The sequence below is a fragment of the Haliotis rubra genome, unplaced genomic scaffold (genome assembly GCF_003918875.1).
Source record: "Haliotis rubra isolate DU_JTF1 unplaced genomic scaffold, ASM391887v1 Scf469, whole genome shotgun sequence".
Classification (NCBI taxonomy): domain Eukaryota; kingdom Metazoa; phylum Mollusca; class Gastropoda; order Lepetellida; family Haliotidae; genus Haliotis; species Haliotis rubra.
Window position 1 is genome coordinate 224641 of NW_025767156.1, and position 51505 is coordinate 276145.

The 51505-nt window shown below is 38.6% G+C and overlaps 1 protein-coding gene across 1 annotated transcript; it reads right to left on the reverse strand.

The window, feature by feature from the left end:
- Window positions 1-6547: 6547 nt before the first annotated feature.
- LOC124290529 (lysosome membrane protein 2-like) lies at window positions 6548-40662 on the reverse strand. Its single transcript, XM_046727275.1, has 14 exons — window positions 40400-40662; window positions 34545-34724; window positions 33624-33781; window positions 30518-30659; window positions 27666-27866; window positions 25821-25912; window positions 24550-24599; window positions 18077-18146; window positions 16112-16293; window positions 14343-14473; window positions 12310-12383; window positions 10876-10927; window positions 10044-10193; window positions 6548-8811 (listed from the first exon to the last, which is right to left on the reverse strand). The coding sequence occupies exons 2-14, from the start codon at window positions 34668-34670 to the stop codon at window positions 7849-7851; spliced, it is 2391 nt and encodes a 796-aa protein (XP_046583231.1). The 5' UTR covers window positions 34671-34724; window positions 40400-40662; the 3' UTR covers window positions 6548-7848.
- Window positions 40663-51505: the final 10843 nt, after the last annotated feature.

Below are 51505 nucleotides of genomic sequence, written 5' to 3' on the forward strand. Positions count from 1 at the left end.
TTTAAGAATAGATGTCAGCGTGAAAACTGACACATTTATATACGGCGGTATTACATATGAATGTATACTGCAGTAGAAAACTTCATTATTCTGTTTCAGCGCTATTTAAGGCGATCGATCGTGTCCCACACAATTACGTAGACTTACGACAATCGTAGCGCCGATCGATCCTGGGCCTAGATTTTCAAAGCTCTCTTAGAGCTAAGATAGTCGTAAGTGCCATACATTAAAATTACCTTACGACTATCTTAGCGCTAAGAGAGCTTCGAAAATCTAGGCCCTGGGCCTCATTCCACAAAGCGATCATAACGCTGAGATGATCGTAACGCCCATACTTTAACATAGACTTACGACTGTCGTAGCGCTACGATCGCTTTGTGAAACGGGGCCCAGGACGTAACACAGGAATTTGATCTTGTAAAATGTCAAAACGGTTTATTTGATTCAGCATCAATCCTATCCTTTGTATCTCATGGACTGGCAGTTCGGCCAGTCTACACCAACAGGTGCGCAGGTTTACCGAAATACGAGCCGCGGGAATGAAGATGCGTCAACTCTCAGCTTGTGATGTTGCTAGTTGTGGATGCAGCCAGCGACGTGACTAATTTTACGAATGCTTCATCAGCATACTCATTATTCGAAAAGACATTGACGTTACGCCAACCGTAGTTATTGGCTTGGCTGGTCATTGACATATAACAAGCACTTTTTAACATATTAATGACATACTGAAAAATAATCCACTTCCATTATTCATTCTGACTTACTTGCTGAAGTGATTGAACAACTGACAGTGACATTTATATTTTGCATCGATCACTTATGTTGACTTCTTACCATTGTTCAATTACCTATTCACAACTTTTACTGGTTTGGTGACATTTTATACTGACTTGGTATTTCATTGTCTTTACAGCTTATTGCTATTCGTTGTTGCCATTCATTCTACGTCTCACAACGTTTACTGGTTTGGTGACATTATACTGACTTGGTATTTTATTGTTTTTACAGCTTATTGCTATTCATTGTACAATGACTTTGACATTATATATTTCAAAAATACATCCTAATGAGTGATAGACATGAAGACATTTCATGCTACCTGTAACACAAATGCCTGCTGTTTTTCATAAATATACCGTGGGAAACAAATAAGGGATCACATGAAAGGACAAGTGTTCCTTTATTTGTATCCAAGGTTTCTTCACAAGCCTTGTATCGCACAGCATGTGAAGAAACCTGAAAATAAAATAAAGAAACACTTGTGCTTTCATGTGATCCCTCATTTTTTTCCCCTCAGTATATTTTGAGGTCAGTCAAATTACCTAAGTATGGGTAAAGATAATGCTGTATGGATGATTCAATGTTCCACTGAAGATTGGATTCATCATCTTTTGAGTGATACGTATGCAGGACATAGATACTACATGCACTATTTCTTATTGTATGTGAATGTGCACCTGCTCCTGGACAGAGTTGTTGCTTGCCAAACAAGCTAGTGTCGTAATGGAGAAAGGAACATTTGTTGATTATACTTTGGGGATTAACAGATTTAAGTGATTTCTCAAAACATCTTATGGTTGATACAACATTTCTCTATGATTCTCATAATGACCTATAGTTGTATCAGTTTAACTGGTTTGTATACATCCAAAACATCAAGTAAATTCATCATCAGCAGGTGTAACAACCATGGTGTGTCATCTAGTGGTGTTCCGATTAATTGAAACAATCGAAGATCGGTCGGAGTGAACAAACTATCAAGCAATCGATCACATTTTCTCATAATCGAACACAAACGATTTTGGAACTACTGTTTTAGTGTTTGAAACACTTGACAATGGAACATATTGTTGAAGTTGTCAGGGCTGGAAAACGTGTTTAATTCTCAGAAAACTAACTTCACTTACAGAAAAGTCATGACTGAATATTTCTTGAAGACGCCAGGAAGTTTATGTACAGGAAATTTCGTCATCACTTTAATGTAGCAAGTTGCATCATGTTATACTTATCTGCAATAACAACCTGAACTGGAAAATCTCAAAAAATGTCGGCAACCAATTTTTTTTCGATGATTACTCGTTGGTAATAAACAAATCATCAATTGTGAGATTTCAACCAATTCCCAACACTAGTGTTATCATCTTTTTTTTCAAAGACATATCATGACATGGATCCTAAGATACATATAGTGTCAATGTACATAGTGACAATGGATATCAAGAGATACCTCTAATGCTAATGTATATTTTGGGATATATACCATGACACTGCATCTCTTGAGATAAGTAATATGACATAACTTGAGGTGCCATATAGATAGTGCCAATCCATATCTTGAAATATATGTCAATACAAAGCATGTAATTTCAGGTCTGATTATTTTGTTATACAAACATTACTGTTTTAATACACGCATACATCACAGGCATGTATATAATTCATATACAAATAAACAAAAAGTCAACATAACACATTCTACATACACAGCCAAACAAATATCACATTTATGAACCCAAACAACTCAGAGTGAGTGAGTGAGTGAGTCAGGTTTGGGGCTTCTATCAGCAATATTCCAGCCATATCAGAGAAGAAAACACCAAATCTTGGTTTCATAAATTGAAATCTTTTGGGGAATAAAACACGGGTCCTCATGTAGGCAAGCTAACACTTCAACCCCTTGACCACCCAACAATCTAAAAAAAACTCAATAAAACAATCACATTATACACTATCAGGACACAACCTACACTTAAATGGAGGTAAAACACTAAGAGCACGTTAAAATGCCTATCAGTCTTTAAAATTATGCAAATCTACACACAAACATTCATTTGAACATCAATTATCTGTTAAAATGTGGAAGCAACATCTAACAAGCACCAATAAAATATTGGCATATCAAACTGAACATAATTAATTGTACATACAGATATTTAATATTCACTCAAATTTGAACTTTTTGGTTGATATAGAAATATACATAAAATATAAAAAATCTTTGTTAAAACAATTATTTCTTTAAAGCACTGACTGGTGAGTCAAGAAAAGAGGAACTGGAATATCACTTGTTATTGTCATCCCTATACTGACTGGCACTGAATGCCACGTGTTACCTCACTGAAATGACTCTGGCTTTTTCACACTCAGAAATATTTCTTAAAAGGCCGGGTTCAAACCTATACACAGATGGGGTGTGGCCTCCTTGCCTTGTAAGAGCTGTCTTTCAATGCCAGGCAATTAGTGTTGGGAATTGGTTAAAATCTCATAATTGATGATTGGTTCATTACCACCGATCAATCATCGAAAATAATTGGTTAGCGTCATTTATGAAATTTGTTAATGCACACTAAAAATAAGGAAAGAAACATGTAGTTATTTTGGGGTGTTTTTGGCAAAATTTCACATCTTTAAAGGATGACTAGTATGTTAGGAACATAAATTTCTTGGTGTCTTTAAGATGAATTCAATCACGACTTGGAACAAGCTTGTAGTGCTTATGAAATGTAATAGATAAAACCAACCTTGTGAAAATATTGTTGATGAAAACAAATGTTCCAGAATTGTTTGTTTTCGATTATGAGAAAACATGATCGATTGCTTGGTCGTTTAGTCACTGTGACCAATCTTCGATTATTTCAATTAATCGGACCACCACTAAAAGCAATGCAGTATTCAAGTACATTCCATGAAACATCACAAATTGACACATGAAGAATATGTTATGAAGGTTCACAGTAAAATGTATGAATGCAGGCAGCCTACAAAACATACATTTTGAAAACATATTTCTCTTTTTTAAATCCAGATTAGTATTTCCCACTGTATTAGTCAGGTGGTCTGAGGAGGCACGTTTCCATAGAAACAAGCCTGTGAGTGGGTTAAAAGTTTCACTTGGGGGTTCATATTTCAGGCAGGCTGTGAAAATGAACCCCTCCCATTTCTCATACCCTATGTTGTGCAGGGCTGGGGCAGTACACTTATCTCACGCTGACATCACCATGATGAAGATTATTTTCAGAAAATAAGTAAAAATTGAAATTTCATATATGCTAATCAAATTAATCACTTTAGTCATCAAACTATGTTGTGAAAGTGTTGTCGGACATTTACAAGGCACATGTGTATTCTAATAAATTCCAAGGTTAACCTTTGGCATCGCCAGACTCTTGCCAGGCACCCATAGCCCTAGACTAACGTTTAGTCCCTGAATATATATAATTTTGATAATAGCAAATAAACCCATTTAAATTGAAAAGGAGCCCCTGTGAGACCAGAGATGAACCTGGGGAAATCTAGACTTGCTTCATTTAGGGCTTTAGCATTGCACGGAGGGCTAGGCATTAGGGGAAATAATGTGGTTCAGGGACTGTGAGACTGACTACCATAGCCCTTACAGTTCTGTCACTCATCGGCAGGTAACATCTACACTGCTGAAGGGTACCCAACGGGTAACTATGTGGAAACCCATGGGTTTTTGAGGTTTGCACCCCGGCCTTTAACTTTATGACAACATCCTGTACACAATCAAATTTTGTACATGCAAACCAGTGACTGATTTTATGAGCAGGAATTTGAGACAAACAATCATCAAAACTAGTGAGTGAGTGAGTGAGTGAGTATGGTTTTACATCGCTTTTAGCAATATTCCAGCAATATCACGGCAGGGGACACCAGAAATGGGCTTTACATATTGTTCCCATGTGGGGAATCGAACCCGGGTTTTCGGAGTGACGAGCGAACGCTTTAACCACAAGGCTATCCCACCACCTCCATCCAAAACTAACCATACAATCATTTAAATTGCCATGTTGAACATGCATCAGTTATTGGGGAACATGGGGAACATGCCTAGTTCTTCCCAAGTAAATCCCCCACCATTTCTCATTATTCAAGTTAAAAAGACTTAAAAAGAGGAAAACAGTTTCTTTCGCCTTTGTGAAATTTATGGTTGACATGGTTACCTTTCGTTGAAAACTAAAACATCAACACAAATATACACAAAAAATAAGGAATATGAACAATAGTTTTGGCACAAACGCAAGACATAGAATATGTGCTTCAATGCTCTTGAATACACAGCCATTTTGAGACACATCTACAATAAATAGAAGGCACTTCATTGTTTCAAGCATACTGCATAGACCCTACCCAAAACACATCTAAAAACATAACTTCCGAATATACCCATAATGGTGTTGGATAAAAAGTCATAACAAAATTTCTATATTTACATAAGTATAAAAATAAAAATAAATTTTGTAACAAAATGTTTTCATGACATTTCATAAAAATTATTAAATTTTTCACACACAATCCCTTCCTCACACATATAATAAAACTGCATAAAAGTGACCTGTAGATGGTCAATATCAAGTTCTATATCACTTGACCTGTATTAGCATTGTAAGGTGATCTGTGATCATCTAAAGTGTAAGGATTAAGAGGTTCTGGCACTGCTAAAAATGCAAACCAAACAAACAGTTCACTTTTCAACATACACATATTTTATAACCTGCTAGAACCGTATTTGGAAGCTTATCAATGTGCATTGAGTTACCTCACCAATCAGGATTCATGGTAACAAGCAGCCTCAAATTGGTACCTGACATCATAATACCTACCCTGAATGTTTCTTGATTTTAATAGATACTACAAAATGAGAAAAAGACATCTAGTGATTGGCTACATTGGCGTGTTTGTACCATTTATGCAATAAGGCTTTCATTTATGAATATTTATGAGTCGATATCAGTTGTAGTCAGAGAAACCTCATTTATATGATGTCTATCAGCATAGTCAGTGCTCACAGTGTCATTCTGTCAGTCTTGTAAGACTATTCATAAAGTGACACACTAAGAATCATTGACCAATTGTCAAAAATACAGCAATATAATCTGCCAGACTATGTTTGATGGTAACTAATAATGATCAAGTGAGTATGGTTTTATGCCACTTTTAGGAATATTCCAGCAATATCACAGCAGAAGATACCAGAAATTCCTAAAAATGAAACACCAAGAAATGGTTAATTGATTGCGAAATAACTGATATGAGTATCATTTTTGTATTTTGAAGTGTTTTGAACAAATGGCCCCTAGTTAAATCTCCTATTGCAATGCCCATAATTTCTTTTGCCAATCACTGTAGAGAAGATTTCAATCTGTCCAAAACCTAACATTTCCAGTATACTCACACTTATATTCCATGTGACCCTCTAATACAACAAAGTGTGTACATATACATCTGTTATAACTTTCATACATGCTTGAAGCATTGTACTGTCAGGGTTCGAAATATCCCATATATTACGGTGCCATGGCACAGTAAATATTGAAATGGCACGGCTAAAAAATGTTCTCGTGCCCTTTTGACACGCCTAATATTTTAGAGACTTTACTTACATTTAGTCATTTAATCCCCAATTATTTTTTTCCAAATTGAATAATACCATACATATTTGAATGCTCATAAACCCATTTCTTTATTTAACACTAAATTTCAAATGATCATGATCATTGTCATTTATTCTAAAAACATGTGGGCATACTCGATTTCTGAAAGGCACACCCAAAATATTTGTCTGGTGCCCTAAGGCACACTTAGAAAAAAAAGTATTTCTATCCCTGACTGTACAACCCTTATTGAGAGGTTATGTACAGTACAGAAGTCAGTGTTCAGTATGCTTATAGTTTGATATGGTCTCATTAATCCTCACTAATTAGGCTGTAAAATTCATCCTTGCACTACTTATTATTTCAAATGTACCTGATATATTCAATGGACACTAATGAATGAATAGGACGAGGTAGGATAAAGGTAAATGAAACCACTAACAACAGCATCTCGGTCAAAGGATCAGTGTGTACCGGATTATTATTCAATGTCTCCTTCAGATGTAAATATACAACCCATGCTGCCGCTGAGGATGGAAGATTAACAGCCACATCATCTCATCCTACCTGGTACCCATCCACTGATGAGTGAACAGAGACACATTAATACAGTCATTATCCTACAGAAAGGGCGGACCAAAATCCTAGAAACTCTCATCCAACTATTCTCTGCAACCGACAATGCCAGTCCTCGTCTTAATCTGTAACCTAAGCACTAGGCATAGCATGACCTGCCTATTCATTTTGTGTTAATATAAATCTCAAACATAAAATGGACTAAGTTTCATTTTTATTCATATGAGAACATTTGATGACTCTCGTGATTTGAAAATTATTCTTATACCTTATCCATTGATACCTTTCCACCCAGATAAACAGGTTTACATTATATAAACTCTTACAAAACTATTAAACTTTCTGAAGCACTGTTCTTCGGTCACCTGGTCGTCATCATCATAATAATATCACACAGAGACCAGGTATTTGTTGTAAATACAATAACATTCAAAACAGCAGCATCACAGACGTTTTGGACTTATTTACCTGAATTCAAACAATATCAATGAAGATTTTTCACGGTTGAAGGTAAACTTGATCCCAGCAGAGACCATCTATTATATGGTCTCTGGTCCCAGGAATTCCTGTACGTTCAAAGCTGGAACCTATGACTGTGTTTGGGAGGTTATAGCAAAGTCCCAGAGTTATCCCCCTTGGAGCAATTTAACTGTTGAGTGGTGTTCTGAATGAGCAGGTCCTCTTGCTCCATGATGAGCAGGCAAGTGATCATGAATAGTGATAGACATCCATGTAAGAGTTCCTGCTGTCCTACAAGACTGTCTTCAGACATTACCAGCTTCAACGTCGATTCCGTTGCGGAGAGCAGTTACTGTATAGATTAACACTGTGTTTGGCCCATCATTATCAGCCAGGGATATTGCTCACGGTGTAACAATCACGTGTCTGTCCCTGTAGTGTCACCAGTTTGTCTGTCAGTGTTCAGGGGTGGTTTGGTTCCAGCTGGGTGCTTTGGCATATTGTCGGTGTTAGAAGGAATGTTCGCCATTGCAGTGTCAATTTGCATATTATCATTGTTTGAGGTAGTGTTGATTTCTGCAGTGTCCTCTTGCATATTTTCACTGCTAGGAGGAATCTTGGGTCCAGCGGTGTAGTTTTGCATATCGTCAGTGTTAGACGGAATGTTAGCCATTGCAGAGTCAATTTGCATATTATCATTGTTAGAGGTAGTGTTGATTCCTGCAGTGTCCTCTTGCATATTATCACTGCTAGGAGGAATCTTGGGTCCAGCGGTGTGGTTTGGCATATCATCGGTATTAGACGGAATGTTAGACATTGCAGAGTCAATTTGCATATTATCATTGTTAGAGGTAGTGTTCATTCCTGCAGTGTCCTCTTGCATATTATCGCTGCTAGGTGGAGCCTTGGGTCCAGCAGTGTCATTTAGCATATTGTCAGTGTTAGACGGAATGTTAGACACTCCAGTGTCCTCTTGCATATTATCGCTGCTAGGTGGAGCCTTGGGTCCAGCAGTGTAATTTAGCATATTGTCAGTGTTAGACGGAATGTTAGACACTCGAGTGTCCTCTTGCATATTATCGCTGCTAGGTGGAGTCTTGGTCCCTGAAGTGTCCTCTTGTATATTATCAGTCTTAGGGGAAGCATTGCATCTTGCAGTGTCCCTTTGCATGTTATCAGTGTCAGTGGGAGTGTCAGCCCTTGCAGTGTCCCTCTCTGGCTGGTTGATGTTAGGGGAAGCGCTGCCCTCTTGTAACCTGTTTGTGTGGCCGTTGTAGCCAGTGTAAGCTTCATCGTACAATAGAGGCGTGGTCTCGTCTGGATTGTCAATGTCGAGGCCGGCTCCAGATCTTTCGTTGCTGTTTGTTGAACTCTTAGGGGACTGTAAGTAATGGACAAGTTCTGAATTGAGACATATATAACCTTAAGATGAAAAGGAATAAACCTACTCTCTAGAATTGTTCATTATCAATCTTAAGTAAACTCCATAATGGATATTTTTACTTGTTATCTATGTATTGGAGTGAGTGAGTGAGTTTAGTTTTACGCCACTTTTAGCAATATTCCAGCAATATCACAGCAGGGGACACCAGAAATGGGCTTCACACACTGTACCCATGTGGGGAATAGAACCAGGGTCTTCGGCGTGACAAGGCCACCCCACCTTCCCATCTATGCATTGGAAGAGATGATGATGATGATGATGATGATGATGATGATGATGATGATGATCAGACAAGCATAAATGCATCAAGAATCAATCAGCCAACACAACTTTAAGCAACATGGTGACGCCCTCCAACCACACCACAAATAACACAGGTACAAAACAAATATCATTGTACATTTTGAAAGCAGGGTTAAGACACAGAGTTTCATTAGATGCCACAATGCACCCTGGATATAAAACTGTGATAGCCAGGTCAGGAACAACCCCACCCTTCCACAGTGAAATCATCATGATCAACTGGATGGAGTGAAGGTTTTTTTTGTGAATGCAAAGGTAATTGATAAGTGTAGGATAAAGCATGACCCCGAGGTTATGGTTGGGAAAGTAAGACCCGAGACCGGAGGGTGGAGAGAAGTAAGACCTCGAGGAGGAATGCTTTATTATACATACAAACCGTCAATGAAGGATAATTAGATGATCATGTAATGAAGCTACATAACAGTAACTGAAGCGCTAGTAAAATCAATTGAATGACAGTAAGCCTAACTATAAATAAATAATTCAACCCTTGTTCTTTGTCGGCCAAGCGGCTGTGAGGTAGAGCGTTTGCTTATGAATCTGAAATATATGGTTCCAATCCTGCCAGGGAAAGCATTTGCACATTTAAGTTGATCTTTGATGATATTTTTCAATTGATTTCAAACACTAACATATTATCTGAATTCAGTTATAAAATGTAGACCTGCTATAGCCAGAATTAGTCTGTCTCACACTCCCATTTGTTTCTATCAAAATTATATGTATTCAACGAAGCCTTAGTTAATCCTGAGTAAGCACTGCTGCCTAAAACTTACGATCCGATGATACACTACTACCACCCACACACAAACATATCTTTGAACCAAGTCATTTGCATATATGTGTCAACTTTACATACATATTACCTTCAAGAAGCATATTGCGTAGATTGCAGAACAGAGAAACATGGCTGCCCCAATACCAATAAGACCATACTTGAGTACATCTGTGACCAGTAGCGGCGTGAACAGCAGATCCTGCAGCTGCTTAGCGTGGACATCATCAACAGCTGCACTCTGACAATAGAAGGAACATGTTAACCGTTCATCTCCACAGGGAGACATGCATGGGTACTGGGGTTGGTTATTGCCAAAATGTTCGTATTGCAATATGTTGTGATATGTGTTGACGTATTGCAATATGCATTGCAATATATTGTGAAAGTGTAACACATGGTTTAAGGTAATGAAATTACTGTTTCCTTTCTTTTAAGACAATGCCACTGGCCACTGGCAGGACTCAGATGTGATTGTTCAAGAGATCAACTGAAAATGTTTCCAAATTGAAGACTTCGCTCTATATTTTGGAAAAAGCGTCTGCAGCGGCATCCGCCATTTCGGCTTGTTTGTCCCTACGAGTGCCAGTAGTACCATACCAATCTATTTTTTTAATTTATATGGTTTAATGCAATTATATGACCAATAAACATTCTCAAAACTATTTATGTGTAATAATATAAAGGAAATACAAATATTGTTAGTATTTTTTACTACATCACGAAAATTACCGATCATGGTCACGGAAATTGGCGATCGTATCGGGCAAACCGGTTCGCGAAAAGCAATATATCATATTGTGAAGTTCGAATTGCAATGAACCGGTAAACCTGTATCATCGCCCACCCCCAATGGTTACTAGGGGTTTATTCTCCCTTGAATCCGCTTCAAAGCATAATATAATTTTTAGGGGTATATTTACCTCATTCACCCAAAATATTGGCATCACTACTGGCTTGATGTTTGCTGTCTGCCTGTGGAGCAAGTAAAAGATTTCATGACAATCATTGATGAAATCTACAGCATCTCAGACATGAAAAGTTTCCTCGACATGCAGAGGATTTTTGAAAATACAACTGATACAGAACTGTTGTGGTATGGCAATACAACTAATACAAGATTCCTGTGGTATGCCAATACAAGATTACTGTGGTATGCCAATATAACTAATACAAGATTCCTGTGGTATGTCAATACAAGATTACTGTGGTATGCCAATACAACTAATACAAGATTCCTGTGGTATGCCAATACAAGATTCCTGTGGTATGCCAATACAAGATTCCTGTGGTATGCAAATACAACTAATACAAGATTCCTGTAGTATGCCAATACAAGATTACTGTGGTATGTCAATACAACTAATACAAGATTCCTGTTGTATGCCAATACAAGATTACTGTGGTATGCCAATATAACTAATACAAGATTCCTGTGGTATGCCAATACAATACAAGATTACTGTGGTATGCCAATAGAATACAAGATTACTGTGGCATGCCAATACAATACAAGATTACTGTGGTATGCCAGTAGAATACAAGATTACTGTGGCATGCCAATCCAATACAGGATTACTGTGGTATGCCAATAGAATACAAGATCACTGTGGTATGTCAATACAATACAAGATTACTGTGGTATGTCAATACAATACAAGATTACTGTGGTATGCCAATACAACTAATACAAGATTACTGTGGTATGCCAATACAAGATTACTGTGGTATACCAATACAATACAAGATTACTGTGGCATGCCAATACAATACAAGATTACTGTGGTATGCCAATAGAATACAAGATTCCTGTGGTATGCCAATACAACTAATACAAGATTACTGTGGTATGCCCATACAAGATTACTGTGGTATGTAAATACAACTAATACAAGATTCCTGTGGTATGCCAATACAATACAAGATTCCTGTGGTATGCCAATACAATAGAAGTTTACTGTCGTATGCCAATACAATACAAGATTACTGTGGCATGCCAATACAATACAAGATTACTGTGGTATGCCAATACAATACAAGTTTACTGTGGTATGCCAATACAATACAAGATTACTGTGGCATGCCAATACAATACAAGATTACTGTGGTATGTCAATACAATACAAGATTACTGTGGTATTTTAATACAACTAATACAAGATTACTGTGGTATGCCAATACAACTAATACAAGATAACTGTGGTATGCCAATACAACTAATACAAGATTACTGTGGTATGCCAATACAACTAATATAAGATTACTGTGGTATGCCAATACAACTAATACAAGATTACTGTGGTATGCCAATACAACTAATACAAGATTACTATAGAGATTGCTGCATTCTAACTTACTGTACATCTGAGATGGGGACAACATGCATGTTGATCTGAAGTCTCTTTGCAGCTTGCAGCACCAGGCCAGTCAGCTGTCACAACAATGGAAACATGACAAGCCACTTATATTATGATTTGATACCTCTCTCTGTCGAGGTCTATCCAACCCGATACGTATAATCAGCCAATATACAGTGAGTGAAGGCTGCCAAATTCCTACTGTGAGTGAATAAAGCACAGGGACATCTCTGATTTCTGTATGTTTATTATGAATGTAATTGGCCAGTTCTGAATGATAATGATAAAGGATACAATTAGCACATATACTTATGGTTATGCTGAGGTAACCATAAACACCCTTTTCTTTCCAAACACCATGATATATACACCCAGAAACTGGCAGAAAGGTTTACTAGTCTTGAAACAAACAAGGTGGTACAGAAATGAAGCAAAACATTTCAGAATGCTTACATCTTATTGGCTAAAGAACCCATACATCTTTCATTTTGATTGGGTTCTCATATTTCTGACAGAGTTTGTCTGAAGTGAACTTATATTCGGTGTTTGTCAGAACTAGCCAAAGAATAGTTTTGAATTTCACTCAACAGCACCTCTGCATCAATCCTCAGATAGTTCTTCAATCCTTCACACACAATCCTATAACCTCTTCATTCTACCAGTTCTTCGATTCTTCTTCAAAACACAATCTCACAACGTCTTCTTCCCAGCTTTCTTCAGTTCTTTCTCAACACACAATCTCATAAACTGTTCCCACCAATCCTTCCTCAATTCTTCCTTCATCACCAATCTCACAACGTCTTCTTCCCAGCCTTGTTCAGTTCTTTCTCAACACACAATCTCATAAACTGTTCCCACCAGTCTTTCCTCAATTCTTCCTTCATCACCAATCTCACGACGTCTTCTTCCTTTCACCCTTCTTCAGTTCTTTCTCAACACACAATCTCATAAACTGTTCCCACCAGTCTTTCCTCAATTCTTCCTTCATCACCAATCTCACGACGTCTTCTTCCTTTCACCCTTCTTCAGTTCTTTCTCAACACACAATCTCATAAACTGTTCCCACCAGTCTTTCCTCAATTCTTCCTTCATCACCAATCTCACGTCTTCTTCCCAGCGTTCTTCAGTTCTTTCTCAACACACAATCTCATAAACTGTTCCCACCAGTCTTTCCTCAATTCTTCCTTCATCACCAATCTCACGTCCTTCCTCCTTTCAGCCTTTCACCAATTCAGTTCTTGTTCTCAACACACAATCTCATAAACTGTTCCCACCAGTCTTTCCTCAATTCTTCCTTCATCACCAATCTCACGTCTTCTTCCTTTCACCCTTCTTCAGTTCTTTCTCAACACACAATCTCATAAACTGTTCCCACCAGTCCTTCCTCAATTCTTCCTTCATCACCAATCTCACAACGTTGTCTTCCCAGCCTTGTTCAGTTCTTTCTCAACACACAATCTCATAAACTGTTCCCACCAGTCTTTCCTCAATTCTTCCTTCATCACCAATCTCACGTCTTCTTCCTTTCACCCTTCTTCAGTTCTTTCTCAACACACAATCTCATAAACTGTTCCCACCAGTCCTTCCTCAATTCTTCCTTCATCACCAATCTCACAACGTTGTCTTCCCAGCCTTGTTCAGTTCTTTCTCAACACACAATCTCATAAACTGTTCCCACCAGTCCTTCCTCAATTCTTCCTTCATCACCAATCTCACAACCTCTTCTTCCCAGCCTTCTTCAGTTCTTTCTCAACACACAATCTCATAAACTGTTCCCACCAGTCCTTCCTCAATTCTTCTTTCATCACCAATCTCACAACCTCTTCTTCTCACCCCTTCTTCAATTATGAAACATACAACTTTACGGATGACAACTTCCTATTTACTGCATGGAGCGGCGTGTCCATGTAGATTCTTACACCATCATCAAGCTAAAAGTGATTCTTCAATTGTTCCCCACACACAATATCACACACTCTTCCCCCTCCCCAGCCCTCCTTCAGTTCTTCCTCCACATGGTTCTCTATACTCACTGGTTCTATGTCAATGGCAGTCTCGTGTTCCTCCTTATTGGGTGACATGCCGTACACCCCGTGGACATACTTGTCCTCCGCCAGGTAGAAGTGTGGAAAGGAGACAACCGCCGGAATCTGGAAATAGTCCACTGAAACAAGGTAACCATGGAGACTGTCAGCACCGGCATTCATAAACATGTTTTGAATATCTATCAGGTACACGTTATTCATAGTCCATCATCAAAACATGACATCGTGCACATTTTCTGTGAGGACATATAGCTTGTTCAGTGTACTGTGGTACTTGTTTAAAGAAGTAGTGTTTTAGGAAACAAATATTTTCATAACTTGTAATCCAATTTATTCATCTATTCAGACAGACCATTTGAATGGCAACAGTTTAGTGATAAGGCTGACTTATTCTCCTTAGTTTTATTACCATGATGACTTGTTGTCTTTTGGTAGCTGCCACTTGCAGTGCATTTTAGAAAAATGTGTACATTAAACTATGGTAAGGCAAGGCCAATTTTATTTCTTGTTTTACGAATTTTTGTCCTCTGAAAACCTAAAAGCAGGAGGGAAAAAAATAAAGAACAGTCAAAGTAATATTCCTTCTAAATACTGAAAGTATTTTACTTTTGGCAATTCATGAAGCTTATATGGGTAAAAAAACATCTAAAAAAACATTTTTCTTGTAAGTTTACATTTTTGGCCAATGAAAACATCAGGATTTTACTTTTTGAGCCGGGAAAATTATTTTATATTTTTTTCCTATTCTTGAAAAAAATACGACAGGTAGATCCGTAAAACAAGAATTAAAATTGGTCTGGCCTAATTATGAACCAAAATAAGTTGCCCCTTTGTTCATTATAACTGTAGTTAACTGTATTAGAAAAGCACACTGAATTATGTCTATTTCTGTTCTGCCATGTGTAACAATCCTTGCAACCCTTGTGGGAATACATGTGAACACTGCTCATTACTCCATATAATGTCAACACTACACTTTATGAATGAGATAATGGGACCGACACAAAACAGGCCGTGATTTCTCGAAACACACTTAAGTTTTTACTCAAATCTTTTGACCATTTGAAACAGCTGAATTTTTAAACACTCAAATGCATTTTTAAAACCAAAAAGCCCAAACAACTTAAGTAATCCATCCACCAAACTCAAATGGTCTACTGTGTTTGAGTTTAATATTGATTTCAGTTCATTCTGGGAATTGCATTTTCCTGCATTTTCTCAAATTTGAGAAAATACTCTAACTTAAGTCAAAGTCAGACTAAATTTTGTTTTGAGAAATTGGGGCCACGTCTCAATCTATCTGATAGAACAATATGTCTTTGTTTGGGTTGTAGTTTTATCTACATTGTAATGGTTCATGTATCTACATTGTAATGGTTTTGTGACAAAAGGAGGGTAGCACACCTCTGCAACACCCCTCTGCCTATGACAAACTTCTGGTCCCATTCCACAAAGCGAACTCAGTGCAATGTTGGACGTAACTCCAATAGTCTCATGTACAGGTAAGTCAATCGTAGCACCATGGTCCCATTGTGCAATGAGTTCCTGGACTTTCCAACACTTTGGTTAACTTGAGTGCCCTCAGTGTGCAGCATCAAGCATTAAATGTACAAGAATTTGGTTGTTTTAGTTTTTGTGTAAGAGATACAATTTACCCATATACGTTACAAACAAATTTCATTGTAAAGATTTTCTAACAAAGCGTATTTTTGTAATGCATGCAAGTGGAAGAAGCATATCATTATTGGACAACTTACAACTTTGACAAGCGCTGACATTCAAGACCCCTGTCCCGAAGCAGTTGGTCTGTGGCGTACAGAAACCGATGTTGTCTGGGTTCAGGGTTATGTTGCCCAGTTCCGCCTGGTTCCCTGTGAAGCGATGGAGGGGGATTCCTTGGGAGGTCTTCACATCAGACGAGTGGAGACCATACACTGACCTGTAGCAAGAGTGAGTGAGTGAGTTAAGTTTTACGTCACACTCAGCAATATTCCAGCTATATGGCGGCGGTCTGTAAATAATCGAGTCTGGACCAGACAATCCAGTGATCAACAGCATGAGCATCGATCTGCACAATTAGGAACCGCTGACATGTGTGAACCAAGTCAGCGAGCCTGACCACCCGATCCCCGTTAGTCGCCTCTTACGACAAGCATAGTCGCCTTTTGTGACAAGCATGGGTTGCTGAAGACCTATTCTACCCCGGATCTTCACGGGTCCAATTATTTTAACCTTTCTCAACAATGATTTGATGTTGCAAGTGAGTGAGTGACTGAGAGACTGGACACCACGTTGAACAGTAGTACCGTAATATTACGGGTGTCAGATTGATGTTGGAGGAAAGCCCGAAGTATTGCTGACCATAATAACCCAGAGTGGATTCTAAACTTCTGTGAACAGTATACAAGCTGTAAGAAGAGAAATATATAACGATTCCTCGAGTTAGGGAGTGAATGTTGTTTTGAATTCAAGCAGCTTGGACCAAGCAAACCATAGGTTAAGTGCATGAGCTACCATGACAGTTGGGTTTTATCATAGACCATCAAATAACTCACCAAGTGAGTGAGTTAGTCAGTGTGAGAATGTGTGATGGGACATTCACTCCCTCCCCTAAAGTACTTCAGTCCATAATATACTGAGAGAGTGTAATCACACTTTGAGAGTTACCACTTCAGTAAATTGTGGCATCTTGAATGTCAAGGCCACCCCTGTCCACTTCAATGCTACGAAATGTTGCAGTGCTCTAAGATGAGGTGAAGTGAAATTGGATTTAACGTCGCGCTGGGGAATATTTCGCTCATATGACGACGTGCATGCGTGTGTATGTGTATGTGCTGCTGCTTGTACTAGCCCAGACTGAAGCTGGTTTTGTAGTGCTAGCCCACTGAGATACCATGCCGCAGTGAAGCATGAGTACCCCACTCAGACACATTATACTGACTCCGAGCCGACCAGTCCTTGTCGAACCCATTAATGCCGAGTGCCAGGCAGGGACCAACAAGTACCATATTTTAATGTCATTTGGTATGCCGCAGTCGGGAATCGAACCCGCGACCTTCCGCTCTCCGGGCGGACGCTCTAACCACTACACCACGGAGGCGGTCCACAGTGCTCCAAGAGCATGACCATAGTTTCACATGATTTTTTTCTAGCATCAGTCATCTCCAAACCTCAAAATGGGAATGTGTTTATGACATGGGAATGTGTTTATGACAGTAAATATTCTGTGTAACTATTGTGACCATTGTATTTGCAAGGGGATACAGTCATGCAGTGCTTGAAAGTGTGAAAGTGTTGAACCTACAAACAGTGCTGGTAACATTTCAAGATCAAGGCAGATATTCGTGGGTCATTGGGAAGGTAGTATTTGTTTGAGTCAGCAGGGAAAGAGTTTATGATTTGTTGTTTGTTTTTTCATTTGATATAGCATTCCAGGTTATTCATCCTAGCAATAAAATACACATCCATCAAGTTAGATACTGAAAGCATACGGGGCTGTAGGGTAGCCTGGTAGTTAAAGCATCCACTTGTCACGCTGAAGACCCGGGTTCGAATTCCCCACATGGGTACAATGTGTGAAGCCCATTTCTGGTGCATTAAAAATTACACAATCCAATGTTTTAAAGTTCATAACAGTGACATTGGATATCAAAATGCATACAGTGATTTGACTGAATACAGACATTTGCTATGACATTCAAAGACCTGTCTAGAAGTCTTACCTGCAAACATCAGAGGAGAATGTAGGCAGTCTCTTAACTTCCTGTATAAAAGGTGGAGCTATTGTCCCATCTAGAAAAACAAGTGGACATATATTACAGCAAATACTGAGTTTGTTTGTTTGTTTGTTCGTCCGTTCGTTCGTTCATACGTTTGTTTGTTTGTTTGTTCGTTCGTTCATTCGTGAGATGAGTTCAAATTTGCTTTCAAATGGTATTTTACTTAAAGCATGCTGTGACAATTTGATGTACAGTCCGTTTGAGTCAGAAACGGACTGATGAATTGCAAATTTTATCATTGTACAAAATTGCCACATAAATATAAATAGTACACATGTTTATCATTTACTAATACCCAACAGCTTTCTTATATTTGAAAATTTTCCGGACTCCACCAAAAAAGTTGTTTAAGAATCTATCATCATTGAAAACGCAAAAGTTGTTATCTGTCGCGGCGGGGTGAAACCACAGAAACGGAACAGCCACTATCTCGTCGTGCACGGGATACACATGCCTGATGAAAAATGAAGTTGAATGCTGACGTGAAATAGTTGATGATTAAAGTGTACGATTTTTTCCGTGCTGAAGCCGAAAGGGGCAAACCATTTTACGCCATGAATAAATTCCGTAAACGGGCAGCAAAAGCTTTAGGAGTATCAGCAAGGGTACTGACAAATGTTCTGGAACACAAACATTGTGAGGGTGATGCAAAGCAGGTAGGGGTCGTGTCAAATTCACACAAATTAAAACATTTGGACAACTTTCAAAAGAACAGTGTAAGGCAGTCTATCAACAAGCTCTAGTCTGAAAACAAATACATGTTGCTGAAAATTTTAAAAAAGCATTTGAAGCAAGAACACAACCTCAGAGTATCAAAGTACACACTCTGGCGACTCTTACACTCTTTCGGGTATCGTTATTTATCGAAAATTTTTGGGGAGAATAGGTCAGTACTCTGTGAACGCCCTGATATCGTTCGCTTGAGAAATAATTTTCTCAGGGTTATAAAGAAGAAGCTCGAGGAAGGGTTCGAGCCAGTGTACTTGGACGAGACCTGGGTCAATGCCTCACACACTGCCAGCAGTCAGTGGGTACCTGATGGGGGTGATAAGGGGTCACGTAGAAAGCTGCCTCTAGGGAAAGGAGAGAGACTAATCATTCTCCATGCTGGTTGCTCCAGCAAAGGCTTTCTCCCAGGCTGCGACTTGGTATTCAGGGCAAAGTCCACAGATAACAGAGACTACCATTCCGAGATGAATGGTGCGGTTTTCCTCGATTGGGTAAAAACAAGTTGGTACCAGCTCTACCAGAGAAGTCTTTTATCGTAATGGACAATGCCCCATACCACAGCGTGCAGGACCCCGACAGTAAAGCCCCGACATCGAACAGTCGAAAAGGTGATATGATATCATGGCTCAAAGGCAACGAAGCCTCAGCTATATGAGATCATAAAAACCCACATAGGTGAACCTTTCTACAAAGTTGGCAGTTACATAAAAAGTAAGGGTCACGATATTCTGCGACTTCCACCCTATCACTACGACCTTAACCCCATTGAAATGATATGGGGTATTGTCAAAGGAGATGTTGCCAGATCAAACACAACTTTTAGATTATGTGACGTAGAGGTTTTGGTTAAGGAATCCCTTAACAAAATCACGACTGAAACTTGGCAAAACTGTGTCAACAAGGTAGCTAACGTCATTTAACAAGGTTACTGGTCTCGGGATGGCTTACAACAGGCAACTGTGGCACCACTGGTCATCCCTTTAAGTTGTGACTATGACACTACGACGGACGAGGAACCGACAGGTCTCCCGGAATAGATTTTGAGATGTCCCCCGCCATGACTGGCTGTTCCGTTTCTGCGGTTTCACCCCGCCGTGACAGATAACAACTTTTGCGTTTTTTTGGTGGAGTCCAAAATATTTTCAAATATAAGAAAGCTGTTGGGTATTAGTAAATGATAAACATGTGTACTATTTATATATATTTATTTTTTTTTAAATATTTTTATTTCCCAAAGTACATTTGTTGTAGTTGTAGTACAAAAGCATCATACACAACACATCCTCGTCATCAAACATTGTGCAAACATCACCATCAATACAATCAATCAATACATCAATACAAAACAATCATTGTATGTTCAGGGTGGATTTACTATAATGTATCTGTTATCCTTACCCAAGGCTAATATGTATACCAGTACTTGTATTCAGATGCACTTGTCAAATTTTATTACCGGGGTATACTTATATAACATCTAGATTGGTATAATTAGCAAAAAGTGTATGGAAGGAAGACCAGAAGGCATAAAATTTTGCTGGATTTGCATTTGAAAAGGCTGTATATTTGGTAGCTTTATAGTAGTTGAGTATTTCCCTTTGAAGCACTCTAAAATCTGGCTCTATATTATTTCGGCTTGTTTTATATAGCATGTATTTCACTATTAGAAACACCAGATTAAGTGGGTTATTGTTTTTACCTTTGAAACCAAAGATAATATTTTCGTGCGACAAATGAATATTTCCTTCAGACAGTGTATCCAGCCAATCGGATACCTCCTTCCATACTTTCACGGTATATCGACATTCACACAATAAATGAATAATTGTTTCAGGAGCAGATTCACAGAATGTGCACATTGAAGAGTCTGTGTAATTCATCAAATGTAACTTATGTTTAGTCGTTAAAATATTGTGAGTAATCTTGAAATGAAACCATCTTAACTGTACACTTTCTGTACATCTATTTGCCATTAAATATATGTTAGACCAGTCTTCTTTGTTATATTGTTTGTTGAGGATGTGTTCCCACTTTTTTTGGCTTGTTTCCTCAGTTTCAACTTGAGGTAAAAGTACGTTATAAAAGGATTTACTCCTTTGGTTTTGTCCGAAGATGCAAGATATATTAAAGGGTAATGTTGGGTATTTAACCTGATAGGTCCAAGCTGTATCAGGTATTTTTCTGAGTCTGCAATATGCTAAGACAGTACACTTTATACCTTCTAGATGGAGGAAGTTTATGTTTGCAATTCCATATTTTTTTTCTATATCAACTTTATGTAAGAAGTTTCCATTCTGATCTAAGATATCACATACTAACATTATTCCGTTTTTTGCCATATTTTCATAGTAGATTGACTTTCCCTCTATTTTAATGTTATTATTAAACCATACAGACTCGTTGAAAATATCTGATATTTCTTGCACATTTGTGTAACGCCTTTTTAAGTAGTGGCACCATGCCATTAACACATCACTCCAGAATTGATTTGAGACACTGGGAATAATATTATTGCACACATATTGTGCATCAGCATACCATAATTTATTTGCATTGTCTAGGATTTCATTTGCAATAGATGTACATTTTGAACTGTTGAGCAGCAACCGTTTAATACACATTATTTTTTTAGCAATTATAGTAGTTCTTACAATGGGTACACTTATTCCTCCATCCTTTGGTTTAAGATACATAATTTCTCGCTTTACCTTATCTGTTTTCCCTTGCCAAACAAAATTAAAACACTTTTTTTTAAACTTTTGTAATGTGTCTTCAGATGGACTTGGGATGGATGAAAATAAGTGGTTTAACTTTGGTAAAAGCAAGGATTTTAGAATAACATTTTTGCCCATTGGTGTCAAATATCTCAGAGACCAAATATTCATTTCTTGGTAGATTTTTTCAAATTTATCATTATAATTTAGGTCTACAATGTTATTTAATTCAACATCAAAGACTATTCCTAAAAGTTTAAAATTTGATTGTGTCCAATCCAGATTCCATTCCTTGCACATCTTATACCTAGATTTTTTTTTTGACCCTATCCATATTAGCCTGGTTTTTCTCATGTTAACTTTTAACCCTGAAAATCTTGCAAAGAAGGCTAATGTGTTCAAGACTGCATACAAACTTGATTCAGATCCGCCTAAGGTCACTGTAGTGTCGCCTGCAAATTGGGCTAAAAGGCTTTGTATATTACCTATCTTTATGCCTTTAATTTTCTTATTTTTCTTATTAGAATAGCTAGTATTTCGCACATAGGATAAAATGTAAGGTGATATATCTCCCTGTCGGAATCCCTAGTTATCTTGAAAAACTCACTTCATAAAACCCATTTCACTGAATACACTTGATTCACTATCGTTTAGCAGTACTTGTATCCAATTTTGAATACATGGTCCAAAGTTGAAAAGTCCATTACATTTTGCATAAATTTTCTGTCAACCGAGTCAAAAGCTTTTTCAAAATCAATAAGCAGTAATAATCCTGAATTTGATATGATTCACTATAGTCCATTATGCCGTCAGATATCTGCCTTGTGACTTCTCCTATGTATCTTCCTTGAATAAAACCTTTTTGATCCTCACTGATAATAAGTGGTAATATTGTCTTTATTCTATTTGCTATAACTGCAGAAGCTAGTTTGTAGGAGGTATTTAGTAGTGATATTGGTCTCCAGTTTTTAGCATTTTTTACTTTTACCACTCTTAGGGATACAAGTAATAAGACCTTGTTTTTGTGATACTGGACATGGAACCATTTTCATATGCATATTTCAAGGAGTTAATTAGAAATTTATTTAAGTCATTCCAAAAAAACGTGAGGAATTCACTGGAGAAGCCATCGGGGCCCGGACTTTTATCATTTTTCATTTTCTTTAAAGCGACAAGCGTTTCTTTGTATGTTATTTCTCCCTCTAAAGATGAGGCAGCTTCTTCTGACAGTTTAGGTATTTCATCTTCTACGAGCAATTCTTCTAATTTAATTTGTGTGCAGTCTTCACTTAAGTAAAGTTTTTTGTAGAATGTTCTAGTCTCTTCTAGTATTTCCTTATAATCTTTTATCACTGTACCGTCCTTTTTTTCCAATTCCATTATTGATTTATTTTTAAAAATTCTGCTTTCTAATTGTAAAAAGTACTTTGATGGTTTTTCCCCTTGTTCGATCCACTTTGCCTTAGATCTTATGTATAAACCTTTTATCTTTTGTTTGCTAATTTCTTCTAAGTCTTGTTTAACTTCATTTACTTTTTTTAATATTTCTGTCTTTTTTCCGGCTGGTTCTGTATCCAGGTCGATTTCCAATTCTCTTAATTTATTTTCCAAAGCCTTTTCCCTGTTTAAAGTCATTTTCTTTTTTGTAGATGAATATGTACTATTTATATTTATGTGGCAATTTTGTACAATGATAAAATTGCAATTCATTGGTCCGTTTCTGACTCAAACGGACTGTAGCATGAGCGAATGTGTGATAGTGTTAGGAATTGGTTGAAATCTCACAATTGATGATTGCTTCATTACCAACAAACAAGCATCGAAAAAGATTGGTTAGCGTCATTTTTCAGATTTTCCTATCCAGGTTGTTATTGCAGATATTTATAACATGATGCAACTTGCTACTTTAAAGTGATGACTTATATATCATGAACATAAACTTCCTTGAGTCTTAGAGAAACATTCAGTTATGGCTTTTCAGTTAGTGAAGTGAGTTTTCTACGAATTAAACACGTTTTCAGGCCCTGACAACTTCTAAGATATGTTCCATTGTCAAGTATTTCAAAGACATAAACAGTAGTTCCAAAATCGTTTATGTTCGATTATGAGAAATTGTGATCGATTGCTTGGTAGTTTCGTCACTGCGACCAATCTTCGATTATTTCAATTAATCGGAACACCACTAATGGGTGAGCATTGTTTTTCGTTGCTTTTAGCAATATTCCAACAAAATCACTGTGGGAACACCACGAAGATTCTTCACACACTGTACCAGAATGGGGAATTGAACCCAGATCTTTGGCATGATAAGTGAACATTTTAACCACTGGACTCCCGACCACCCCTCAAGTCTTATAAGATAAACAGGTGTGTTGCTGATAAACACATAAACATAACTGGGCCAAACCAGTATTCAAACCCATGAACAAAGGTCTCTTTCAGGACTAAGGGACATAACTCTGTATTAAAATTCCAATACCTTAGACAACTGGGTCTCCCATGCCTGTCCTGAACGAAACACAGGGATAGATATGAACTACAAGTTGAATACTAAAAACATTTCTTTGTTTTAAACATTTGTTCATGTTAACTGTCAGTGTGACTGAACACAATATTTACATATTCACATTAATCAGTGCTAATCTCACATTTACTCTAAAAGCCACTCATATTTTCACAGACATGCTGTGAAGGCTACACATTCCTTATTAATGCTAATGTCACATTCAGAGTTGGGGTCATACACACATTCACTGTCAATTATAATGATACAGCGTGGTGGGGTAGTCAAGTGGTTGAAGCGTTTGTTGGTCACGCCAAAGACCCATGTTTGATTCCCCAAATGGGTACAATGTATGACGCCCATTTCTGGTGTCTCCCCATGATACTGCTTAAATGTTGCTAAAGCGGCTTTGAACCCAACTCTCACCCAACAACTCACACAATTGCTAAAAAGGTTAACCCAGTTCTTACCTGTTCCATTCACCATGTTGGCCCAAGTTGTTGACCAGAAATTCAGGTAACTACAAGAAAAAAATATGTTTTTAAAGGACAGTAATAACAAACAAGTAAAATGACTTATGTCTAAAAACTTAGTTCTGACACTGTCCTACTGAGGAAATCCAGCATGACTGCACAGTACTATATACTGAGATTATTGAAAGCCTTCGGTGCAACTAGTGCATACACCTTTTTTATTGTATGTTAATTGATGATGGGATCATTTGAAATTTCACCTCACAGGTTCATAAACTGTTATATGGTAAGCTTGATGTCCCAGAAACGGGACAGAATAGTGTGTCTTTTGCACGTTTCATTTTTTAAATTCATAGTTCTGATATGAGACTAGACTTTATGTAGTTCACTTCATAAAGAAGTAGTGCTGGTATTGGCATACAACCTGCGATACGAAACATCATTATACCATTTTAGTCACGACGATATATTGTGCACTGAAGCTACGATACGATATGAATAAAGTTAGCGGCAACTAAACTTAGCGATAATTTAAGTTCACGGCTTGCATTTGGGCGAGTCGATTGTCATACAGTAGGGGAGATCAATAATTCGCTTGAGAAAAAGCAAATAATTGTACTTGCTCAAAGTATAAACTGTATTTTTTATTATTTATGTATGCTACTTGTTACAAATACAAGCATACTGTTCCTGAAATATAGCGTTTATGTTGTTGGAAATGTCTTATTTCTTTCTTTCACAAAAAAGTTGTTCAGCTCAGTTGATTAAAAAATCAGAGCTGTCTATGATTTCAGTAAGAACAGAATGTTCATTATTTTCATAGTAACATGTTCACATGGTAACTTCAGTCGGAGATGGCATTGATCTAATTGCATTCTACACAACAAACAAGTGAGGTGAGGTGAAATTGGGTTTATCGTCGTGCTTGAGAATATTTCGCTCATATGACGACGTGCATGCGTGTGTATGTGTTGCTGCTTGTACTAGCCCAGACTGAAGCTGGTTTTATAGTGCTAGCCCACTGAGATACCATGCCGCAGTGAAGCATGAATACCCCACTCAGACACATTATACTGACTCTGAGCCGACCAGTCCTTGTTATACCCATTAATGCCGAGCGCCAGGCAGGGCCGAACAAGTATCATATTTTAACGTCTTTTGGTATGACGCGGTCGGGGATCGAACCCGCGACCTTACGCTCTCCGGGCGGACGCTCCACAACAAACAAGTACTCTTCAACTGTTAGTCACTGTGGCTGTTTCGCTTACCTGGACCCATTGTATTTATCGATGACCCCCAACAGGTTGATGTCCGTCTCCCCTGTGTGGACTGTATAGACACCATCATCTGTGTTGTTTTTCTGTAGGTGAAGGTCACACATGTTCTCACTACACAACATATAGACTATATATTCACGTAATTTAATTCAGATTACAGATTTGGTTCACAGCCACACTTAAAAACTGATAACCATGACTTAAGAAACATATTTTTAACTTTGGATATGAGTAGAATTAGAATGTTAGTGACCTTAGTTGCAATGTCTATGTATTGGCATCAAGTTAAGTGAATTATCTCCCTTTAATGCATGGGTTCATTTGCCTCGCATTAATCATATCTATAGGTGCTTCAGCTTTTACAGGTCAGTTTACAGACTTGTTTCACATAAGCCACTGTACAGAACAACAGTAGTACAAACATATTTTCTTTCAAGTGTGGCACAGGTCACTCAAACATATGCTTCTGGATTCTGGAGTGAATATGATGACTTGATACCGTGCTTGAGATAGAAGGACTAGATAGCATGACTAAATGTCAGGGCCAGGTGCATTCCACAAATGTTAATGATTTATGTTTCAAATCCTTTCGAAAACGATCCGTTGCCACAGCATTTCCTCTTTCCATTGCATCCCAAAGTGTTATAGTCTATGAGAATAGGTTGTTTACGTGAAAGAAAACTGAAGCACTTATGTTGTGCGCGTAATCAGGTCAGTGCTAACGTTATTTGTGTAATGCTAATTTCAGTGTACACTAATCCTATGTTCTAACAACTATTACGACGCCATTAATGCTCTGTGTAACGTGACATAATGGGGAGTAAATGGTTTGACGAATTTACAAAGCAACTACTCAATAAGAAATTCCCGAGAAACGGCAATATTACAATAACTGCAGCATCGTTCTATTAGCATTATTTTTCGTCCAGACACGCTAGTTCTTCGTGCTTTGACAACAATCGTCAGTCGGGACAACTTCCAGATTCCGTAATTCATAATATAAGAACCACAGAGTTAAAAGTAGGTTTAATGTCGATTGAAGTTTAGGCTTGGCCGATAGGCAGGCCAGTATCAGAGTGACAGCTGTTGTTGGACCGTAACTACCGCAGTGCTCCAAGCGGGCAAGGGGGCGCAACTCCAGGAATGTTCCCCAATGACAGAAGGCTATGTTAAGGAAGAGGTGTTATGAGTGTCCTTGCACTATGTTCACTTTGAGGAACAGGGTTGGATAGCATGACTAGATACCAGGGCTACCTATCAGGGCAAAATACCAAGATCAGATTCCAGGGCAGTGCAACAGGGCAAATTGTGAATGAGTATGGCTGTATGCGGCTGGATTTGGCAATATCCCTGGCCAATCATGACAGGGAACACCAGGAGTGGTGACCAACCTCCATACCCAGGGCTCGTTTTATGGACATTAACCTACTTGCACCAGGTGCAACCTAAGATAAAAACCTATTTGCACCAGCCAGATTTCAGTTGTACTGCTTTTATTGCAATATGTAATGAAAGAAATATGTTATTGAATTATTTAGATGTTTTATTTAAAGTTTATCCACTCAAAAATTGACTTGCACCTGGTGCAAGTTAGACTAATAGCTAGGTTGCACTATGTAAAATTGGGTTGCACCAGTGCAAGTAACAAAGCACTAAATCGAGCCCTGATACCTATATAGGTTTTTTAAACTAGGTCCCTCAAACAGTCCATAAATGTTTAGAATTTCCCGGTCAGGATTAAACCCATTTGAGAATCCGAAACACTTGAGTTTCACTGCATATGCATTTTTCGGAAGCAAAAGGCAGGAGAAAATATACCACTAGATGAGGTCTTACATTGATGAAATATCCAACAAAGTCTGTATAGAACCATTCAGGATCAATCCCCTTTGCGACCTTGAGCAGGGGGTCATGGTAGCCCCAAATAATCTCCTTCATTGGCCTCGTCATGAACACCTCCGATGGCGTCAGTCTCAGAATGCCGCTGATCAACTTCCTCAATGAATCAGACTGGAACCTCAGGGCAGTTAGAAGTGTCTGAATAAAAAACAGAAAACTTTTGTTAGTTTGTTGTTTAAAATCAGGCTGATCAATATTCCAGATATATGAATGTGGCCTGTTTAAGACCACTTCTAACTCAGATCTTCATGGGGTCAAATAACAGTAACACAAATCAATATTGCAGATATCTGCTGACATGAGTGTACAAGTTTTGTGTCTGGGAATTGAACTCTTGAATATCTAAAGTCTTTCAACTACATATTATAAGCCTATACTTCTACCACCAAAACAATGCCATGCAGCTCAAAAGAACCGTCAAATCAACAAGGATACTGTTCCAGACATCAAACAAGATGTGAACTAGTTTCCACTTTACACACATTGCTGTAAACTAGAGTGGTTTCTTATCCATGAGGGGCAGTGGGGTAGCCTAATGGTTCAAGCGTTGGCTCGTCACGCCGAAGACCTGGGTTCAAATCCCCACATGGGTACAATGTGTGAAGCCCATTTCTGGTGACCCCTGCCGTGATGTTGCTGGAATATTGCTAAAAGCGGCGTAAAACCAAACTCAGTCAGTCAGTCTTATCCATGACCTCCCTGTATTGTAACCTAATCTGGTAATTTCTCACAGCTGAATTATTTTATCCACACATGTTAAAATTAGTTCTAGATCTTAACTCAGTGGACCATATAAAGATTACTTACAGATTCATCTTGAATTTGTCAGGGTGCGCTTACTGCAGCAGGGTTTTTAACATGGCAAATATTGTAGTTATACCTTTTTGCAAAACAGCTAAAACAACAAGACATGTCCATAACACCTTACCTTGAACTTGAACAGCTACTCCACTGTTCATTAAATACTATGTACCAGAATTATTCTCTTGGATCAGTGTGCACTGAAATTGCATTCTGAGCCGGGGCGGTGGGGTAACCTAGTGGTTAAAGCGTTCGCTTGTCACGCTGAAGACCCGGGTTCGACTCCCCACATGGGCACAATGTGTGAAGCCCATTTCTGGTGTCCCCCGCCGTGATATTGCTGGAATATTGCTAAAAGCGGCGTAAAACCATACTCACTCACTCACTCATTCTGAGCCTTTTGGGAAGTAGAGAGACCAAGCTGCCTGTGAGGTGCTCAAAGCTTCATAATAACAGCAGTTGCTGCTGCATCAACATTTATAGCCATTCAGTCACAGTGACATATTATTCTCCATTCTTTGGAACAGCATGGCCTCAATTTTCATTTTCAGGTGTACAAACAAAGCTTTTGTAGTGGAACACTTTCTCATGCAAAACAATGAAAGGCCAGACATTTTCACACATTGGAAAAAGGGTATTTTCATGAATCATCCTTGTGAGGCGATGAAAAATGAATACTGTTCAGATTTGGTTTTCGACGAAGTTGTTTGAATACGATGCCATGAGCTAACAGTTTTTGAAACTAGTTTTGTCTAGGACTGCGTGGTGTTGATGATTATATTTCGTTTTTTAAGCCTTTATCTTTTTTGTATTATCCACTTCTTGGAATTACAGTAATGGCTGCTCACATGTGTGTCTGTCTTGTCTGATCTGAATTTGTCCAGGTTTGAGGCACAATAAACCACGCAATCAACACACGGCATTACCGGTATATCGCAATACGCTTTTCAAACGATATGTATTGCAATATTTTTTCTGAGAACCAGTATATTTCGTGAAGTACATATATGAAGTTTTTGTGATTATCTTTATGGTTTAAATCAAAATCTACACAGACTTTTCATTCACAACAAATATTTTCCTGCGTATTCAATGACAAAACGGCATCTTGTAATACTATAAATTGTATAAAAAAGAAAATAGAATCCCTCACTATTCAACCTACTTTTGAGATTGCTGTTATCAGAACCATAACATATATGTTTAGGGACTTTTAATGTACAAAATAGGATTGACATGCATAATTAGTGTCACTCACTGTCACACTGAAGTTCCCGATATATTGCGATATGTATCGCAATACGGGTACATGAATCGCAATATCTTGCAGTACAACTTATATGCCAATACACAGCCCTTGTTTTGACAGTCAGATATTTTCAGTTATTCTGGTATTATACACGTGTCTTTGTGAAGATTAAAGATTTTGACAAAAATTTATAAAAATTTATATGTCAAATATTCTTACATTAAGTAGTCGATGAAAGAAAAAATTCCAGCAAATTTACAAAGAATGTGCAGATTTGCAAGCATTGACCAATCAGAGGGCTTGCTTCGACCACACACCCGTTTTGTCCGGACATATCATCGTCCATTTGTGTCAAGATCGTTTAGTTGAGGGTCCAAATCAGGTTTCAATCGACTTGCAGAAATAACAATAAAGAATTGGTAGGTGTCATGAGTGTTGATCGATAGGCCAATCATCCATGATTATGTTTACATTAAGTTTTAATGGATTGCATGCGATGGTAGCGTAGCGATCGGCAAAGCAGTCGGGTTGGGTACACTGAAGTGTCCGGCCTTGTCATAATGTATTGTACTGTGAAGCGTTTCGAGTCAGGGGTCATCTCAAAAAAAATATTTTTTAAATCTTTAATCTTCACAAAGAAACGAGGGCCTGTGTTCTACAAGAGATAAATATTTCAACATTAGCGAACAGAATTAAAATTCAAGTTACATTTAACGGACAAAATACGGTAAGTACTTACCATGAGTGGTGGGTTGACTGTGGTGAACTGATCTGTTTCTTCCCCGACGGACATGCTGCGATCAAACTTGAACACCCGAATCTGCCGGTAGGAGACAGTGCCGTTGTCGTGGTGAGTGATGTTCTCCTTGTATCTTGTCTCCCTGTAAACACAAACATACATGGAGATCATAGTTAATGTACTGCAAGCATCTACTTTAACCATGACAGGGCTTGTATACATTTATCTTGACAAAGGCATGCACAATTTACCTGAACAAGGACTTGTGCAGTTACAATACATTTATCTATTGAAATGCATTTTACACATCCAACAAATGACATCCACACTATACCTTAATAATGCATTTTACACATCACTTTATCAATGACAGGTGTTGTATCACAGGAATAATGCATTTTACACTATCCACCTTTATGCATTTTACATCATCTATACCTTAACAATGACAGACCTTAACAATGACAGGTGTATCACTATACCTTAATAATGCATTTTACACATCCACCTTACAATGACAGGTGTTGCATCACTATACCTTAATAATGCATTTTACACATCTACCTTACAATGACAGGTGTCATATCACTATACCTTAATAATGCATTTTACACATCCACCTTACAATGACAGGTGTCGTATCACTATACCTTAATAATGCATTTTACACACCTACCTTACAATGACAGTCAGTATCACTATCAATAATGCATTTTACACATCCACCTTCAATAAGGTGCATTTTACATAATCCATTTTACACAATGACAGGTGTCGAATTACCTTAATGATGCATTTTACACATCTACCTTACAATGACAGGTGTCATATCACTATACCTTAATAATGCATTTTACACATCCACCTTACAATGACAGGTGTTGTATCACTATACCTTAATAATGCATTTTACACATCTACTTTACAATGACAGGTGTCATATCACTATACCTTAATAATGCATTTTACACATCCACCTTACAATGACAGGTGTCGTATCACTATACCTTAATATGCATTTTACTTAATAATACATTTTGTCACATCACTATACCTTAATAATGCATTTTACACATCTACCTTACAATGACAGGTGTCATATCACTATACCTTAATAATGCATTTTACAACATCCACCTTACAATGACAAGGTGTCATATCACTATACCCTTAATAATGCATTTTTACATACCTTACAATGACAGGTGTCATATCACTATACCTTAATAATGCATTTTACACATCCACCTTTACAATGACAGGTGTCATGGTATCACTATACCTTAATAATGCATTTTACACATCTACTTTACAATGACAGGTGTCGTATCACTATACCTTAATAATGCATTTTACACATCCACCTTACAATGACAGGTGTCGTATCACTATACCTTAATAATGCATTTTACAAATCCACCATACAATGACAGGTGTCGTATCACTATACCTTAATAATGCATTTTACACATCTACCTTAACAATGACAGGGCAGGGATATAAACAGTCATGCATGGGATCTTTGTCATCAGTTCTTATCTTTGTTATAATAGTTTTGTTAACATTTACATTTTATGATCCCCCACTATTGTAACAGGATATATGTCAACTTTGACAATGGAAGGAGTTGTACTACATCTACCTTAACTAAGGTGATGTATAGATACCTTAATATGACAGGAACTAAAATATATGCTAATAACTATACATTTAGGAAATGAATTTCCCTATTATTTATTATTTCCAATAAATGTGAACATAATGGTTTCATTAAAAAAACTTATTGACACCATCTATATATACAACAACTACAATAACACTGGTGTCACCAGGTGATGCAAGTGTACCAATGATGTGATATTAATTACATGCATGACCACAAAAATGAAATATATTTATGTCATCAATTTTGCGCATTAAAATATGCTTAAAATTATGCTTAGAAATTATGTGAACGGGAGGAGGGTCATTGACTTTGAACATTACATGCAGGGGGATCACTTATTTTGTACATAAAGTTTAGGGGGTGTCATTCACATTGGACATGCTTCTCCATAAAAATCATCATCACCCCCCTAGCCATAAATAATGAACGGTCCATAAGCCCATTTCTGGTGTCCCCCGCCATAATATTGCTACAAGTGGCGTAAAACCTAACTCACTCATTTATTTTTTTTTCTTGTCTAAATCCTAAAAGGATATCATGATTCTGGAGGAGAGCAGGTTCTCTGTAAACCAACCTATTCATTCATCAAACTGAGAAACGATCTGGCCTTTGGAGAAAACAATGTTTACTCCCGTTCCGTAGATTGCTTGTAGATCTATGTATAAAATATATAACTTCCCAGGGTTAGTTGTGGAAGTATCATTTAGGATTAGAAGCTTGTATTGACATAACCACATTCATATTGCTGCCATTCAGTGTTGATAAATGTGATTCAATCGATACATGCTTGTCGTTATACCCATGAAGATGCGGGTTAGAACTGGTTTTCAGCAACCCATGCTTGCTGTAAGAGGCGACTAACGGGATCAGGTGATCAGACTCGCTGACTTGGTTGACACATGTCATCATATCCCAACTGCATAGATTGATGCTCATGCTGTTGCTCACTGGATTGTCTGGTCCAGACTCAATTATGTACATGCTGCTTCAATAAAGCAGGAATATTGCGGAGTGTGGCATTATGCTAACAAAAATGTCATTAGATGGGACTAAACTCAGTGACTTCACTTTTATGTTGCTTTAACCAATATTCCAGCAATATCATAGCAGAGGACACAAGAAATGGGCTTCACACATTGTACCCATGTGACAGAAATTTGCTAGGCTACCAACCAACCCTAAAAAGAGGACTGACTGACTGACTGAGTTTGGTTTTGCGCTTTTAGCAATATTCCAGCAACATCCACGGCGAGGGGATACCAGAAATGCGCTTTAACCACTGGGGATTCGAACCAACCAACCCTTTAACCAAAGACCCACCGCCCCCCTAAAGAAGAGGACTGGGCGGTCACAATGTGTGACAGGACAATTTTAAATTAGTAAATTTTAATCAAATAAATCTGTGCACTTGTTTAATAATAAATACCAAACACTCTGTACCTGTATGTGTATGGGCCCTTCTGTTCCATGTCTGGAGTCTCGCCGTTGTGTACCTCGTCTGGGTTCTTCAGGTTAAACATGTAGAACTGCATGTACACTGGGATTGTCATGTTCTTCCAGATGTCATACTGGAGACCGCCTTCCTTTAGGATCACACTCTGGAACACAGATGTGAGTTAAACACATAGAACTGCATGTACACCGGGAGTGAGTTTTACGCTAGTTTTAGCAATATTTCAGCAATATCACGGCGGGGGACACCAGAAACGGACTTCACACATTGTACCCATGTGGGTAATCAAACCCTGGTCTTCGGCGTGACAAGCGAACGCTTTAACCACTAGACTACCCCACCTACCCATCACATTCTGGGACACATGTACATGACTGACTGACTTAGGTTTTATGCCGCTTTTAGCAATATCACGGCGGGGGCACCAGAAATGGACTTCACACATTGTACCCATGTGGGGATTCGAACCCGGGTCTTCGGCGTGACAAGCCAACGCTTTAACCACTAGGCTACCCCACCGCCCCGACACACGTACATGAGTTAAGCATGTAGAACTGCATGTAATTCGGGATCGTCATGTCCCTTCAACATCATACCCTGTAACCTGAAAAGAATGGTTAAACTTGAACAATATTTGATGGAACCTGGTTCTGTGCATTTTGTACCTGTCAAAAAACCAGGTGAAGTTATTGTTATAACCAGACAACAGTTGGACTATTAATGGACAGGACTCCATGGTACATATATTCATTATTTTATTGTTTCACACTAGGCAGTTAGTCCATCGCTTGCTCAGATAAGCTTATAACATCAATCACTGGATTGTCTGGTCCACACATCCCATTTACACAGATTGTCATAAAAGCTAGAATATTGCTATGTGCAAAACTACAGTTCAACCCACTCACCTGTCTGACCTTCTTGTCCACTACAACATTAATGATGGGTATCAGTCCAATTCCAACGACCATTATGCACAGTCCTGTACACCACACTGCCATCGTCCTTGACCTGGCTGTCCGGCAGAGCGCCATCTTGTCATCAGTCCTTCCCCTTCACCAGCAAAGAGCAGATAACTCATGCGGAACCTGTGAGAAATCACCCGTTTGTATAGTTAAATTCAATAAAGATGTTACCATGGTGGCGGTGACACGGGGTATAAAATTGCGAGCATGATAATTGCACTTGTTATAATGTGTGGCTGCTAGTGCATGTGCAGACTTATGCCATTTTTGTTATGCCAGCCCACTGAGATATCGCACCACAGTAACATGGATACCCCACTCAGACACAGTATATATATTCTCCAAGACAACCAGTCCATGTTATATCCCTATGTCACTTCACAGAACCGAGTCAGAATTGTTCTTCTGCAACCCACGCTTGTCATAAGAGGCCACTAACGGGATCGGGTGGTAAGACTCACAGACTTGGTTGACACATGTCATGCTCATGTTGTTGATCACTGGATTGTCTGGTCAAGAGTCGATTGTTTACAGATCACAGCCATATAGCTGGAATATTGCTGAGTGTGGCTTTAAACAACAAACAAACAAACCTATTTGTTCAAAACTTCTTTTCAGAAATTTAAAATGTGTTTAAATTTTACACAAAATTCTCTTGTCAGTGCTATTGTCATTGTACTCTTCTCATTATTTCTCTGTTTCTTTGTTAACACACAGGGCTCCAAAATACCAGCCAATGGTTCAAGTTAGCAAAGGAGTGTGAAGCACCCCTTGACTCCAAAACAAGGATACCAGTGAAGATCCGGGTTAGAATTGGTCTTCAGCAACCTATGTTTGTCGTAAGAGGCGACTAACGGGATCGGGTGGTGAGGCTCACTGACTTGGTTGACACATGTCTATTATCCCAGTTGTTAGATCAGCTCGTTCTGTTGATCATTGGATTGTCTAGTCCAGACTCAATTATTTACAGACCGCTGCCATATAGCTGGAATGCTGCTGAGTGCAGCGTTAAACAACAAACCGACCAACCCAATCAAGGCATCCTCTTGGACGTGATCAGAGTCTGCGACCATTGCACTATGGCTAATATTAGGGGTGGGTATTGTAGAGAATTTTCATATTGTGATATATTGCGATGCGAAAGCATATATTGCGATATGTATTGCAATATATTGCAAGATTTGATAAAAGCTTTGATAAAACTTTTAATTATGATAAAAAAAAAATGTAAATAATATTTGGCACAAATGAAACAAGGAAAAGAACAATTTAGCATCAACACAGTGTTTAAAGGTTACTAGTTTGAACTAGTTTCTCCACTCTCCACAAAAGCCCTTAGATTTGAGACAGCAACTTGAGCTGGTCAGGACATATCAGAGATCACTGGTCATTAATGAATAAATATTTAAAACATTCAGATCCAAAACATTGCCAAACAATTGAAATTCAAACCGTACGTAAAAATCCTGTTAAGTGTAATTTTCACCACGATCATTCCCACCACCATTACCACAAACGCCACAATCATAAACATCTTCATCACCATCATCACCACACCATAAAAAACGGAAATATCTGAAGATTTCCGAGTGTTAGGAAGTTTTCCGAATGCATGTCAAAATCAATCAGAGTATCGCAATACGTATCGTTTTCATGTCTGAACCGGTAAATACCGGTAAACCGGTTATATTGTGCAGCCCTAGCTAATATGCATCTAACTGAACATATTTGAGGTTGGCAGCTAGGTAGAACCCATCAGTTAAACTCACATGCCTACAGATCTCATCTCCATACACATCTTCCACCTGTCAATAATTATAAACAGGCTGTTATGAAATCAGAAAACACCACGTCATAAAACTAAGGATCAGCTGAACAGGGTTTTTTTGTGTTGTTTTAATGCTGCTCTCATCAATATCCCAGCTGCGATGGTAGTACATAATCGAGTCTGGACCAAACAATCCAGTGATCAACATCACAAGCATTGATCTATGCATTTGGGATACGATGACATGTGTAAACCAAGTCAACGAGCCTGACTAACAAATCCCCTAAGTCCAGGCGGACAGTGAGTGAGAGAAAGTTATTCAATGGAACAATAACACATATTTTCGCTACTTGTAAAACCTGTGGCTGAGTGCATGAACACCAATAAAGTCCCCAAGCCACACCACCATGTGACGACAATAAATATCAAACCCTTGCCTTTTCGCATCAATGTTCTTCAGTATTCACTCCAATCTGTTCAAACTGTAGCACACACACTGTAGACTTGATAACAGAAACTATGATATTATGTAGGTTATCTGACAAAGATGGCTGACAATCCTCCTCCACATGTACCAATTACTGATACTGATAAACATTCAGTGAAACTTTTTTCATAATTGTTGTCCGAACAACTTGTCCAACATCATCATAACTGTCACCACAAAACCAACAGCAATATCAGTCTGACTGGACTGGACTGTCCCAACCTACTAATACAGGCTGTTGTCATTCACCATGAACATTGCCCAGTGTGGCAATAAATAAACAAACAACACATCAGCATGCAACCTGTTTGAACTCAGAGCTGATCAGTTGGTATCAATATTGATTTTCAAATAAGATACCATATTTACTGTATTGAGTGCTCCTATAATACCCAACCCCAAACCACTTCTCGACCTGTCTGTCGGTGAGCATTATCAGCACACACAATTTTGACTGATTATGTATGTGAGGGTTACATAATTGCAACATAACAATTATCACAAAAGTTTAGCTTTTATGGTTGTTCTTTGACAATAAATTCAACATAGGTCCCTGTATGCCAATTTTCTAAGCCCAGGGCTATTATTACAGTCACTACGGTACGTGTAGAAGAACATAATGAGAGACACATGTGTCCATAAACAATTCAATTAGCTACAAACATGATCACAATTAAGTTGACAAGCAGTGGCCCTCATCTGTCACACAGAATCAATATCAATATTATCATGTGAAAATACAGTTATACACTTACTTTATAAATTTCTAAAAGACATTACAGGGTTAACATGTTCATGAAATAAACTGTGCATCTTGAATAACATTGATTAAAGATTTAGTATAACCAGTCATATGAATATCAAGTACTGGCTACCGAAAGTTATCGCCATATTTTAGCGGTACTTACAAAATTACTCCGCCGTTTGTTAAATTAATGAAACAAAATCATTCACGATACTTAATTAGCTATTCACCGATGTGTCCAGCCCATTCACTGCCGCCGATCGTGTTTTTATATAACGCGGCGGAAAGGAATCATGGCAGTACAAATAGGTGTTTTCTCACAACTAACTGTAACAGTTATCGCCATGTAGAATTTCTCATGCCATTCGTGAAATAATATATATTTATATCATACAGTAACCTTCAATAATTGATTGTGTGACTATTTGAGAGTTTCTTTTACAGTAGATTGATAGGGAATGAAACAGTTAATGACTTGTTAACTTGAACTTGCTATTATATAGGTTGTGGGACATACCCCTGACTAAGTTAAACATTTTTGTATAAGGTTCATCACTTCATCTTTAATTTTTCTCTTATGTTACTTACCGTGAAGAATTTCCTTTTGCTGTCCTTATATGTTGTCAAATACCGTTGGGAAAAAATACCAGAATTGTAATAGACCGGGACAGTGCACATGTGATACTGATGTGGCGATAACTGTTGATGATAACTTGGCTGGATAATCTCGCGATAACTGTACGCTGCAATAACTGTTCACTAGCCGGTACAACTCAGAAGGGCTGGAGGGTTCGATTCCCAATAATGGTACGATGTGTGAAGTCCATTGCTGCAATATTGCTAAAAGCAATGAAAAAACAATTTCACTCACTCTTCCCACAAACTTTACATCTTGAATATGAATGATAATGACAGGTATCTGAGGTATTGCATATCAAATGAATTACAAGGCATTATGTGAAGTGGTTGTGCATTGAAATACCCTGTACAGGAATATAAAGACTATTTATACTATTTATTTGCATCATTCTTTAAAGTTTTTTAAGCATATGATTATGTGACATTAATGATAAGAAGAAGAGTATGTGATATGTCTACAGGAAAAAAATTCAACCAAAAAAAAGGAATATAAAGACTAAAATTGATAGGCCACTTTTGGAAACTATGGGTAGGTAGTTCAATTAATAATGTATTTCATATTTCAACTTTCCATATACTCAAAACAACAGGGTTTCAGTGTGAATTGCCAGTTTCACATCAACCGTGGAACTGAGGATATGAAATTAGCTTGATATTAACAAGACGTCTTTAAAATAAACTTTAACAACAAGCCCTTGAAGTCAACTTAGATAACACAAAGTTTATTCTATTCACATACAATGACTACATAAAAAATAAGAAAAATTGGTAAATGTTCACAAATTCAAATTCATACTATCATAACTATAAATATCATGGTTTGTTATTGTTTTTAACAGCTTGTTTGGACTAAACCTTTAGATAAACTAGCACCCCAATCAAGGAAATTGCCTTTCCTGTTAACTGGGGTTCTGAATATTTTGAAAGTATTTATATCTGTTCCATTTTCTCCAGTTGAAAACAAATAAATTAAGTAACACAGACAAAAACTTGCTTTTTAAAAACATATCCATATATTCAAAAAGAAATCGATCCATGAAACTGCAAGAAAGTAAACATGTTACTGTAATCCTTATAAGTGTATCACTACACTTGGAATATGTCATCAAGATCTTGTAAAGAAACACTTGGACTATTGGGATGTCATGTACTTAGATCATTGTTCCCCAATATAGATTCAAGTCCATGGTCAGAATTCAGACTTCAAACAACAGCCATCATATAGCTGGAATATTGCGAATACAGGGTTAAAGAACAACCCAACTTTATTAGTATTTGCAAACATATTGGGATGAGGTGAGGTCAGGTTTTAACGTCAGTGCTTGAGACTTGGTTGATGCATGTCATTGTTAGCCCAGGCTGAACTGCATAGTGCTATTCACTGAGTCCATGATGACAATCACTCAGGATTGTCTGGTCCAGACTTGATAATTTACAGACCGCCATCATATAGCTGGAATATTGCTGAATACAGGGTTAAAGAACAACCCAACTGAAAGGTGTTGTGAAAAACATGTGTTTAAAACAGTAGCAGTGAACTTAAAGATACCTCTTCCCTATCAGATATTAAAGTCAAACAGTTTTTTTAATGTCGAAGCTAGAGACTTACATAAATGTTTCATCTGAGGTCCATCACACCACTAAAATGAATAAATAAGGAATATGTAGGTGCCAAGTTTTTACTTCAAGGCACATAAAAATGTAACATGTCTTAATTTAACTGTAAATAATGGTATAATCGTGCACTGGATATATGACATTGTCCTGCTTATAATCAGGTCAGGACTGACAAACATTATTCATGTTATCAGCTGATAATATGTGCAATGGTCGTGATGGTCAGGGTACAGTAACACGCGTACTCAGCTTCTTAATACAAGAATAGGTAGGTTTCTGGGTTTCCACAGGCTTCTATATAGTAATCATAATGATATATCCAGAGTCCAGTCTACAATCTGAGAGAGAGAGAGAGAGAGAGAGAGAGAGAGAGAGAGAGAGAGAGAGAGAGAGAGAGAGAGAGAGAGAGAGAGAGAGAGAGAGAGAGAGAGAGAGAGAGAGAGAGAGAGAGAGAGAGAGAGAGAGAGAGAGAGAGAGAGAGAGAGAGAGACTAATTAATACTCTAATGCTCAGAGAAGCAAGGCTACAAAAAGTATGTTTACCTGTCAATACTAGTGCTTTAACTGTAAGTCCACTTGACAAATATATGCCATTCACTTCGGCGCTGGTGACAAGTGGTGTCACTTTGTATAGCTGGTTATGGAACGTCAACGCAGAATGAACACGCTTTCCCAACACGGATGTGCATCAGAAGCCATTTGACCATCGTAGAGATCATATTTCACACATACAAACATAATCAGACTCCACCATATCGGGCTGTCACGTTACTTAACGACGCTGAATGTGGGGAGTGTCATCACAACTTCTCTCGACGCAAACTGACCTTCGTGTCAAGGTTCAAGGTAACTTAAGCAAGGTAAAGGTCACATGATTGCCTGAACGCACAGGCCCCAACTGCGGGTCAGAAAATCGATAAACTAAGCCCTGGTTTACTATCCAGCCCCCCTACTATATAACATAGGGCCGTAGTGGGGGCCTGTGCTAGCTAAGATACATAGCGTTCACTGACACGGACAGTGAACGCTATGTATCTTAGCTAGGCCTGTGCCTGAACGTGGTACATTCAAGTAAATTTTGTGATATTGTGTTTAACAACGCTGATGATTTCATAAAAATACGCCTCCTTCGGGTTTTTTTTCAATATTTAGTGATTATGGTACTGATAAATATTAACAGTTTTATTGCTAGGGCATATCAACACACATAAATTCATTTATTGATATAACTAATTTGATATTATCTAATACTCTATCAGTTTTACTGATACCAACAAACCGATTCCGTATGGCAAAAATGTATTTATTGATGCCTCTATATAGAATTTGTCTCCTAATATTACAATGAATAACGAATAAATTATATAAACAAACATGATATAGAGCAGGGAGAATACCTGCTGTAGATTATCCAGGTATAGAGGCAGCCTCAATAAGCACAGGGACCTGTAGATTAGCATTTAGGCCATGGAATAATTAAAGTTGTCTAATTTGAAAGTATATATCTACAAACTGAAAAAAACACCCAATTCAAATAGAGCCCAGAAGAACGGGAACATCTAGACTTGCCATCTCATTGCAGACTCGCGTTAGATATATTGAGTTTTTAATTTATTGTCTTGGGTTAGTCTGTCTCACAGTCCCTGAACCACATTATTTTCCCTACCGCCTAGCTCTCCTTGCAGTTCTAAAGCCCTAGATGAAGAAAGTCCAGATTCAGGATTTTGAAGAAGGAGGGGTGCATTCCAAAGGTTACAGGGAAATGCTCCTCAGGGAAATTTATTTTCGGGGGAGAGAGGACACCCTCACACCACCACCACTCTACTATATGAACCGGACCCTGGCATTAGCCAGGTCTAAAGGTGAACACAAATGCACAAAGAGGAACATGGGAAATAATTGCACCCACTGCATTGGAGATCCTCTCGATCCATCAAGTCATCTGGTACAAGCCTAACTGGGTTATGGAGGATTACAAGTTTCACGTGGCGCTGTATACAGGACTATTGCATGTTCGTAATCAGTGCATTTTCCAGAGTGAGCGACTGAGTTTAATTTTCCGCCGCTTTTAGCTATATTCCAGTAATATTACCACGGGGGACACCAGGAATGGGCTTCACATATTGTATCCATGTGGGAGTCGAAACAGCGTCTTCGAGGTGACGAGCGAACACTAGGCTTTCCCTATGCCCCTGCATTATGCCGGAAGCAGTTAGTAACTGGTAATAACGACAATATAACACTCGCATCTGTGTCAGGGCGGATAATATGTAGGCTGAATGAGTATCCATTATAATATATCATGTAAATAATATTTCAAATATTCTGAAATGAACAAGCAAAAACAAACAAGAAAGAAAATATTATATTATATTATATATATTATATTATATTATATTATATTTTATTTTATATTATATTATATTATATTATATTATATTATATTATATTAATATTATATTAATTATATTATATTATATTATATTATATTATAAATATTATATTATATTAATATTATATTATATTATATTATATTTCTCAAACAGACTGCATTCAATGTAAAACATCTAATGATTTAGGCATTCTTAAATTTAGTTGTTTTCCTGAAATGATTGTTGAAGAAGCCCATTGTTACACAACGCATACCCAGAACTGCTGTCCAAACAAACCCCTGCTAATTCACTACAATAATACATTGGGGCTTTGTGTTGAATCTAACGGGTTTCACATCACCCTCCATTGTTAGTTAACCTTCCCCCCACACAACTCTCAGTGTTAATATTTACCACTTGGATTACACTCAGCCTGCTGAATTACATAAACGTACCATTGTCCCCCGTTGTTTGCTTACATGACATGTGAATGGTCTAAGTTGTTATTTCCGAACTGCCTATAGCTGACCCAGTTGGACGTCCGACGTCCTTGGGAGAGCCATCATCTCTTTCGTCCAACTGCATGCAGTATTTGACAAGGTGTCTGAGCACAGTGGAGGTTGAACCTTAAAGATGCTGCTCTATGTCTTTATAGCAACCGCATCTGCAGCCGTGACAGTTATAACTGCAGGGAGCTCGCTAAGAACGAAAGTTAGCGATCTGGAACGAGGCATGGAGGCCATGGACGAAAAGGTGGCTTCATCATTGAAAAAGATGAGGAAACAGATGAAGAAAGAGATAAGGGTGAAGGTTATCCCGAAGATGTTGAAATCGATGGAACAACAGATCGAAAATGTGTCTGAAAACGCAGCAGCAAAGAACGCGAAATTTATGGGACAAGTTTTAGATGTAATGGAGAAGAAACTTAAGATGTTGGAGGAGAAAATCTTTCATGTCGAGAAAGAAAATATGGCACTGAAAGAATCGTTAAAGACAACGCAAGACGAACATTTGTCGTATTTGAAGACGATGACTGAAGCATTGGCGGGAAACTGCAGCTGCCACATTGAAGTGCCGCTAAGACGCCAGTCGGCTGCAAGTCCACCCGTGAAACGTACCCAATTTTCAACTTTCGGTGACGCAGACGACGACATAATAGTGCCATCTGCTCCTAAACGCTCCCGAAAGGTCAAAACAAAAGTAACCAAAAGGCGTAAAGCCGTTTTGCCTCTCTGGGTTACATTTAACGTCTCAACCGACATGCCGGCATTCAACAAGCAAGCCAGTTTGCTGATCACTGTGGCTGAGGGTGACATGGTGCGAGTCGGACTTGAGAAACCAGAAGTGAGAGGAACTATCAAGACAAACAATTTCGTAGAAAGTATTGCATATGATCCCGTTTCCAAGCTGCTGTTCTGGGCCTGTAACAAGAATCCAAATTCGAACTCGACAAGCAAGTATGTGTTTTCGGCCGGACTTGACGGGTCAAACTTGAGCCTGCTGGACGAAGGGAAGTGGATAATTCACCTCGTGGTCGACGGAGAACGACAACTGGTGTTTATGTCCGACTGGACGTCCCATCTGGTCAGTGTCATGGCAACCGACGGAAACAGCTACCGAGTGGTCAGGGATCGGATTTACGATACAAACAAACCGAAACTGATTGTTTTGGATTCGAGGAACGAAAGGCTGTATGTTTCCTTTGCATTTGCAATTTTCAGCATGAGGTATGACGGTAGTGACTTGCAAAAACTGACCGATGGTCAGTGGATGAAACCGATGGATATCAACCACGCCAATGGCCTCCTTTACTACACCGACGACCGGAATCTGTTTCGGGTGGATTTGTCCTCAATGGAGAAGGTCGTGGTGAACCAGCTGAAGCATGCTGCCAACGCACTTGTGTTCTACGATAAGAGGCTGTACATATCCTACCAGAAAGCCAATGCCAACATCGATGTTCTGACGTTAGAGGATCGCTCTGTGAGACAGTTCGTGTATTTTCCAGGCGAAGGTTTTCGTATGGGTTTGATCCCCGCTCCTTGAGAACATTCCAGAATGTTACTGTTCTGTTCCTGTGACGTGATGATGTATTTATAGTGATTACAACGTAAGTCAGTCACTTATTTCACCTTAAACAAAACAATTCTAGCATTAAATATTTCCATGAGGAGTCACAGGATGATTGCACGAGTTGCGCCCCTTACACCTCCAAGCATCAGCTGGTCGTGGTTTGAATTCTAGATCCATGGTGATTATAACGCTTGATCTGTTTGAGACTTTTTACAATAGGGTAGGGTTTAATAATTTGTATGCTATTCTCACTAATGTAATGAAAATAACGAACCATATATTTGGATGATCCTCCCTATATCCTTGTACTTTTTTTATGAACTTCGGTAAATATGTGTATTATGATCTTATTTTACCCCTAGACATCAGATGCGTAGTGATAACATATCTTCCGATATCCATATATTCTTCCGATACAGGGGCGGTGGGGTAGCCTAGTGGTAAAAGCGTTGGCTCGTCACGCCGAAGACCCGGGTTCGAATCCCCACAAGGGTACAATGTGTGAAGCCCATTTCAGGTGTCCCCCGCCGTGATGTTGCTGGAATATTGCTAAAAGCGGCGTAAAACCAAACTCAGTCAGTCAGTCTTCCGATACAATTCATCATCCAGCAGCATTCGATTCTCCTTATATGGCTAATAAGAGGAATTGAGCAAAAGAATCTATCACCATCCTAATTTGATAGAAAAATTGTATGTTTTTGATGCACAAAAAAATGGTATTTTATCTTAATATCTCAATTGTATATTTTTGACGAATCCGGGTATCCCTGTCAAAATTTGAGTTGTCTATTTACTAGTATTCGATTTACCATAGTCCGAGGATGGCGATTTCAAATTGTGAAAGTGTCCCTTTTTACACTAACATGTAATGATTGATAATATTGCTTTTGCAAACGAACAAAATGCAACAAATGCATCAGAGCTGAAACGACAGTGAGTGAGCTGGGTTTATCGCGCTCTGTCTGGTATTCCAGTTACAACAGATCCGTGAATTTCCGGGTTAGAATGAGCCTTCAGTACCCCATGCTTGTCGTAAGAGGCGACTAACGGGATCGGGTTGTCAGGCTAGCTGGCTTGGTTGACACATATCATCGGTTCCCAATTGATCACTGGATTGTCTGGTCCAGACTCGATTATTTACAGACTGCTGCCATAAAGCTGGAATATTGCTGAGTGCGGCGTAAAACTAAACTCACTCACTCCAGTTACAACAGTCAGTTGAATGTTGGAGAAAAGCCCGCAACGATGCTTGTCTTGGACGTTTACTTCTTTGGTGAAATCTTGGATCTGACAGCTTTTATTGTATTTGGGACACTTTAGTGACGAGAAAAATATTGTGCCTCGGATTATTTAAACCATTCTATAACTTTAATTTGAAATCAGGAACTACGTTCGGTATGAAGGAGAGATGTCATATGTATATATATATATATAAGGATATATGTCATGGTTAAGGCTTCTGACAATTGCAGAGCGCATTAGAATATAGAACGAAATATATAGACATGTTCATCAGTGTCTATTTCGCTCTATCGATATACATTAAGTGTGCAACGAATTCCTTGATTCCTCACCGTTCACGCCGTTGCAATAAGGGCGTTGAAGCTGTAAATATATTCTTGAGTTTGAGCTTCCAAATTTTGTTTGCAGAACGGTCATTTTGAAGAATAAAATATCGATATTTATAACTGACTTGAAATTCTTTACAACAGTTCCCTACTATGACTGGTGTCATGCATGTATGTTCCGGGGATTATTCAAGTGAAAAATAACTTGCCTTTGCATGTGTTTGTGATGGGTACCCGACAGGAAGGATAGACTCACCATTTTGCGAAAACTTATTATCATCACTATTAGATATTGATTTAGTCGAAATAGTACAGTCTACTATGCTTTACGTAGAGATTTCTTATGACTATGGAAAGAGGTTTGTCTCTTTTATTCCCGCCCGTCATGTCCCAATACACATGTAAATTTACCATAACCAGTAAATGTATGAAATGTGTACAAATGTCATTAGTTTTACGCCGCATACAACCATATTCCAGCTAGATGGCGGCGGTCTGTAAATAATCGAGTCTGGACCAGACAATCCAGTGATTAACAACAGGAGCATCGATCTACCATGTGTCAACCAAGTCAGTGAGCCTGACCACCCGATCCCATTAGTCGCCCCTCACGACAAGCATGGGTTACTGAAGATCAATTGTAACTCGGATCTTCACGGGATCATACCTTCAGGAACATATTGCAAGAGCAAATATACAGAGCAAATTAAGACAGATGAAAATAAATATTTGCGGATATGTTTTGTAATGAAGATTGAGGACATAATTTCATGTTTCACTATTTCCTGATAACCGACTTTGTCCAGTATTGTATAGGGGTTGTAACAATGGACCATGAATAGAGTGAGGTGTTTCAGAATAATACGATGAGATGATTTAAGAAGAATACATTGGAGTTCAAATACCTTGTCCAGACGTTTTTGTTCCATCCGCTCTCGAGGTCCAATACGTGACCCAGCCAACCTGTGTATATGATAACAGAGTAGTAATGTGAGCAGGGTGATGTCATCAGTTATCTCACCTTTGACACAAGTCGGTCGCACCAAATGTAGATACCGATAGATTATATAGTTTAATGTGTTATCTATATGCGTAGGTCTCGGCGTTATTGGCCTTTTTCAGACACTCACTCACTCGTTACCTCATTTGCCCTACGACCCAACAACATGGACAGATATTTTACCCTAATGCGTTAGAATCTTTCATCTGAATGGTGCGGAATCGGTACCGGTGTTTTATTATCATAAGATACCTGTAATTATTTCAAATTCGAAATCTCTGGCAGTCATGTTCTGATTTGAAAGAAAGGTACCCGCGTCACTGTCTGGATAGCGTCACTGTATGGATAATGCCACTGTTTGAATAGCGTTACTGTATGGATAGCTTCACTGTATGGATAGCGTTACTGTATGGATGTCGTCACTGTATGGATAGTGTCACTATATGGATGTCGTCACTGTATGGATAGCGTTACTGCATGGATAACGTCACTCTATGAATATCATTACTGTATGAATAACGTCACTGTATGAACAACGTTACTGTATGGATAATGTCACTGTATGGATAGCGTTACTGTATGTATGTCGCCACTGTATGGATAGCGTTACTATATGGATAATGTCACTGTATGGATAGTGTTACTATATGGATGTCACTGTATGGATAGCGTCACTGTATGGATGCCGTCACTGTATGGATAGCGTTACTGTATGGATGTAACTGTATGGATAGTGTTACTGTATGGATGTCACTGTATGGATAGCGTTACTGCATGGATGTCACTGTATGGATAGCGTCACTGTATGGATAGCTTCACTCTATGAATATCGTTACTGTATGGATAACGTCACTGTATGAACAACGTTACTGTATGGATAATGTCACTGTATGGATAGCGTTACTGTATGGATAGCGTTACTGTATGTATGTCGCCACTGTATGGATAGCGTTACTATATGGATAATGTCACTGTATGGATAGTGTTACTGTATGGATGTCGTCACTGTATGGATAGCGTTACTATATGGATGTCACTGTATGGATAGCGTCACTGTATGGATGTCGTCACTGTATGGATAGCGTTACTGTATGGATGTCACTGTATGGATAGCGTCACTGTATGGATAGCTTCACTCTATGAATATCGTTACTGTATGGATAACGTAACTGTATGAACAACGTTACTGTATGGATAATGTCACTGTATGGATAGCGTTACTATATGGCTGTCGTCACTGTATGGATATCGTTACTATATGGCTGTCGTCACTGTATGAACAGCGTTACTGTATGGATAGCGTACTGTATGGATATCGTTACTATATGGCTGTCGTCACTGTATGGGTAATGTTACTGTATGGATAGCTTCACTGTAATGATAACGTCACTGTATGAACAGCGTTACTGTATGGATGTCGTCACTGTACGAATAGCGTTACTGTATGGATAATGTCACTGTATGGATAGTGTTCCTGTAAGGATAACGTCACTGTTGAACAGCGTTACTGAATGGATAACGTCACTGTATGGATATCGTTACTATATGGCTGTCGTCAATGTATGGATAATGTTACTGTATGAATATCATTACTGTATGAATAACGTCACTGTATGAACAACGTTACTGTATGGATAATGTCACTGTATGGATAGCGTTACTGTATGTATGTCGCCACTGTATGGATAGCGTTACTATATGGATAATGTCACTGTATGGATAGCGTTACTGTATAGATTTCGTCACTGTATGGATAGCGTTACTATATGGCTGTCGTCACTGTATGGATAGTGTTCCTGTAAGGATAACGTCACTGTATGAACAGCGTTACTGTATGGATAGCGTACTGTATGGACATCGTTACTATATGGCTGTCGTCACTGTATGGATAATGTTACCGTATGGATAGCTTCACTGTATGGATAACGTCACTGTATGAACAGCGTTACTGTATGGATGTCGTCACTGTACGAATAGCGTTACTGTATGGATAATGTCACTGTATGGATAGTGTTCCTGTAAGGATAACGCCACTGTATGAACAGCGTTACTGTATGGATAACGTCACTGTATGGATATCGTTACTTATGGCTGTCGTCACTGTATGGATAATGTTACTGTATGGATAGCTTAACTGTGTGGATAACGTCACTGTATGGATAACGTCACAATATGGATAGCGTCGCTGACTAGGTGTCATAACTACATAGATGGCATCACTGTAGAGATATGGTCATTACATGAATAGCATGACTACACGGGGTGTGTCACAAGGGGGATATCCTTATGTCCACTGTATGGATAGCGTCACGACCTTAGTTTCGTCACTAAGTGGATAGAGTCATCACATGGATTGCGTCACTACATAGATGGTAGACAATTACATGGGTGGCGTCACATGAATGGTATCACAACACGGGCATCATCACTAAATGGATAGTGAAGCCGCATGAATTGCATCACCACATTGATAAAGCTACTGTATAGATGACGTCACGACATGGGTAGCGTGACTATACCTTGGTGTCGTCACTATATGGATAGTGCCACTACATGGAATGCCTCGCTTCATTGTTAACGTCACTACGTAGAGAGTCACTACATGGATACCTTCTATGACCACTATTAATAATACAAATGTGTTAAATGGCAATCACAACGAGCCCCACAAATCGTTGACATTGTTATGTTTGTTGTTAGGGGTTTGTTTGTTTTGTTTTGTTTTTTTTTGGTGGTGGGGGGGGGGGTTTTGTGGGTTTTTTATTGCATCTAGGTCCCAGGATATATACAGAAGTCAAGACCACACAGGCAGATCATAAATAAATATTAACACACTAGAAATAGAGTGAGTGAGTGAGTTTAGTTTTACGCCGCACTCAGCAATATTCCAGCTATATGGCGGCGGTCTGTACATAATCTAGTCTGGACCAGACAAGTGATCAAAAGCATGAGCATCAATCTGGCACATTTGGGAACCGATGACATGTGTCAACCAAGTCAGCGAGCATGACCACCCGATCCCGTTAGTCGCCTCTTACGACAAGCATGGGTTACTGAAGGCCAATATTCTAACCCGGACCTTCACGGGTCACTAGAAATAGAGAAAATATCAAACCAGGTAATAAAGGTCAACGTTTTTTTCATCATATTTCGTCATTTTGCGTTTCGTTTTTGTATCAAAATTCTAAACGTGGATTTTTAAACATACAACTTACATATAACTTATTACCAGAGTTCCGTCCGATTTAATGAGGACACTGTCACCATGGACAAATCTACGTGAAGGAAGTCAGGGGAGGCTTGCCAATGTGGGTGACTAAGTATATGGCCACTGCCACATCTGGTTGACCACAGAAAGAACTGACCAATCCCATGGCACACATCACCCTCCAACCTCAGTAGGGTCAGTGTGTATCACTGATTATACAACCTTGATATCCGGCTTACTGCGGGCTGAACTTGTGCTGGAAACCCGCGCACATCGTGACTCCTATAGGGATGAAGAGAGGGCACTGAGAGAGGAAATGGACGAAGCTGACTGGCGTCGGAGAAGAGCCACACACTCGACAGTTCATAGTCTCATACTTAGTGACTCAAGACATGCACCGTTAACCCTGGTGTTACTGTGTCAGTACTCAAGTGATGGGCAATTAATATTTCGCTACTCGCCAGATACCACAACACGTATCAGTCACTGATCTCTTTACCACTCAAACGTTGATTTTATCTCTGGCAATTTGAGTCCAACCAGGTGTTGGGATGTTCATGAATATGCACACTTAAGTTGTTTGATCACAAAAAAACACGCATTACTGACACCGCTTCGCCAACAAACCCCATCAAAAAGGTCACAGTTTCCAGTCTATAATATCCGGCTTCCTTTAGCTATGTAATAAGTGAGTAATTACTCGGAACCATTTTGTCAAAATGAGGTTAAGCATACTAAATATAACTACTGGATGGTTATAGCTGACACACTCATGAATATAATCAGTATTGCTAGATGAAGCGAGGCATTCCACTGACGGTAACAATGGAAGTGCTCCGGTTGTTCGGCCTTCTGATGTTGATGGCTGCGATCAAAGTTGAAGGGAGCGCTATTGAAAAGAGGATCGCCGCAATGGAGAAGGGTCTGTTGGCGTTAAAATCTACAGTCACACATCCTATGAAGAAACTAAGGAGACAGATGAAACGTGAAATGCGAAACAAACTTCTTCCTAAGATATTGAAAACTTTGAACGAGAATGTTAATCGATCTGTGGAGATCTTCGTTGATCAGGAAATGCGGAAAAGGGCGAAGAACAACGATAAGGCAGATCATGAGGAAGTGAATTCCGTTATTCGTCAGATTCAAACCCGACTCATTGTTTTAGAAGAGGAAAATAAAGTCCTGAAAAAGGAACTAAAAACATTTGATCAAACACTGCAATCTTTGGATGTGAAATGTAAGTGTGATGCTGTTCGGTCGGATGACCCAGTGTTGCCTTCTGCCAGACCAGTAATGTCGCCTGCTGATACTGTAGTGTCGTCTGCTTTTGACATGTCGACTGTATTCAACGAACATACCCGCATACCCGATCAGACGCGGCACAAGGTGGCTAAAAATGTTTCAAAGAAGACTTACGAACAATATGGC

Excerpts from the sequence above, each read along its gene's own strand:
- LOC124290529 (XM_046727275.1), bottom strand. The coding sequence starts at position 34,670 with ATGGCGCTCTGCCGGACAGCCAGGTCAAGGACGATGGCAGTGTGGTGT. Across the intron at positions 16,294-18,076 it reads TTCTCCTCTGATGTTTGCAG|GTCAGTGTATGGTCTCCACT; the intron begins GTAAGACTTCTA and ends CTCTTGCTACAG. Across the intron at positions 8,812-10,043 it reads ACGCAATATGCTTCTTGAAG|TCCCCTAAGAGTTCAACAAA; the intron begins GTAATATGTATG and ends CATTACTTACAG.